This window comes from Coenobita brevimanus, chromosome 6 (assembly GCF_032717465.1).
Source record: "Coenobita brevimanus isolate Jiangsu-jjx chromosome 6, ASM3271746v2, whole genome shotgun sequence".
Lineage (NCBI taxonomy): Eukaryota > Metazoa > Arthropoda > Malacostraca > Decapoda > Coenobitidae > Coenobita > Coenobita brevimanus.
In genome coordinates, this window is record NC_136959.1 from 63,890,478 (window position 1) to 63,962,566 (window position 72,089).

The 72,089-nt window shown below is 40.5% G+C and overlaps 1 protein-coding gene across 1 annotated transcript; it reads left to right on the top strand.

Moving 5' to 3' along the window:
- The first annotated feature begins 15,968 nt into the window (after positions 1-15,968).
- On the top strand, positions 15,969-47,382 carry LOC145402222 (zwei Ig domain protein zig-8-like). Its single transcript, XM_080274343.1, has 8 exons — positions 15,969-16,055; positions 31,183-31,232; positions 35,748-35,995; positions 39,582-39,658; positions 40,402-40,547; positions 41,610-41,787; positions 44,870-45,006; positions 47,044-47,382. Exons 2-8 carry the CDS (start codon positions 31,190-31,192, stop codon positions 47,223-47,225), a joined length of 1,011 nt encoding a protein of 336 aa, XP_080130469.1. The 5' UTR covers positions 15,969-16,055; positions 31,183-31,189; the 3' UTR covers positions 47,226-47,382.
- The last annotated feature ends 24,707 nt before the right edge of the window (positions 47,383-72,089 follow it).

Below are 72,089 nucleotides of genomic sequence, written 5' to 3' on the forward strand. Positions count from 1 at the left end.
GTTCGAAAATTCTCTGCCAAGCTGAATAAAGTCATCTGGAGAGACAAAAATAGGGCATCATCGTAGTTAAAGACATGGTATCCCTCAATCCTACGCCTACCCACCCAGTCAGCCCATTGATTCGAATCCCTGCCTCCCCTCCCCCTTTCCCCCTCACATCCTTTCCTACCCTCCCCCTTCCCCCTCAGAGCCAGCCCTACCCTCCCCTTTCTCCCTCACAGCCAGCCCTACCCTCCCCCTTCTCCCTCACAGCCAGACCTCCTCTCCCCCTTCCCCCTCACATCCAGCCTAACCCTTCCCACTTAAATTCCCACTCGCCTTCCTCCTCGCGTCACATTGGCTGGGATGGTTCCTTTGGTGGTACTTTCAGGGGCTCAGGTTAATTATCCGGGACTGTTCAGATTTACTTTCACTACCGCTAGACTGTTTTATTCAGCAAATGAGAGATCTTATAATGAAGAAATAAACAGTTTTCTTCTTACTCTTCCACAACGTCTGTTTATTACGTCAGAGCTACTGTATTCCCTCTCTTTTCTCTGTCTTCCAAGAGTTTGTCAGGTCGACTTTGTCTTTTTTCACGAACTTACCTCAAACCTGGCGGCATTGTTCTTTGAGTTAAGAGGCCCAGATACCCTTTTATCTTTTTAAAAGTATTTTTAAGGGAATTATGGGGTCAAACGTCAAATCATGTAAGTGCGCAAACTTGTAGACCCTGTTCTTTTTTGCGTTCATTAATCATCATGGCAAACTGTACAGAAGCTTGTCATTGAACTGTACTCCGTGGAGACCATCTCATATTCCCTTGGGAGTTTTAGCCATCTTCTTTTATTCTAACTTTTGACGTATTGGAAACCTCTCATGATGGACTGAAACACATCATGGAATGACGCGATTTTCAGTTTACTTTTGCTTCCTTGAAACGCGTTTATTCAATTAAAAAAGGACCTCTGGCGGTGAATGGACTAATGAAGGGTAAATGCGACCTCTCTAGCGTGAAATAGCATTGCAGTATAAGTTAAATGAAATTGTTGCAAAGTAGTAGGGTTGGGTAACCAGATCCAAGGAGTTACAACAGTCTCCATTAACTTTGGTCTCATGCCCTATTGTAGTCGAGTCAGGTATACAGAAAGTACTGGGTTTTACTTTTGTCTACAGGTCTGTACAGAAAGTACTGGGGTTTTCTTGTATCTAAAGGTCTACAGAGAGAGAGAGAGAGAGAGAGAGAGAGAGAGAGAGAGAGAGAGAGATTTGGAGGGTTTAGGAGAGTGGAGTGGCTGGGAGAAGAACGAGAGGTTTACCAAGACACAGTGGAAGGGCGAAATAGTGAAATTTACGAGGAATGGTGGAGTGTCGTGGAAGGAGGAGGGGAATCTTTGTTTTGGAATTAGATAATTGTCTGGAGGTTCTTTTGTTGCTGTCTTCATAGGATGCAGAGTCGGGAGGTAAAGATAGACAGATAGTTGGAAGAGATGGATGGGTCGACAGATTGGTACACATAAGTAGTAAAGCAAACCATTATGTACGGACAGAAACGCGTGGTGATTTTGTCCTGGTTTCCCCTTACAGGACGTGGCGTCGAGATGGATGGATGATAGATAGATAGATAGACAGACAGACAGACAGACAGACAGACAGACAGACAGACAGATAGATAATAGATGGATAAGATAGGCAGCAGAGCAATCCTTGTCACATTTCCTTTCGTCATTTCTGATTTTTTTTTTTTACATCCGCCAACGAAGTTGGAGGAGGTTATGTATTCACCTATATTTGTGTTTGTATGTCCACACGACATCTGCAAAAGTTCTCAGTGAATTTCAATGAAATTTTGTTGAACGGCGGGCCATGGGCCAAGAAAGAATTTATTAAATTTTGGGGAGGATTTGGATCCGGATCCTTCAGTGGCATTGGCGGAGGTATGCTCTCTCTGAGTGCTTTCTAGTTTTATTCTTGGTTCATTTAGACCATTTCATTCAGCATAAGGAATGACATTAGACTGTGACACGGTTAATGGAGAGAGTTTCTCATGCCGTTACAACAAATGATTCCCTCAGTCCCCCGAAAACTTTACAAAATCGTCTGGATGTTGCAGATATCGAATATACGTCATAGTGTAGGAGATGACGCTTCGAGTAGGGTAGTAGTAGTGGTAGTAATAGTAGTAGTAAATGTTGCCACCAGGTTCATCTGAAACGTGAATCTAGTGGACTGTAGCTAAAGATATCCTTCCTAGAAGTCCACCATCCTCCTTTTGGGGGGGATAGGAAGTGAGATGAGGAATGTTTATAACCGGGCAATGGAGTCGCGTCATTATATGTGCCACCACATGAAGGCGCCACTCTCCATCATTTCCGGTAGGGCAGTAAAAACACGTTATCATTGTCTTATTTTATCATCATGTTTTTTTTCTTTCTTTCTTTCCGGGAAGCTCATTTTCACGCAATTTTTACTCGCTATTCCTCATTTTATTAGGGCAAGGGAAAAACTGACATTACACCTAAGACCATAAGTTGACATGCTCTTACTGTGAGAATGACGACGATGATGATGATTGCCCAAATTACAGTGCAAGCTAACTACTGCCCACACTTGGGTAATCAGCTGGCTCAAGAGTCATTAAGGTTGAGGCCCAGTTATGACAAATTAGCTGACGGATAATGGTGGTTCTTGTTGTGTCCTAATGAGCTGTAATTGCGCTCTTGTGTTCGGTCTTAGGTTTGCAGGTCAGGACAGTTTTTTAGCTTATCTTTAGCTTTGTCTCCTTAACCTTATCAACGTCCCTGACTATTCCCGTTTCTTTATCTGCAGTACTACTTAATTACTTCAACTTTTGTCCTGTGTAGTTCAGGGTTGATAGTTTCATAAATATTGTACTCAATTTTCTCCTTGTCACAGTACTTTAGGAATAGGATAATATGGTGTTCTGTTCTGTCTTGCTACTTACGGGAAACATCTAAAAAAAAAAAAAAAAAGCTGCAAGTGTATGGCATCTGTATCAAATGCGTTGTCTCCCGAGGCCTCTAAAATCGTCAAGTGGTACCACAAAATTAAATTAAAATGACATAATAAGTGACGTCAACACACTGAAACAGATACCACTTAGCAGACGAGATATTTCGCCTTCTGAATAGTAACTCCATTTCAGTATGATTATATTTCATTTTAATCTTGCTTCGTATTTATGATTATATTTACCTTTGGAGATACTGCATGCAAAGGTTAAATAGGATCTTAAATAGGAGCATAGAGCTAAATACTTAATTAGGTTGAATCTTAGTTAGGTATTTCTTTCTAGCCAACACCAGAAGCTTTTATTTATCCAAGAGAAACGTCTGCCTTGTGTATTGACTAGAAGTTATGTCAATTAGGTGAATGGATGGTTGTTAGTGAATGTATGGTTGTTGTGCATATGACAGCTAGAGAGAGGGAGGGAGAGTATCATTTGTCAGAGAGAGAGAGAGAGAGAGAGAGCAACTGAAGAAAGAGGAGGGAAATAAGGAGGAAGAAAGAGAAGAGTGAGACAGAAAACGAAGAGAGGAACGAGGAGGAGAAAAAATGGAAGAAAATGGAGATAAAAGATGGAGAGACGCTTTCCACATCAGAGAGAGAGAGAGAGAGAGAGAGAGAAAGGCTACACACACACACACACTGGTTCTCTCCGTGACCGGCATAAGGTATTTCTCGGTTCTGCCTCCTTCTCTCCTTCTTCCTACCTCGCCTCCTCTCTCCTCGCGTAGTGTATCATCATCTTTCTTTTCTCCTCTCATCTCTTTTTCCCTCCTCTGCTCTCTTCTTCTCCAGACTTTCTCCTTTACTTCCCTCCTCTCCTCTCCTCTCTTCTCTCATTTGGTCGCTGCTGTGTCTAGTCCTTGGGTTTTATTATTAATAGCAATAGACGCTCCCTAACACCTCTTCTTTAGCGATTTAGTGTGCATATTACACCTTTCCATTTTCTAGTATGCTTCAAAGACTCGCAACTGTTCTGCAGCCACTTCTAACTCTCAGAACGTGCGGAACCTTAACTACCCCATTCCCCATACAATTATGCTCAGAACAGGAGATATCACATTTTCGCAGGGTAAAAAATAAAATGTCAAATATTCCTTTATGAAAACGAGAAATCAGCTATTTTATTGTTACTGCCGCTAGATGATAAGATTCAGCTTAACCCCAATCAGAAGTTATCCACAAGAGGTAGACTTAATCCACGAAAAGCTGAATTAGTCCATAAAAGGAAGAATTAATCCACAAAAGGCAGAACTGGTCCACAAAAGGCAGAATTAGTCCACAAAAAACAGAAGTAATCCACAAAAGGCAGACTTAATGCACAAAGGGGAAAATTAATCCAAATAAAGGCAGAATTAGTCCACAAAAAGCAGAATTAATCCACAAAAGGCAGAATTAATCCACAAAAGGCAGAATTAGTCCTCAGCAGCATCAAAATTAGTCTCCCTTGAGAGTCGAGACCCAAAGGGGTGCTTCTCATTAACACTGGGTCACTTTTTCAACCTGGGTCACAAGCGCGGGGTAATGAGAGACGAGGGTGTGGGTGTTGTGGCCGTGTGTGTGTGTGTGTGTGTGTGTGTGTGTGTGTGTGTGTGTGTGTGTGTGTGTGTGAGAGAGACAGACAGACAGACAGACAGACAGACAGACAGATGGGGGGTGTGGTGGGTGTGGTCTAGTGTGGGCGGTGTAAGAGTGGTTCGGCTTTGTTTACGGTAATTTAGAATAATGTAGGAAGGCTAATGATGTGGTTGTGGCTGTGAATGACATACGGGCTTGGGTAGTGGTGTAGCGGAGGGTGATGTGAAAGAGCTAGTGGTGAGGTGACAGTGCCAACCAGAGCTGAGGGAAATCGCGTGGGTTAGTAAAAGAATCGTCTCAAGGTATTACAGAAGACATCACTATCGTAACGGAGGTATTTCTAAACCCTTGTGGTTGGAAGGGTCTTTTAGTGGCTGAGAAAATCATGTGGGAGTAGCTGGAGTAAATACATAATGAGTTCAAAATCAATCCCATCCAGTGTCATGTAAAAAAAATAATGCATATTGATTGTCAGAGAGCTATCAAGGCATTCCGTGTTTTTTTTTTCTTATAATCTTGTCCCTCCTCTGTAGTACGAGAATACAACTAACAACAATCTGCGTTACATCCAGGTCCCCGGCTGTACTATAGGGGTACCAGGGACAAAGATGGGAAACAAAGAGTACTCAATAGCCTGACTGACACAAAAATCGAACCCGGGCATTTTCCAGTTGCGAGTTCGGTGACTGACCCCTGCCCCACCACCAGCTCCCCGGTGTGCTCTAATTCTCCCAGCCAGCCTTGCAGTCGGCGCCGGAGACGTAATATCATATTTCTTCCCACGATAAAGGCCGCAGACATACGTACCAGAAAATTTACGGTCACCTCTTGTATGCGCTGATGAATGAACACGATGGCCTTACAGGAGTCAGTGTGCAGTAGGGTAGGAGACACTAACACACCTTACACTTCAACACATCACCTTCTACACCTTACACATCACACACTGCCACACTTCATAATCCAACACCTTGCACACCTAACACCGCCACACTTCGCCTGCTACACCTTGCACGTATCACAGTGCTCACTTTTGGTTGCTGCATCTTACACACCTTACATTGCCACACTTCACGTTGCTGCACCTAACAAACCTCACATCGCCAAAACACCTCACCGTGTTACACCTTTTTACATCTCACCACCACACACTCTTCCCGTTGCTACGCTTTACACACATCGCACTGCAACACTTCGTCATTACACCTTTACACATCTCATACCGACACGGTTCACCTTGCTGCACCTTAACTGCCACACTTCTTGTTGCTAAATCTTACACACCTCACACCACACCTTAAAGTATGTTGTCACGTTTCATATTACCAGGGTTAGAGTGATTCATCTTGTACTACGAACTTTGAACAATTTTTACACAGTCATACCCAAACTTTGACACCAAATACACACCTAACTGCCCCCTCCCGCCAACATCAGCCCCCCCCCCCACATACACAGGATGGAGGAAACAGGGAGAGAGTAAGACAGGAGAGACAGAAATGGATTTGAAAAGAAATATTTTTATAAAGGGAGCTTCATTTCTCCTTGAAAGAGAGAGAGAGAGAGAGAGAGAGAGAGAGAGAGAGAGAGAGAGAGAGAGAGAGAGAGTCCGCCTGTTAAAGGGGGACAGACAGTTATGACACTCTAATTAAATGCAACAAACAGACGATATTCAAGGGACCAGAATACCCTCTCTCTCTCTCTCTCTCTCTCTCTCTCTCTCAGTAAACAATACCTGGTTCTCCCAAACCCAATAACCAGAGGAGCTCGCTGATCAAATTACTTCTCTTAGGCCGCCGTCTCAGAGCCAGAATTGTGATCATGCAAGGCCAGGGAACTGTATATCCACTGTGTTATCTGTACGTAAAATCCACTGCCATTTTACTCCGTCCTATTATAGCCACCAGGAGCGGGTGGTGGTAGTGTTAGCGATGTACGAAGAAGGTGGACTTGGACTGCCCGCTATATCGAAGCCATCAGGTTCAGGCGTCCCTTTCCAATACCTCTTGTGCTGTGCCTGCATTATATCCACTGCGCTAATTATACCAGCGACGTAACTAGTATGCAATCTGGTAAATGTCGGCAGTGTTCATTTAATTGTATCTATTTATCCAGTGTATCTGTTAATCCTTGTATATCATCATCCCGTCAACATACACAACGCGACCCGTATATACCTGTCGTATGTGGTTCCCAGGGCAGTAATTGGAGGGCCAGATGCATTTCATGACTGATGAGATAAAAAGACAAACTCATTATTCTGCTTCCTGAATTCTAATTAGATGATGTTAATACGAGAGCAGTTGCCGAAATTATTAATGAGATCTCTTTGACATTTGTACGTTAATTCTTGTTTGTCCTTTTGTGGGTGTTGCTATCTAATTTTAGGCCTGTGCGTGTTAAATTAGGATATGAACTATTTTTTTGCTGAGAACTTTTTCCGCTGCAGCATCAGTAACAACAAATAAGGTTGGAACAATATCAGCTGCTAAATAATAACAAAACTACTCCTACTGCTACTCCTCCTCCTCCTCCTCCTCCTCCTCCTCCTCCTCCTCCTCCTCCTACTACTACTACTACTACTACTACTACTACTACTACTACTACTACTACTGCTAATAATAATAATGATAATAACATAATAATAACAATAATAATAATAATAAGCTGTGATGGTTGTGGTGGAATTAATAAATTAGCTCTGCCACTCCTTCCTTACGTGTAAACATTTTTTTTTTTTTAATCTAATAATTTTCATCACTTCCAACGTTAGTACGGTAATTGTTAATCATTCGTTCAGTCGACCCAGACAGCAAACATCCGTCTCTTCTTTCACCCTCTTCCTCACACCAGTTCCAAAACACACAAACAGACGCTTCAGGAAAAGTTACCTCGTTTACTGCCCCAAAGCACACAAGCAAACATCTTAGTTTTTTCTGCGTATCGTTGAAATCTTTTTTTTTTTTTTTTTTTTTTTTTTTTTTTTTTTTAGCGATCAAGTCCTCAGTTATTTGTTCAGTTTTTTTTGCCCTGGTTTCCTTTCATCACAACACCCTCAAAACACACAAACAAACGTCCCCGGTAAGTTTTCTTGTTGAATGCTGTTTTTAATAAGCATCAAGTTTCGTCACCTCGAGAAGTCAGTATCCATCTCTCTCTCTCTCTCTCTCTCTCTCTCTCTCTCTCTCTCTCTCTCTCTCTCTCTCTCTCCAAACAAACGCCACAGAGTAAGTTCTTCTCTCGTTGAAAGCTATTTTTAACTCTGGCCTGGGTCCCTAAGTCTCCACAGGCCATATTTTGCACTCTCCTTCTCAGATCGGGGTGTTGGCTGGAGACTTACGACCGGAGAGTTTATTGGGGGGAGGACGGCAGGATCAGGGTTATAGAGGGCTCAGTCTCGGCCTTATTCTATACTCTTTTCACTCTGACTTGGCCCGAAATTGCCGTCTTTTCATCTCTTTATGTTCAGTTGTATCAATATGTTAACTTAATCTGTTCATTTTTTTACATCTCTGTACTCGTGTCTTTTTAACCTGGCCTAAAATTGTCGTCTGTTCATCTTATCAGCTTTATCAATAGGTTAATATAGCCAGCTCAGTCTTAGCCATTTTCTGTACTCTTTTCGCTCTAACCTCGCCTAAAATTGTCGTTCCTTATCTTGTATGTTTATCTTTAGCGATATATTGACACAGCCTTCTTATTTTCAACCTTTCCCTATACTCTGAAACTGACATCTCTTCATCATGATATTTCAGTTGTCCTCGTCCTAAATGTTCAGTTGTACCAGTAGATTAGCACTACAAAATTACACTAGTCTCGATGTAGTGCGATGGAAAGCATGTAGACAAGTAGTAACATCTAATCACATCAATTCTGCCATTGAGCTCCCTGAACTAAAATAATAGTAATAAAAATAAATAATAATAATAATAATAATATGGATGATAATGATAATGATGAGAAAAAAATTCTTGGTTAAGATGAAAGAGCTATAGTTGGATTTGTAATGGAGGTTCAAAGATGACGTATGCAAAGGACTACGGCAGATGATAATGTTCTGTAACGTACTCATTTTACTCGAATTTGATCAGAAATTTCAGTCTAAGTTGAATTCTGATTCTTAACAATAACAGTATAATATGATGCTAGTCACGGGGAGTGTCATGGAAAAAGAGTTAGGGTCATGGTATTGTCTTTTTCAGCCACTGAGCTGCATGTAATAACCTGCAGAAGGACGAAACTCCGGGCCAAGTTAACGTGAAAAAAATAAAAAGTAATAGACACTCAACAGTCGCAGTGGCTAGTACTACAAGGTATCGCAAACAGAATACCTCAAAAGCTGGTCAGGTTGATTGATAAACCTCAAGTACGTGAATTTGGATAATACGAGAGAGAGAGAGGGAGAGAGAGAGAGAGAGAGAGAGAGAGATGAAAGAAGAACACATAGAAAAGTAAGAAAGAGAGAACACAAGTGTCGAAAACTTCCATGCCGATATTTCACCCTGCGGCAGACTAGACTGTGTAGGCGGCAACAGGAGGCGTGTTGGGGGTGGGTATATGGGGGGGAGGGGGGGAGTGAGAGAGGCCGCCAAACAGGAGGTATAAATGGAAGAGGGTGTGGAGGGGTTGAAGAGGGGGAAGAGGGAGAGGGTACTGGGGAGGGTGGGGGATATGGAGAGCGGCAAACACAGTAATCCAATAATTATCACCTGTCCTCCACGTTACAGCCTACATGGCAATTTATAGCTTGGAGACGCTGGCCTTTGAGATCAGAACAAAGGGACATTCAGCTTAGAGCAATGGGACTTTGAGCTGTGGGACTTCTGATCTTAGAGCAGTGGGACTTGGAGTTTAGAGCCGCGGAAAAAGAGCAATTCAATTTTTAACATATTTAGGTATATAGGCTTATTGAACTCGTATTTACCAGTTCGGCTGGTCAGCAGTTCCCGACATCAGTGAGCAGCTCTACAATTCACATTCATGTTGTAAGGAATCTAAAAGATAATTGTCCTTAGGGCAGAGGAATTCTGCTTTGTCGCAGAAGTGACCCCCGCCACCCACCCACCCATTACTTCACGCACAAGTACGAGTATGGCTCTAGAAACTTTGGAGTTCAGGGTGAGAAATACGTGTGAAAATTTGTTTAAAATGGCGTTGTTTGTTGGTAAAGATGTGGGTCACTGACGTTGTTGCTGACACGGTGCAAAAATGGAACTACACATCACAAGACATGCTGCTTCGCACTCATAAATGTCCGTAACCTCCGGGTGGAATTGAACCAAGTTTGGGAGGACCGGTAAACCCACAGGCTTGAGATGTAGGGCTTAGAGTTACCATATATTCATATTTTCACACACGTCTTCCTGTTTGGTTTTCAAATCTTCTTCGTAAAGAATTTTTGTTACAAAAGCCCGGTACTTCTGCTTCCATCATTTTGATCTGTTGGGAATGCCATAAAATGTATCTTACGTATTTGAGAGAAAAATATAATTACTGTACGGCAACAGGAGAGAGAGAGAGAGAGAGAGAGAGAGAGAGAGTCGATTCTTCAGTTCTCGTTCAGTTTTCTTCGGTAACCATTAACAGTATCGCCAACTGCGCACTTTTGTCGCTATAATTTTATTGTTTTTCCATGTCCTTTAGCAGCACTCCAGGTTTTAATATTTAGCTCAAAGAAAGTATGTAAAAAGATATCAGTTTCGCCTATACGTTTTTTATTTATTTATTTATTTATTTTAATGCTGAAGCCCCAAATTTCCCCTGTAGCAATAAGAGACAGTAGACCTACAAATTGTTTATAAAATACATTAACGCACTAAGCCTCAAAATAAGGCTACTACAAGGCAATACCATGCTGAATAGTGTGTTGGGGGTGGTGGGTGGGGGCATCGTCATGGTACAAACTGAGTCGCATAATAGAGTTACAGAGAGAGTATAGAATCCGTAGAGCTTCAGGTTCGACTACAAATAGAGCTTATTGTCAGATATTTATTTAGACATTAGAGTCGCATAATAGAGCTGGAAATACAAGAGCTCTGAGTCGTTAACTTAGAGGTCTTATGGCTGAATTTCAACTACTGAACGGCTGTGCTCTCTCTCTCTCTCTCTCTCTCTCTCTCTCGCGCGCGCGCGCGCGCGCGCGCGCTGATGCTGTAACATGTGTACAGTCGCAGTCCATAATCCATTTATAAATCTGGGACACCAAAATACTGAAACGAGGCTTCGTGCACCTTGATTATTGTTAATTAATTTAGCTAGATCTCATTAGGTTTGGACAGTTTCTAGACAGTGTATATGAACTAGTGACCCCAGCTACACATTATTAACAGGCCTGTGATGATGATGATGATAATGGTTGGACCCCATTAAACTGACAGGTTCGATGTAGCGTACGAAAAAGAAGAAAAAAAAGTAGCCTCCATTGTAAGAGGAAAACAGACTGATGATGGGGATGGTGGTGGGGGTGGTGGTAGTTCCCCCCCAAGTCTACAGTTTTGGACTATTCGCCTCCAGTTCCACCCTCCGCGTACCTGTAAAGAAGGATAAACACCTATTAAAACTTGTACCCATAGTGATTATCTGTCGTAGTGACCCAGTTTGCAGTCGGTAAACATAACGCTAAAGAGAGATAACGAGAGAGAGAGAGAGAAGATTTTTTAGTTCTCAGGTTTTGACCCACTTTCAGGACTAAATAATTGTTGACCTAGACTGTACATTAGAAGCATAATGATGATGTTTCCAGGTTATCCCATTCTTACCCAGGGTTACTGTGTTTGGGATTTTGCTCGCATAGCTCCTAGCATACTCTCCTCAGGACACAAGTTCATAGTTGCAAAGCCTGTACTGTAGATCCAGTCTTTGGGATTCACCCCTTGATTAAATTTTGACGATGCCCAAATCCATCCCCGACTGAGAACGACGAGCTCTGAGGAGTTGAAGGACCAGTTGATATGAAATTTTCCTCTCTCTCTCTCTCTCTTTCTGACTCCTTGACGCCGTAGGGCCACCACAATTAAATAAGTCACCTGAGCGAGAAATGAATGTTTGGCCAGCGTCTGTGGAAAATTGGACCCCTGAACCCAAGCGAGCAATCACAAAATATGGAGACGCTTTTTTTTTTTTTTTACATTGAATTTTCAGGATTATTTGTGTATGTTTTATCACCCTACATTTTCTTTTTTTTTACTCGTTAAGTGAAAGCTAGTCTTTTCTGTTCAAGCAAGCTTTTTTTTTTTTTTTTTCGTCAGCCAAGAAAATAAATACAGGTAATGTCTTCCTCTAGCTTTCTCCTGCTTTTTCTTGTAGTTAGTGTTTTTTTTTTTTCCTAACAATATCAGCCGAACAATCATAAATGGAGGAATTATTTTTTTCTGTAATCACGTTTTCTCGCTTAGGCTCACCAAATCAGTCCGAATGCTTATTTTTAGTCTTGCTACCACCAGACGATCTTATTCTGGATTAGAGAGACTTTGACCTGGAGGTTAAAACCTATATCAACTCCAGAGAAAAAAAAAAAGACCCAAAATTAAGTAAGGTCGTCTTGTTGGAGCAAAAATGAGCGTTTATGACAAACTTGGGTTAAGGGGTTATTTATTTATTTATTTATTTATTCATTTATATTAGCTTACATCGTCGTTTTGGGCAGCTTTCATTTTCCTTTGTATTTCATGCCGGTCGTAATACCTTAATCAGTACCTAAATTGACGTGCGTTCCCTTTAGCATAGATATAATTGTGCTTCGGTTTATCATCATCATCACTTTTTTTTCTGGTAGTTTTCATTCCTCTGTTGAAAGTTTTTTTTTTCCTTTAATGTGCAAGACCTTAATAGACTAGAGGAGGTTATTGGCCTTTTTATACGTGCCTTTCCCTCACACAATAATGTTTTGTCTTTTCCTTTATTTTTCTTTTTTTTTGTCATAGTTTTTTAGATCACTTCCGTTACTAATAAATTTCATCATAGAACAGGAGTATGCTAATGCTTCGGGGTAAGAGGACAAAGGAGAGGGATTCATTGCAGTGTTAGAGAGGACACGGTTTAATAAGACACGACCCCACCTCACACTGCCACACTTCACACGTCCACATTTCACACTGCTACGCTGCATATTTCCACACCTCACACTGCCACACTTCATGCTTCCACACCTCACACTGCCACACTTCATATTTCGATATCTCACTCTCCACCCATCATATTTTCACATTTCACACTGCCACACTTAATACTTCCACATCTCACACTGCCACATTTTGTACTTCAACACCTCACACTGTCACACTTCATATTTCCACACCACACATTGCCACATTTCATACTTCAACACCTCACACTGCCGTACTTCATACTTTCCAAACCTCACACTGCCATACATGAGATTTCCACACTTCATGCTTCCTCACCATAACGCCCATTGCACGCTATACAGTACTTTATATGCACACATCACAGCACCACAATTCATACTGCCATAGGTCTCTCTCCATACCACACTGCCGCATCATATGCACCTCACACCGCCACGCTGGACACTCCCACACCTCATAACAGCACACTTCACGCTGCAACAATAAACTACCACACTTAGCATTCATCTCACCGTACCACACTTTACAGTGATATACAGTAAAGTACCTCATTCCTAAATCATACTGCCATTCCTCGTACTTCCACACCTCACACTAGCCCACCTCACAGAAACACATTGCATCGCTGCTTGCTAAACTGTCATACCTCACGCTGCAACATTTCACACTACCACATCTCATACTGTATTTTCTCACCTCACATGGCGCCACATTCTCACACCCAGTACACACTTCACACTGCTACACCTCCCAGTAACACCCCAGAGTAACGCAGACCCAACCCCAACACCCAGTCGGTTCCAGTGTAGTTCTCCTGTACACTGTTCCCGTACACATTGTAGATACCACGATTTTCAAAATAGTTTCAGGCGTCCGACGTACATCACATGCATTTTTACCTTTTTGTCTTTTTTCTTTTTCATTAAATCTGTTTCTTATTTTCTTTATATATTTATTTACCACACTTTTATTTATTTATTTATTTGGGTTACATTCTGGCTCTTTAATTCACATAAGACTTTTCGGACTGGAGGCCATAGCATTACTTAACCCCTTCACTAGATGGGTCTTCTAAGTTAAATATTATCGTCTGGAACTATCAAGAAATTACTTAAGGCAAACTATTTTTTCTTCTGATAATCGCCAAATAAGAGGAGATTTAAAGTAATGTGAATGTTGGTTAATTATCGCAATGTGTGTGTGTGTGTGTGTGTGTGTGTGTGTGTGTGTGTGTGTGTGTGTGTGTGTGTGTGTGTGTGTGTGTGTGTGTGTGTTTGTGTTCTCATCCCGGAGCGCTGATAAAACTGTGCAGGTTTGCCTAAGGACTTGCAGAGACCTGCGGCCCTAAGTAGTGCCAATATGAGAGAAAGAGAGAGAGAGAGAGAGGGGGGGAGAGAGAGAGAGAGGGGGAGAGAGAGAGAGGGGGGGGGAGAGAGAGAGAGAGAGAGAGAGAGAGAGAGGGAGAGAGAGAGAGAGAGAGAGAGAGAGAGGGAGAGTTCTGGTATGTGGGCGTGTGGGTGTGTATGTCTATATGTGTGTCTTTGAGCTGCGAGTGTGGGATGTGTTTGGAAGCCTTTGAGACTGTTTGTGTGCTTGATTCACCCGTGTCGATTTGCTGTGTGTGTATTTATTTACTTTCTTATTTACCTGTTCATTTACTTATTTATTTATTTATGCCTGACTAGAAACGGCGAAGTCTAGACGATAATGTACCGGAGTTAGTTTCTGGGCGTATGATTTCTCTCTCTCTCTCTCTCTCTCTCTCTCTCTCTCTCTCTCTCTCTCTCTCTCTCTCTCTCTCTCTCTCTCTCTCGAACTTAAGTCTCAGACAAGTATTCCAGAGTTGTGTCAAAACCTCAAACAAATAAAAATAATAATAATACAGAGAAGAAAAGAACACAACATTAAAGTCCTTAGGCAAGTTGGACAGATGCAAATGGACTCTCTTGCCTAAAAAAAAGGGTGGCTGAGGAGCCGAGAATGGGTCGCTGAGAACTTGTAATGGCCGGAAAATGACCATCGCCTGAGAAGTAATTTGACTCAGCGTGTTTAGTACTCTGACCCCGTTCCTTATACTTGTCTTTTGCCTGCTTATTTACTTATTTTGCATATTCTTTTTTTTTTTTGTACTTCTCAATTTTCGAGACTTTGAAAAATATATATGGCACCACAAGGGCACCTTAATTAAAACAGGTAATCAATATGGGATTCTGATTTTACCTCTCTTCTAAACTAACCCCCATATTTTTTTCTACACACACACACACACACACACACACACACACACACACACACACACAAATTAAAACTAAAACGACCAGAAATAAGAGCAAACATCATACCAATTTCGCCCATTCCGCATCGAGATCACAAATGCATTTCCTCAAAGCCTCCTCACTAGTAGAGCTCCATGAATGTGCAGCGTCCTCGATCTGCCATGGCCATAATTATAATGCAAGATCATGTTTATTGGATCTGTAAAATAGATGAAGCACGTATTACCAGCTCTCCATTGTAATTATGTCGGCATGTGTGTGTGTGTGTGTGTGTGTGTGTGTGTGTGTGTGTGTGTGTGTGTGTGTGTGTGTGTGTGAAAGTTTCCTCAGTTCAGTTAATAAACACATTGTGGCCATGATTTTATGACATATTCAGTTAATACGCATTATCTGTTTTTAGCAAATAACTAACATTGCTTATACGGCATTACACATTCTCTCTCTCTCTCTCTCTCTCTCTCTCTCTCTCTCTCTCTCTCTCTCAATCTAGGACAGTCAGTCGTTGCCCAGAAGGAAGCCCGAAGTCTGGGCAGCGAGGAGAACTTGATGTGATGGAGATGTGGTGGTGGTGGAGGCGGCTGAGACTCGAGAACCGCGTCAGGGCAGAGCTCAGTGTTGCCCTAGCAGCGAGTGGGTGGGGTGTACTGCCGCCCTTTCTCCCTCTCTCACAGAAGTCCCGTCACTCACCTCTAGTTCTGCAGTGCTTCTTAAAAATTTCATAAACTTACTATATATCTCTGAGTTTTAGAAATATGAACTTTACTAGAGGTGGTAGTGAACTTTTCTAAATTGTTTATAAGAAAGTTTAACAGAGAACTGCAACTAAAGAGTAACTGAAGAGCAATTATTCTCAAAGTTATCAGAGTACACCGTGTTTTAAACTGGTCCAAGCCGAGCTGAGAAACTAGTAAATTAAGGTGTATGGTAAGAAAAAAATCGAAAGGAAGCGGCACTATGTCTATTTGTGTATATATTTAAGTAGCAGTTTGTTGATTCTCGAGTTGATGATCGCTAAGAAGGAGGAAGATACCGGCTTGGTGATTTAGTTCAGGAAAGCGGGAATACATTGCAATAGACGCATTATCTCTTACCAACCCCACTGACTCAGGTAAAGAGTAATTTGATTTTGTATGTACGATGGTTATTTCAAAGGTTTCTGAGATGCTTTGCTTTTGAATGGCTGTGATTAGTTTTATATTTGCGTAAGTCAGAAATGGAATTCCTTATTTTTGTATATTTATTTGATAGTTTTTTTTTTTTTCGAGAAGGTTAGACTCGAAAAAAGTTGGCGTTCCACTTGTCCCTCTTCATCCAGCAAGGTATTTGGAATCTGAAATGAACATGGACATTGTAAGTCGTATTCTAGAGGGAATTTTTGGCATGGCGAAAAAAAGACTGTCTTTCATATTGATTCGTGCGATGGAGAGACACTAAACTAAGCTTTCTCCCACTAATGGTGTTTTTTCTTCCTCTGATGTTCACTTTCTCACCAGTTAGTTCTTCCCCTCTCGTCATCTTTCCTTCTGACTGGTGGTAAGCGCCACAGTATTTCAGGTGCTTTCCCTCTCAGTCACACATTCATGGTTTCTACTGTACATCCCAGTCTGATTCTACTAGGAACACAAAACAAGGGCGTAAATTCGTAAACCGATAGGCACGTGTCTTTAAAAAATGGATCTGGGATGCAAAGTTACTCTCCATGACCTTGGTTGGGTGATTTCCTTGTCAGCCACTCGCCAAAGCACTTGAACTGAGCACAAATTAAATGGAAATACTTCATGGGAGTGAAGTGCTTACTGTAATGTACAGTATGTGCCGGTATCTCTGACAGCGGGGCAGCCGGTGATGCATTGGTTTACTCGCCCAACTCGCAGCCGGAAGAAACCCGAGTTCGATTTTGGGGCCAGTCATACTCGTGGACAAAGTTTGTTTCCCTCCCAATCCATATTCATCCAGTAGCATCATTGGGAACCTTAATGTAATACCGACCATCGCTTTTTGTATTATAGAGGAAGATTGGAATTTAGTATAAAAAAAAATGGATTGCCTTAATGACTCTCGTGTAGTTGATGGGCATAAGTATTTTTGTTAAAAATATTTGTGAAGTTGAATTAAGTACATACACAGTAATATTCTAGAGAGTACTTCACATACACGATATCTTTATTCTGATTCTAATATACGGTACGTTAATCTACAAACTGAATCTTAACTAACAACCGACTAAGTATAAAAAGATTAGGATGCTAGTTTCGAGAAAAAAAAAAAAAAAAATGCACAGTAAGCACGGGCCGCTCTCATTCTCCTGACGTCCTGCAGCACATAAAAACTGTGCATCTTTGACGAGACTTTAGATTGCCTTGCTCAGACAGTCTCCGGGGAACCATCACGTCTTGCTTCAGCCGGAGGTTCAGTTTAAACGATCCCTTTTGATGCAGACTGATGGACAGCTAAGGAAATTCACCGCACAGAGAGACAAAGGCCTGGACCGGGGGGAAAAAAAAAAAAAAAAAAAAAAAAAAAAAAAAAAAAGAAAGAAAAAAAGAAACACGATCAATTCTCTGTCGTAATTGTGATTTGTTTTTGCAGGAAGGACGAAAGCTTGTATTCTCGGTGGTTAAGATAGCTCCCTAACAGCTCTTCCTTACCGATTTAGTTTTGGTTATGGGTGGTTATTATCCTTACGTACTGATGCATAGTATGGTGATATTAGAAGGATTTATGCAACACAAAAGAGGACAGTTAAGTGAAATAGCCTAAGCCAAATAAATCGCTTAGGAAAAGGTGCTTGGGAACTTCCATAATCGACTAGAGTACAGACCAAGGAGAATGCAGAGTCCATCCTCGTTTATTGATCTCTCTTTAAGAATAAAATCATAGTGACGAGAAGAAAATTATCAAGAGCCATTTTCTTCTTTCTGCAGGAAGGACAAAGCAAGGAGAACGTAGAAATGTCAGTCTTGTTCTTCCTACAAATAAAAATTTCAGTTACGAAAGGAGGTTGGTTGTAAATTTGCCTGTAAATCCGAACCCAGTATTCTAAATCGCATAGGGAGTTTCTTAGCGCCTCCTCTTTAGCGATTTTTCCATCCACTTTTTAATATTCTCTTGTCCCTTCTTTACACTGGCTTAAAATCGACAAAGTTCAGTAACTTATAAGGGGATATTGAGGTGTAACGTGCAGAATAAATCGTTACGGAAGAGGTATTAAGAAATATCCAAAAAGCCAAACTAGAACAAGACCCCAAGCCACCATCTCCATCTTAGTGTGACATTAAAATCTTTCATCCCAGCGACGTACTCAGTAGTTAAACTTAATCCTGTCGTCTCCCGCTTATTAGGGACCTAGATGTAAAAATGACTGTTGAGGGTCATTTTCCAGGGGACGATTAGGGATTGGGAAACTTTACTGTCTTCGTGCTGTCGATAGGTGTAAATCTAAGCCCTTTTTTTCCTTCCTTCCTTCCGTCCTTTCTTTCTTTCTTTCTGTCTTTCTTTTTCTTTCTTCCTTTCTTCCTTCTTTCCTTCCTTTCTAGGGGTGTGGCTAGTGTGAAGAAAAAAAAAGAATACCCAAGACTCACTACCCGTAACCATATGTACCCCAGTTTACAAATTTGCAAAAGATTTACACTCACTTCCTTCAGTAATCATCTCTGTGGACGGAGGAGACGTGAGACTGCAGATTAACCTAAACATTAACCCCTTTCATGATCAGGATAACTCTAGCATTGCAGTTAAAAGAAGACCACTTATATTTCAGCCGCGAGTGAGTCATAGGAGCCTGAGATACTTAATTCTCTTACCATTAACTCTTTGATGAGCGGAACAACTCTAGACATTCTTTTTATTATATTCCAGTTAATGTCTCGGGATTTTATTTACCTGAGCGAGACAGAGGACCCCGAGAGTAAGAGTTTGTCGGTTTCATTCCCCTTAATTCTGACCACAAGGAGAAAGTTTTTGTATATTTCATCTGGTGTTTCCTTCTACATTCCCCTGAGAGAGAGAGAGAGAGAGAGAGAGAGAGGCTTCACCGTCTTCCTTGCATGATTTTTTTTTTTCACTTTTGCTCCATGAAGGACACACAGACAGGGAGGCAGGCAGACAGTTTATTCCCTTTACCCCTGGCAGCTACTGAGAGAGAGAGAGAGAGAGAGAGAGAGACCACCTATTTTCGACTGGCATAACATAGAGCTGATTGCCAAAGTACGAAGTCAGGAGTGCTCATACTTTGATCTTTTCACCACTTTGATGTTCAGCCTGTGTGTGTGTGTGTGTGTGTGTGTGTGTGTGTGTGTGTGTGTGTGTGTGTGTGTGTGTGTGTGTGTGTGTGAGAGAGAGAGAGAGAGAGAGAGAGAGAGAGAGTTCCTGCGGCGGCCATATTGTATTGGCAAACATATGTGTCAATATTGTAAGAGCAAATAGTTGGTCTACCCGTCTAATGTATTTCCAGGGGGAGTCAGTGTTTGTGCTGGGGAATTTTCGATACCAAATGTACCACCAGTATATTGACTTAATTTGTTCTGGCAATTGCTCCGGACTTGCATGTGTAATTGCATAAAACTCCCATGTTCTGTGCAGATAGGGTCGGTTTTCCATGTAAGGGTGGCTATTGTGTTTTTAGCATTTCATTCGTTTAGCGTGTGTATGTTGTTGTTGTTGCTGTTGCAGTGGCCTCAGTCTCATCTGGACGTGACCTTAGTGGACTGCAGGCTTAGGATGCCTTTCTCCAGCAGTGCACCACCCTTCATTCGCGGAATAGGGAAAAAGTAGATCCATATTTATATAACTAGACAGCGTCGCCGTTTGGTTAAGTCAGTTCCTAAATAAAATATTCTAGAGGGAATCAGATTAAGATTTAAGTCGATGCCTTTAGTTCATTTATTTATCTTGCTGATCGAAGAACTTGAATCCAACCTTTGTATATACCATGGTTGCTGTGATAGGATTTTTTGTAGGTTTTGTTACGGAGGCCAACTTTAAATGGCTATGGGGGTTTCGTAACGCTACTTCCGTAGCGATTTATTCTGCACAGTACACTTCAGTAACCTCTTGTATGCCTCTGATTCAAACTGTTTGATCCCAACCGTGGCGGACATTTAAAGTTCATGCTGGCAGTCTGTCCTCTCATATGCTTGAATATGTTCGCTCTGTGTCGATACTGCCGATGGCATATACAGAATGCGACACACACAAACAGTCATTATAACGTAACTTTCACATTCATTACGCTTCCTAAAGACATCCCATTCTTATTCATACTTCTCTGTCATGGTGCGAGGGGTTTATTCTGGCAATTAATCTCCTTCCGAGGAGGAGGTTCGGTCCTGCAGTGGACCTGATGTGGATTGATAAAGATACAGTTACAGACAGGTTAACATCTGTTAGCTGCATGAGAGTCTTTGAGACGACACTCATGTTTTCAATTCTCGACTTAGCTCTAGAAGACGACCCGCAACAGGTGAATTGCAACCACGTTCTTCATTTTGTTGCAGAATGAATATAGATAAAGGGGAAAGAGACCACGCAGTCAGGTACTGAGTTGAACGAATATATGCCCTTCGACTTCACGAAGGTCATTTCAACAGAATATCAATATGGGTTTGAAATTTAGGGAGACGTTCGGCGACCTCCACCAGCCTTCCCTCACTCATAGCACCATACAGCAGTGTACACCAATAAAGCGCAAGGCACAGAAATACAGCTGAACACACAGAAATATAACGCAGCAACAATGACAACATACAAAATACGGCAGCATACAGCAATACAGAGCAACGCAGAATATTAGTGCAACGTACAACAACATTTAGGAGGGTAGAGCAACGCACCGAAGTATAGAGTAACAGTACTTCATACATCAAATCGCACTGGCCTCTTCAGTCCGATGATGTATTTCGGATATTACTCCTGCTGCCCTCAGAAGATTTTATGCTGCATAGGGAGAGAAATCAGGGAACAAAGGGGTTTATGGAGACCGTTCCCCCCCCCCCACACACACACAAAACGATACATTAATGGATCTAAAGGGATTCAAACTGCAATCGGTATATAGTTCTGGGAGAGAGAGAGAGAGAGAGAGAGAGAGAGAATTGGAGGAGACAGCGGTAAATCGGTTGGAGTGGAGGGCTGGGAGTGAGGCGGGGAAGGAAGATGATTGAGTTAAAGAATAGACAACCTTTAAAATGCTCTCGTGTTGCGCATTTTACAGATCAGGGAGAGTTGTCCAGTGCTTGAGAGAGAGAGAGAGAGAGAGAGAGACCAAGGCAAGAACATGTCAAATAACTACCGTACGATATTTTATCAGCAAAATTACATTGTGTGTGTGTGTGTGTGTGTGTGTGTGTGTGTGTGTGTGTGTTTCTGTCTGTCTGTGTCTGTCTGTCTCTGTCTCTGTCTCTCTCTCTCTCATTTACTTTACTGAACCCCAAGCCAATTTAACACAACAAACCTGATTCAATTGTCTCTCTCTCTCTCTCTCTCTCTCTCTCTCTCTCTCTCATTTACTTTACTGAACCCCAAGCCAATTTAACACAACAAACCTGATTCAATTTCACTCCACCACCCACCCACCAACCCAAATTCTCTCTCTCTCTCTCTCTCTCTCTCATTTGTCGGGCTAGCTCTCTATTGGCCTCGGGGAAGAACGTGGCAGATAAAATTCTTCTACATTATCAGCTCCTAAAATTCACCCGAAAAGAATTCCCCTTTGAGCTTTTTTTTTTTTTCGACAGAAAGGTCAAGCCAGGGCAGACAGGGTGACGTGGTGGCGGTGAAGGTGTGATGATGATGATGATGATGATGATGGTAGTTATAATAATAATAATAATAAATAATAATAATAATAATAATAATTTGTCGGTAATAATAATAGTAGAATGTGTTGATGGTGATGATAATGATGATGATGTGCACAAGCAGTAACAATAATAGTGGTGGTGGTAGTAGTAGTAGTAGTAGTAGTAGTAATAGTAGTAGTGTTGATGTGGTAGTAGTAGTAGTAGTGGTAGTGTTGATTTAGTAGCAGTAGTAGTAGTAGTAGTAGTGAGAGGGGAGCTCGTAAAAACACAAATGAAAATAGCAATAATAGTTACCCTTCTGTTTCTCACAAATGGGACAGGCCGGAAAGAGAAACGGTAAAAGAGAGAACCACATTAGTAGGTGAGCTATCTATCACTGACTGCCAGGCGAAAATGGCCCACACCCCCATTCACTCATGTTAGTGTAGCGATGAAAAGTAGTAGTAGTAGTGGTAGCAGTAAAAGTAGTAGTAGTAGTAGTAATGTCATTGGCAGTTAGTATTATTATGATTTTCATTGTGTTTATTATTGTTTGAGAAATGGACAGACAGGAACAGATAGCAGAACAGTAAGACACAAACAGAAGCACCAAAACAGACTGACACAGAAACAGACACAGACAGCCATAACAGAGAAAACAACGGCTAAACAGACTTAAAGAGAACAAGAGACAGACAGACAATGATAAAGTGATCGATACATATTACGTACGACACATTAAAGGAATATGACAGACACACAGAAACAGAGGCAGACACACAGAGGTACAGATAGTCCTAACTACACAAACAGAGAACAATAGACAGACCGACACAGCCAATTAGACAGGCACAAACAGACTGGGACTTGATACACAACACCCTCTCCTAGTTGCAGTTTCAGGCTATGTGAGGTCATTCGCCGCAGGTCATTAACCCTCTCTTGACCGGGAAAACTCCTAGTATTCTATTTCAACCAACGCCAGATGATTTTATTCAGCCGAGATTGAGTCATAGGAGCTTCAGAGATTTAACACTGGTACAACACCCCTCTCAGAGTCGGGACAACTCTAGTAAATAAAAGTGAAATACTAGGGTTCATTTGTATTCCGATTGATGTCAGACGATTTTTTTTTTAGAACAGAGAAATCCACTGGAGCCAGAGGGTTGAGTGGGATGAGGCTGTTAATGTCACTGACTCTGGAAAGTAAATCGTCTTCAAAGAGAGAGAGAGAGAGAGAGAGAGAGAGAGAGAGAGAGAGAGAGAGAGAATCATGAAGTTCAGATCAGAGGATACAGGTCATTGATTCTAGCCACGCTTGAAGAATCACTGAACTGGAAGGCAAACTGTCCTTCATAAATAGTGTAGTCTCTCTTTGCCTAATATGCAGAGATGAGTGGCAGGTATTTAATCGCTTGCTGGAGAGAGAGAGAGAGAGAGAGAGAGGGAGGGGGGGAAGGGGGAGGGGAGGGGAGGTGAGAAGGGGAGAGGATTGTTCTGTAACCATGAATTATGAGTGAGAGGAAATTTTCACCCATTTTTCTTGAGGATTCTTTTTCCCATCGACGACGAGAGAGAGAAAGAGAGAGAGAGAATATGATTTTTTTTCTCTCTCTCTCTCCCTCCCTAACCATTCTGTGTTTTTACCGAGGTCCTCGTGGTGGCTTGGAGCTATATTATAAACTGCCGTCGAGATTCCATACCATATCTTCCCTCACGAATTACTCTTCACATTACACCTCAACATCACCTTTTATGTAATAGATATAGTCCATGTCGGTATTATAAAAATTTGAGTAACGTATAAGATAATGCACTGATGGAATATGCACAATTAATCGCCAAGGAAATAGTGCCACGAAACCATCTATGATCCGTATAATGCAGGAAGTTAGGGCTGGATTTCCTGTCTTTATGTATTTACGGAAGAGTTATTAGATGTGAAATTATTAAGCCCAAAATCGTTGTCATTTCTATACACCGTCTTTTTTTTTTTTTCCTTTTCCTCTGCTTCTTCTTCTTCTTCTTCTTCTTAGTGTTCTTCTTCTTCTCTTTCTTCTTCTTCCAGCGTTAAGAAGAAAGAGAAAGGAAGATACTGCAACCATGAAGTGAGAGTGAGAGAGACTCCATTGTCACTTCTCTCTTTCTTGAGAGAGAATTTTATATTTTACCGGGCCCCGTGTTGGAGAGGCATGGGAAAGAGGGAGTGGTCTTGAGGAAACACACATATAAAAATGAGGAGGATGAAGGGAATAGTGACTCTCTCTCTCTCTCTCTCTCTCTCTCTCTCTCTCTCTCTCTCTAACACATCTGTGTGTGTGTGTGTGTGTGTGTGTGTGTGTGTGTGTGTGTGTGTGCAACATTCATTCTCTTGTTTTAGATATCAGAAACAATTTCTTTTCTACATATTCTCTCTCTCTCTCTCTCTCTCTCTCTCTCTCTCTCTCATATATATATATATATATATATATATATATATATATATATATATATATATATATATATATATATATATATATCCTTGATTCACACCTCTCCTGACAAGTTATTTTATTTATATTTTGTTTTATTTCTTCGCTCCCATGAAAAATATATATTTTTTTTTTGTTCTGCCTTGACAAAAGTTAGTTTTGTTTTATAGATTGAAATTACGTCCGGGATTTTATTTTTTAGTGCAATGCACACCTCCAAAATTCCCGCGTATTTTTAGCGAGGTGCCAAAATTTGCATAGTTACGAGGATCACACGACACAAATAAAGGGAGAAGTTGTAAGCTCGCCGAAATCCAAATTATTTTGCAGACATATATTGTTTTAAGTCTGGGGTTGTTTTTTCTGTCTATTTTTATATCTGACTATCTGTCTGCAGTTGTTGGATGCATAAACTTTCGTGACTCATTCATCCCGAGTACATATATCATTTTGCACTTTTTTTTTTCTTTTTTCTGCCAGACAGTTTTATTCACCTTAAGTTAGGGGAAGTCTGCTGTGATGAGGGAGATTAATGAAGATCAGTTTCTAACCCTCCATTTCGAGAAGTGTGCCATAAGCTGAGAAAATTGCCTGGAGATAGCAAGGATTCGTTTTAAAATATGACATCGGTTTGAATAGGTCCTATTTTTGCCATTCTTTCTTTCCTTTTACTTTCTTTTTTTTTTTCTCTTGTTAAGTCAGTCTCTCCAGGCAACTAATCGTAGCCTACAACGCACGACTGGACCTTCTTGGCAGAGGGAGAATGATGACTGTTACTCACCCATCCAAGTGCTAGCGAAGTACGAACCAGAATATTCAGAATAACATGTAGTTATTATAATGGTATTAGTCTCTCTAGCATCCTTTCTATCTCATCACAGTTGAAGGTAATCTTCTGGTGTTACAATAAAGTATTCGAGTTGTCCTGACGATTGGAGTTAATGGTGGTAATGTTGTGTCAGGCCTCTTTACTCACTCTCAACTCAGGATAATCGTCTGGTGTTAGCGTGTTCTCTATCATGAGAAGGTTAATCATTGTGTGAATATCCATATCAAAACTAGTCAAAATCTGTAATTAGGTCATGTTGAAAGCAACACACACACACACACACACACACACACACACACATATATATATATATATATATATATATATATATATATATATATATATATATAATTGTGTGTGTGTGTGTGTGTGTGTGTGTGTGTGTGTGTGTGTGTGTGTTCCAAATAACCAAGAAATGTTTCAGTCAAGTCATGCTTTTCAAAACTACAAAACAATTAATATACCTTTTATTCCTTTATGGAGAAAGAAATTAAAATGCTTTAAGTTTAAATATGCTCTTACTCCAGGGTTAACATATTCCGACTCGAAGTTCAACATATTCTGGAATTTTGGGTGAAGTTATTAAAGAACACAGTAAACTCTGGCTGCGTAGTAACGAGGTCCCCTAATCCGCTTACTTTGCAGAGCTACCGCCAGAGGGAAGAGGGAAGGTAAGAGTCAGCCATGTTCAATGCCTGGGTTAGTGTGCTTTTTTATTTTTTTATTTTTATGTATTTGCTGTATCTGTGCAGCTGTATGATTTTCACTCCTATTTTTAATAATAATAATAATAATAATAGTATTAATAACATCTAGAGCGGCACTCAGTGGAGCGCATCTCTCCGACAAAGGAACGTGATCTCCAGACCACTCTTCATCATGGATTTGGTTTTCTCATCATTGATTAGGGTTTTGCAAAAAGTGTTTTCTGGATCCAGAATCTGTAATACGATACGGATAGGTCCAAAAAATTTAATCTATTGTTCCCTAGGACGGGTTATCTATCCACCAAATTTGGTTCAGATCTCTCTTTTAGTTTTTTAAGTGATCCTGTTAAAAAGAAACAGACAAACAAACAAACAGGGGTGAAAACATGCTCTCCTTGTCGGAGAGAATAATAACAAGAATAAGAATAATTTTTCTGATGCTAATTCTTTTGTACACTTGTGATTTCCTTCCATTTTCGTGTAATAATAACAATGATTGAGTACGTAGCGTATGCATCGACCAGTTCTTCTGATCAGGATTCAGTCCCATCCTTGGGTGAACATTTAAAAGACAGTACAATAATAATAACATTTCACTTATTCTCATATGCAAATACCTTTTCATGGATTCCTCGGTAACACAAACGGTACACATTTTTATTCACAGGCACAACATTCCGACACAAATTCCCATAGACATTTTTTACCCAGCACTCTGAAAGCCTTTAACATGAATCGCTGGGAGGGAGCGGGTCACTTCTCCAACCACTAATATACTGTTTCTCGGTCCTTGGAATCCCTTGACCTTAAGAACCCTCCAAACACGGATTAATTATATATAGTAAAACCAAGAAAATAAAATGCACTAGACACGAGTAGAACTGTCCGTGAATGGCGACTGTCTCTTTTGTACGTCTGTATTTTCATCACACCCTGTTATATTCACTGCTTGATTGCGGAATATCGAGAGAGAGAGAGAGAGAGAGAGAGAGAGAGAGAGAGGGAGAGAGAGAGAGGGAGGAATGGAATAAAGAACGAAGTGGAAGAGAAAGTGCTTTTAGACCATTCTTCCGCTTGAGAGAGAGAGAGAGAGAGAGAGAGAGAGAGAGAGAGAGGGAATCCAGCGCTTCTCTCTCTCACACACACACACACACACACACACACACACACACACACACACACACACACACACACACACACACACACACACACACACACACACACACACACACACACACACACACACGTAAGGACGATATTTCCCCCACGGCTTGGCGGAAATAGACCATCTCCACCCTAGAGAGTTTGATGTTTGTGTTGCCTGTCCGTTTGTTTATTATACCTCTTTGTACCAGTCTTTCTCTATCCTGAGTTCAGTGCTTATGGTGCCTGTCTGTCTGTGTGGTATAGCTATCTGTATCTACCTGTCTTTTATCTATCTATCCGTCTGTATCTGTCTATCTGTCTGCCTGTCTGTCTCGTTTTTGTCCATTTGTATCTGTTATATCCATTTCTATCTGTCTGCGGCGCGTGTTTTATCTTTCAGTGTTTGTGTTTGCCTGTAGTGTCTGTCAGCATATTACTTTTTTCTGTATCTGTCTATTTTATCTACCTTCTGTCAGTCTGTCTGTCTGTATCGGTTTTTATCTGTGCCTGGATTATAACTACCTGTGGCTGTTCTACCACCATGTTTATTTTTCCATTATTTTAGGCATTTACTTATTTATTTTATCCATTTTCATTTATTTATCCATCAATCTACGTATTCGTCTGTCCATTATGTCAATCAGTGTCCGTCAATCCACGCAGCTACAGTTTATCATTATTAATTACATTTATCTGTCTCGTCTTCGATTACTCAGCCATCCATAGCAACAACTAAAGCATCATTCTCATTGTATAAGAGTCATCGTACAGAAAATCCTATACGAAAACAACTCTCTCTCTCTCTGTCTCTCTCTCTCTCTTTCCACCGTGTCGTAACTCAGAATCTGACTTGCAGGCAGAACGAGATAAGAGGTATCAGATTATTTATCCAAATAGTAAAGCAAAAGAGCAAGATTATTATTCTTTCGTCGTAACAAAGGATTTGATATGCAGGAAGGACAAGTGATATGGGAAGTTCTTGCTGTCCCTTTCTATTGTCCGTCCTGGGAGGAAAAATCCAGCACACACACACACACACACACACACACACACACACACACACACACACACACACACACACACACACACACACACACACACACACACACACACACACACACACACACACACACACACACACACACACACACCAGATAACCAGAGCCCGAACAAGGCTGACTCTCCCACTTCCTTGTCATCTTCACAGCAAATAATAAAAACGAAGTAAAAAATGAAATAGACTGACCAGTAAACATACAAGTAAATAAAGTGGACCAATGAAAAGATAAATAAGATACCTAGCAAGACTCCGCTGATCCTCCCACTTCCTGCCTACCTTGACACCTACTAAATCTATAACTTAACAATAACCAAACCAATAATCTGTCTATACTGTACATCTATTGCCAGGCGCCTTAATCCCGTAAGGGGTGGCCACAAACAAATCGCCTCTATGTTGCCCTGTCCAATGCCATTTCACTGCCCTGCTTCCAGCTCACACCCTCCTCTCTCATATACCTCCCCACTCATGCCTCCATCTCATCCTCGACCTCTCCCTCCCTCTCCTCCCCTCAGCCTCACTCGCATACACTCTTCTGGTTAGTCTGTAGCTCGCCATCCTCTGCACGTGGCCGCACCACCTCAGTTTATTTCTCATAACGCTTTCCATTACATCCACACCACCACGCCCCTTCACTTCCTCATTCGTCAGTCTGTCACTCCACTTAATTCTACATGCTTCTCTCAAATAACTCATTTCCACAGCTCTCACCCTTGACTTGTGTCCTTCCAACAAGTTCCAAGCTTCACTTCCATACGTTAGAGTTGGTATCACAGTATTGTAATGCAGTGACTCTTTTTTACATCCATGCACACTTCCCTGTTCCTTATCACTGCTTTCAAAGAACCAGCAACTTTTCTTTCCTGTTGTACCCCATTCAAGCGCCCCACCCACTAAACTTCCGTCCTTACTCATCACACTAACCAAATACTTAAACGCACTCACATTTTCCATTTCCTCCTCATCAAGCCTCGCTGTACATTCAGTGACTTCATTTCTCTCGAAGACGATAACTTTATACGCTTCCCTACATTCACCTTTGGATTCCGTTTCTTACATGTTCTCCCAAACTCATTCACCAAGCTTTGCAGTTCCCACAAACCAATAATAAGATAATAAATAAATCAACCAATCAAGAGATAAATAAAGAGCCCCAACGAGACCTTGCTGACCCTCCCACTTCCTGGCCGCCTTCACAAACTCCCAATTTCCTGCGAGTTGTGAACACCTGCGGCCGTCAGCGACTCTCTGGAGTTTTGCTGTGTAGTTCCCGCCTCCCGGTCGCGCCGCCAGGGGAGGATATTACGACCCCCACAGACAGAAGGAGTTCGGATTCATATTCATCTTTATTTCTTTTTACTCATTATATTTATTTATCATATTTATTTTTAATGCTACATTGAAGATAATGAAGAACTTTGGATGTTACAAAAAATGTCTCGTCTTCTGGATATAATCATTAAAAAAAAAAAAAAAAAATCTTTGCCTTTCGTCCTCTTCGTCGTCGTCGTCGTCGTCGTCGCCGCCGCCGCCGTCGCCGCCAGGATTCTTCGATGTTTTGCTGTGTCGTTACCAAAGCTGCCGCCAGGGGAGGACATTACGACCCCCAAACGACAGGATTTTGGCTGATTACTTCATTTTAGTACCGTGAATTGTCCAAATAGAAAAAGTAGACATATCCACATACTGAAATTGATTTATTGTGTAGATACAAGAATTTGTTTGACTTTTTCTTTTTCAGATATAAGCACAGACGGAACGTGCATGCTTATTTATACCGCGGTTAGGGGAAACAAGAGAAAAGAGAAGGGGAAGAGGGAGTGAGAGAATCAGTGGGGTTCAGGTGCTGGAAAGAAGAGGGAAAAGAGGTGAGGAAAGTGATACAGCCTACAGGTAGGTTTACAATTTTCATAAATACCCCCCTGCAGTCCTTCGCACGTGCTTTCCCCACTGTCAACCCTACAACCATATTCTCGTTGGAATGGGAGGCTTCGCAGTGCCTTTTTCTTAGCGATTTATTTTACATGGTAATCTTAATGGTCTTGTGTGTGTGTGTGTGTGTGTGTGTGTGTGTGTGTGTGTGTGTGTGTGTGTGTGTGTTGTGGCTAACCACTGATGTGTGTTTTAACCAATTTCAAATCTTCAGACTTCCTTGCCCAGACCTAGGATTGAATTCGCGCCTCTTCAGACAACAGATCACTTCTCTGATCGCTTAACAACCACGTGTCACAATACTGTGACTGCAGTTAATTAACTTTAGGACAGGTTTTCCTTGTTTCGTACTCTACTTCACGTAGCACTGCAACAGAAATGACAAAATTACCGACTTTCTGTTGCACATCTTCGTGATCCCTACCTTATTCTGTTGTTGATCTTGTGCTACAACTCACCAGTCAAGATGGAGATATGGGAATTTTAAGCAAAGTTAAAGTGTAAGTGAGTAGGACAACAAACAATACTAGACCAGATGTTACCAAATTTCTGGGTTGCTTGAGGAGGAGGAGGAGAAGCAGTTTGATGTGGGCTTATTAACACTGCTTCGTATGACCCACTTTTAGAATAATGAAATCGTCTGAAGTTGGCTGGAGTACAATACTAGAGTTGTCCAGACCATGGGAGGGTTAATGGTGACAGTACTACCACTCTCAGTCTCTTATACACCCTCTGAAGAACGTTTCTGTAATTAGGTGGAGTCAAATGCTGTACTTAAATTCGGTCGTGATCGAAGCACTGGTTAGAGGAATCCGATACGGTGGTTCGAGTTTGATTGCGTACGAAAAATATAACAAGGAAGTAACGAAAAATATAACAAAGAAGTAACGAAAAATATAACAAGGAAGTAACGAAAAATGTAACAAGGAAGTAACGAAAAATGTAACAAGGAAGTAACGAAAAATGTAACAAGGAAGTAACGAAAAATGTAACAAGGAAGTAACGAAAAATGTAACAAGGAAGTAACAGTTAGTCGTTCATGTAAATTATGTATATGTAAAAACTGTGCATGACTTGTATTAAAAGTATATTTCAACATTAATTTTCCATTAAAATATTGCAGGTTTGGTTTTATGAAATGTTTAAGTAGAATTTCTCTCTCTCTCTCTCTCTCTCTCTCTCTCTCTCTCTCTCTCTCTCTCTCTCTCTCTCTCTCTCTCTCTCTCTCTCTCTCTCTCTCTCTCTCTCTCTCTCTCTCTCTCTCTCTCTCTCTCTCTCTCTCAAATGTGCTGACCTCATTCCTTTTTCCAGGACTAAGATGGCCGTGTTAAGGAGGCTGCTGCTTCTACTCTCCGCTGCAGGTGAGAGAGAGAGAGAGAGAGAGAGAGAGAGAGAGAGAGAGAGAGGGAGAGAGAATGTCAACGTCAGTCATTTTATTTGAACCATTTTTAGGGGATGCCTGAGGGGAGCAAACACCCACCAGGAGACAGGCTTTCTTTCTTTATTTTTTTTGGCTGTGGCTTTGTGATCCAGCGGGTTAAGGTGCTTCATACGAAAGATGCCGACTAAGGTTTAATTCCGAGGATGGGTTGGACTTTATATCTTACGTAGTTTAAGAGGCGAGTGTGTGACTGACTAGGAAAACATTGTCATTACTCTCAGGTACGACATGTAAATTTCATTTTGCAATCCAGGTCCCTATTTGAGACGAGTGGCTGATCTCCACTTCTTCAGTGTATGGAATGAGTACCCCAGCCCCGGGCCCCTACGCTCCTGGTGGGGCAACAGAGGCTTGGATGGTGCATGAGGAATGGGAGGTTTAATGTAGTGGCCCCTTTTTTTTTTTTCTTTAGTTTATTTTTGCTACTACCTTCAGACGATTTTATTCAACTTAGGGGAGACTTTGATCACGATGGGTTTGATTTAAAAATTTAATTTCCTTCACTACTTCCCATCCCTTTAAAATTGAAAAAAACCGTCTGGAGAGAGGAAGAGAAAAGTAAATCATTGGATTAGAATTATTAAAATGAGTCTCAGAAATTTTACAGGATTCTCTTCACGTACAGAAAAAATTCAAAATATTTAATATCTTTGGTGTCGGCTTTTATTGGACGGTTACTGCAAATTTTCCAGTCATGTTTGAAGTTCCATTACAGACATCCCCTAATGTTCATCTTATTAAAAAAAAAAAAAAAAAACTACTCCCACTTTTTTTCTTCTACTTTGATTTTGCATTTCTTTAATTCTTGGCTTTGTTTCTATACGGGATATAAACAGATAAAGAAGAAGGTAGCAGTCGAGGGTAGAACGAAAAAGTAGTAATAAATGTTTGTAGTAAGATCGAAGTCCTCATAATGTATCCGAATCCTTTGGTGCAAGGAGTGTGATACATTCCCTTTTCAGGCCATTGACTTTATTGGAAGGGAAAGTAATAGCGAATTTACTCCCGCGAGGATAATAAGAATGACATCAAAGAAAATGAGAACAGCCAGTCAAGTGAAATGCAAGACGTGGCTGCCCCCCCCCCCAAAAAAAAAAAAAAATACAGGAGAGAGAGAGGGGGGGGGGAACAACTTCTACCCAAGTGTTTGATCAGCAGATCTAAAACTTGCGATCTTCCGGTTAGGAAATTGTCGGGTTAATACACTATGTGCGTCCTCCCTCCCCGTTTTCTCTTTCTTTTATAGCCAAATTTATTGAGAAAGATGACTGAAAGATGTGGAGGACAGACTTGGCTATTATTACCTTCGCCAACGAAGTTGGAGGAGGTTGTGCATTCACTTATGTTTGTTTGTCTGTCTGTCTGTTTGTCCAGACGATATCTCCAATAGTTCTCAGTGAATTTCAATTAATTTTGTGGAAGGATGGGCCATGGGCCAAGGAAGAAGTGATTAAATCATGGGGCGGATGCGGATCCGGATCCTATCTCCACGGAACCGAATCCGGATCCTTTAATGCTAAGGTATGCGCTCTATGAGTGCTATCTTGTTATTAAAGTAAGGAATAATGGGTATAAAACTGTGACATCGTATCCACAATTAAGATATATGAATTTGGGTTACCTTGGTTATCGAAACATGATGAAAAGACATATTGTGCTGGTCAACAAACAGGGAGAGAGAGAGAGAGAGAGAGAGAGAGAGAGAGAGAGAGAGAGAGAGAGAGAGAGAGAGAGAGAGAAGGGAGGGGGAGATATGAGTAAATGAATAGAGGAGGGTAGAAATGAGAGAAGGAACCTACAGTGGGAAAAGAAAAACGAAGGAGATATATAAAGAAGATGGGGAGGTATAAAACTGTGGAAGGGAAACAAGAAAGAAAATGTGGAAGAGGAGGAGGAGGAGAAAGGAGGAGGAGAATGAGAGCTAAGGAGAGAGACGAGAGAGAGGCGGAAGAGAGAGGACTATAGCCGGAGATACGGAGGAAGGACAGGGAGAGTGAGGAGAAAACTGGTGTGTGTGTGTGTGTGTGTGTGTGTGTGTGTGTGTGTGTGTGTGTGTGTGTGTGTGTGTGTGTGGTCGGGAGCAGAAAAGAAATGTGGGAGAGGAAGAACAATTGGACAAACCTAATAGGAATGCCTGAGGGTTACTGAGCAGAAATAGAAAGATGAATGGGGAAAGAAAAGAAGGGCGGAAGAGAGCGAGGAAGGAAATTTTTTGTAGAAGCGGAGGGAGTAAAGATGAAAAGAAGCACGCGAAAGACAAAGGGAAGAGAAAAAGGAATGACAATGTGGAAAAGGAGAGAGAGAGAGAGAGAGAGAGAGAGAGAGAGACTTTCTTTGAAAAGACCGGAAGTCAGTCCTGATTATATTCGGCTGGTGGTAACAAAAATTAATCAGTTTTAAATTTAACTACTAAGCTGAATGAAGGCGGCTGACGGGTATAAGAATGTATAATGCAAGATTTCGTATTTCCTGAAAAAGTGCAGTAATAATAATAATAATAATAATAATAATAATAATAATAATAATAATAATAGGTTGTTTGTAGCTTCTTCATATCGGTGACTATTTTATAATAATAATAATAATAATAATAATAATAGGTTATTTGTAGCTTCTTCATATCGGTGACTATTTTATCTTATTTTTTTAGTCTTACAAGAAGATTTTGCTAAGCTTCGGACATACATTCTTTAGTAAAGGAGTTAATGAAGGCTATATCTAACCTCACCACTTCGAAAAACCCCTCGTCAGCAGAATAAAGTCGTCCACAGGTAGCAAGAACAAAAAAAAAGTACGTCATGAGCCTGAAGGGGTTCATTTTAATGCACTGAATAAAATCGTTTGGCGGGAGCCAAAAAAGAAAAAAAGTCAACATTTCTCATAACCAGAAAATTATATGTGTATCGGCTTATCTTTTTAAAATCCAAAATAAAAGCTGATGACAGTCGAATAATAAAACAGGTAAAAATTTATAACACCCAGAATAAGTATTAGCAAGAAAAAAGGTTGAAGTAGGTTCTTTTATGAATTCATGATAAAACATAAAAATTCCAGGTCTCCATTGGTCCCAGAAAATCCCTAGAGGAAGCATTCTGCATACATCACCCGCCCTTTTCAATCATCGTATGCAAATTTCCCGCGTTTTTAATTTCCTTATCTTTTGGCTGTCCCTGTAAGTTGATGATTGGGTTTTTATCGTTATATTGGTTCTGAAGTTTCTGTTACTGTGTGTGTGTGTGTGTGTGTGCGTGTGTGTGTGTGTGTGTGTGTGTGTGTGTGTGTAGGTGGGTGGGTGGGTGTGTTTTGATTTATATTCAGTACTTCATTTAATAAGCTTCATTCGAAAATTCACATTAAAATATTTGCAGTTAGAATAAGTTCTTCCAGTGCCATCTCAGTCGTAATGTACTTTTACTTTGCCAGCAAGTAATCATTATGCAAAATTATCCCCCAAGAAAAATTTGTAGGTCCCTCAGTCCACTCTGTAACGTCAACTTGCATGGAAAGATTTTGATATAACTTCAGACAATTGTTTTCCATACCACGACGGTGTGTCGCGTGCAAAAACCAGCCATCTACTCGCAAGGGCAATTACATATGTGTGGTTATCATCCGGCAGGGGATTTTCATTTGCGTGGCAGTACTGAATGCACTTGTTGGTATTGTCTTGGTATTAACCCCATATAAACAATGACGTACCTTATATTTCATTCATTATTGCACGCATTCCCTTCTAGACAGTGTTAGTCAGCGTTTGATTGAACTTATCTCTATATTGACCTTTTGTTCCTTCTAGACAGTATTGTTAACGGATAATGAAGCCTGTCTTTATATTTTCCTCTTTATTCGTTTACTTCTACACAGTGTTATTCGGTGGTTAATTAAGCCCATCTATACATATTTCTTCTTTATCCTTTACTTTTGGACAATATTATGAAACGGATAAGGAAGCTTGTTTAACATTTCCAGTCCGAAAGTCTTCCGTGATTTGCATCTTCTCATCTGCAGTTAACAAGAATATAAGGGATGATGTATTACCAAAGTACAGCTAGGGTCAAAAGCTGTTAAGTGGAAGTGCAGCCAAGGTCAAAATATGTAAGATGGAGGTACGACTGGGGTTCAAAGTTGTGTCGGTTCGAGGTACATATGTTAACAAAAGTGTCGGAGACAAGCTCGTCCGGGTCAAAAATTGTGTCAGGTGTACAGTCAGGGCCAAAAGTTGTCAGGTGGAGATTGACTCCGTTACCCCTTTCCTGCCGTCACCATACACCTTTCTGGGGACAGGGAGGCAGATGGACATTAATATAATAAGGTAGTGGATCGACCCGATTCTGTCGATGCCACCACATAAACACGCAAAAAATAGATTGATAGATATACTCCTAAACAGACAGAGATTCATTATTAGATAAAAACTCTACTTTCTCCCCAACAGGTGTGGGTTTAAGCAGCAAAGTCGCGGGTCCCGGCTCGTCCTCGTCCCTGCCCTCCCCACTTCTCCCCGCCCAGCCCAGGGGTTTCGTTCGTGTGTCCGAATCCCACTACGACCACACGCACCACACGCACCACCACCACGACCCGCCACGCCACCCCCACCTCGCCACCGCCAACGCCTCCACCACGGTCTTCCTCGGGGACACCGCCTCCCTGGACTGCACCGTGTACGACCTGGCCAATCAGTCGGTGAGAAACTGGGTGTGTGGTGTTAATTGAGCGTATAGGGACTGTTGTGTTCTTACGTGTAATAATAATAATAATAATAATATCTGCAGTAGCGGTAGTGGCAGTAGCAGTTAGTAGTAGTAGTAGTAGTAGTAGTAGTAGAAAAATAAATACTTTTGTGAATATATAAAAAATACGCTTTGAAGTGACATTCCGTTGTCACAAGCTCTGTGTATACCTGTATATTGACCTGAAGCAGCTTATTGTAACCAGTACATTACGAGGTATCTCTGATTCTAGTGGCTTGGTGTGGTGATACCTAGAATGTAATCAGGATGTCATCGTCTTATAAGGATTAAATTTTTATTATGTGTGCTAACATATGTAAATACAAAACATCGACTTTCGTTTATTACTGTTAGTGTTCTTGATTATGGCTTTCATCCCAAATCACTGTACATGTCTTCACCGATAGGTGAGATGAAGTTTTATATATTTATTTATATATTATTTACTCCAGTGTCATTGCGACCATTTCTCTTACCAGTTTTGAAGCAAATCACTTTTCCAATAATCTTGGTTTCCGACGATTGCAATGTAGGCTACGTGAGTTGATGTGTATGTGGATGGGGAGGGGGGTGGATACATCCAGATCCAGTACTTCCATAACCAACTGATTTTTTTAGATACCCAAAGGAAGAAGTAGTAGAGAGAAAAGAAAAGACCGAAACGAAACGGAAAAGGCTAAACAAATGATTTACCACTGATGATGGGTCACTAGTAACAAAAATTACTCGGAGCCAATTAATTCTTTGCCTCAAAGTTAGCAGTACCAAAAATCATAGCCAACTGACTTTTGACCACCACAACTTCGCAACTGATTCCCAATATTGGTAAACACAAAGAGAGAGAGAGAGAGAGAGAGAGAGAGAGAGAGAGAGAGAGAAAGAGAGAGTGTGTACCAGAAGTAGTAAATCAGCCGCCTATTTCCAGATGGCAGGATCGTAGCAAGAAGAATCAATCGTAGGTTGCTTTTTTGTACACTTTTAGGCCAGTGATAATATAAGAGTCATATCCAGTTGAAATGTAACTTCCCATGTATCATATGACCAAAAATTTATCACAAGCATCTGATTTTTTATCTCCCCAGATGTTGTAATATTAATGAAAATTTATAACGAAGTGATTTTAACTGCCGTAACTTTGCGACAGATCTCATTGTTTGCCATAGCCGAGTGAGAAAGTGTGTGTGTGTGTGTGTGTGTGTGTGTGTGTGTGTGTGTGTGTGTGTGTGTGTGTGTGTGTGTGTGTGTGTGTGTGTCGATAACCACCTCCCTTTTAGTTACCAAAAATCACGTCATTACCAATAGATTTGATAGCATCTTAGGGACACTTGTAAAGAAAAAAAAATTAGTCAAATAAGCAATAGACTTCTAACTTCCCAGGGACAACAGTATCATAGAATAACACGAAATTATAAGTAACAAAATATCATCTGTAATCACTATACATTTACCTCAATTTCAGTAATACAAAAATCAGCCACTCATTTTATTTTTAGCCTCCCCGCGAACAAGCAAAAAGAAATCACTCCTAACCTGTCAGAACTTTACGGCAGATTCCCTGTATGTGCTGCAACCGGGCGAGAAAGTGTGTGTGTGTGTGTGTGTGTGTGTGTGTGTGTGTGTGTGTGTGTGTGTACAAGTGCCGATACATCCCGACCCACCGCTACCGCCTCCACCGCCAGGAAAAACTGTTGCTCGTGAGTTTCTGGTCGACAAGCTAACTCGATCGACTTTTTCCTGCAGCTTCGGTGATTTTTAGGCGGAGTTTGCACTGGGGAGATGGAGTTGGTGTGTTTGGGTGGGTGTAACCTAAAGTTGGATGTAATGACGCCACACACAAGCTTGGGTGGGGATGCTCCAGTGTTGTTTACGATCGATTCAACTTTAAGACCCTTTTTTTTTTTTTTTTTTTTTTTTTTTTTTTTTTTTTTTTTAGGAGGAACAAGATATAAGGGAAGACCTTGTAATCCCTTTTTCTTGTCCTTCCTGGGAAAATTAATCACGGTTCCGACATAGAAATGATCGTAAGTGTTTGTGAATTTGGTCCAACGTGTTCTCGTAGGTTAAAAAGACTCTCTGGCATCTCATAATTTTTTCCCTTTGCATTTTTGTTAGTTTTGGGTCGGAGTTTTCACTGGGAGGTATAGTTGGCGTGTTGTAGTAGGTGTAGCTTTAAACTGAATATAATGACGGTGAAGACAAGGAAAAAAAACTACGTAGTCCCATATTACAGCCTTCGATGTGTAGAAGACCGAGGCTAGGCTACGGTAATCCAGTACAAGCACTTCAAGGCTGATGACCCACTGACTCTCTTTACTAATATTTCCCTGCACAAACTTTGTAAGACGCCTTTTAGTGACTCTATTTTTCAAGATTTAACTGGTAGATTAACGAGCTGTCTCCTTCACTATTCTAAATCGTAATTTGCGCAGCACCCTCAACCTGACCCTTGTCGCAGTGAATGAATTGTTCTGTGCAATGAATAACCACAAAGTCTCCACACTAGACTCTGGCAACATTCACACTGATGTATTAATAAAAATAAAACTACTCGATGGAAAGTGATCGCTGAACCTGCCCTCCTCAGAGTTAAACCTACAGCGCTGAACAGTCTTAATGACCTGTATGGAGTCGACAGGCTTAATTTGAATTAAATATTCTAATAAAATACTTTGCTCAAGATTCTGAGTTTCCCTGTTTATTTTTCCCAGTTGCGGGTTTTACAATAGATAGATAGATAGATAGATACAGTATATTGCACGTATAGTTACGGTGTGAACCTGGTCCTAGAAATGAGCTTGAGCAGCCATAAAAAAAATCTTATTTAAGCTAAGGGTTGGAGACGAACATTACCTCCTACTTCTGAAAACCTCTCATTTTTCTTCACCGTTGAGCTTTTTTGTGTCCCTTGCTCAATCCGTCTTTCCACCCTCTTTACCTGACAGCATTTCCAGGAAGGTGGTCAATGAATTTTGTGTTATTTTTAGAAACAGTCTCCATTAATCTCTTCACAACTTTGACGTCTCATTCCAGCAACAGTTTGCTGCAGACGATTTTGTTCACCTTGGTATATATATATATATATATATATATATATATATATGCATGTACACACACACACACACACACACACTCTCTCTACGATGATTCTTCCAGTTTCTTATTGCTATATTCAGACATTTTTATTGACGTTATGAACGACCTCTTGTAGTGAAGGAGGTTAATGAAGGTTGTAGTTAACTTATCCAGTTCGAAAAAGTCTCTGCCACGTTTAATAAAGTCGTCTGGAGGAAACAAGATTGAAAATGACACCATCATACTATGATGGTCAATAGTTTCAGTATTGTGGCCTGTTTTTTTCTTGCTACCGTCAGATGATTTCAGTCAACTTCTTAAGCTTTATCGGGCCAGTAAATTAAGAAATTGGTTATATTGCATGAAACTAGCTTCTCTTGAGACATGTGAGAGAGAGAGAGAGAGAGAGAGAGAGAGAGAGAGAGAGAGAGAGAGAGAGAGATGACGTTCCTTTTACTTCCTTTCAGGTGTCTTGGATGCGACAGGTGGGCGACTCTCTCACTCTGCTAACCTGGGACTCAAACACCTACCACAGTGATGACAGGTGAGTACACGTGAACATGAGGTCTGTGTGGTCTGTGAAACTGTTGACCTCAAACACAGGAGAACCTCTGATGCGTTTTGGATGATTTTTAGAAACCCAGCGTAAAAGCGACGATTCCTAACCCAACCTAATCTAATTTCGCTTTACGACTGGGTTAGTATAGACGACCAGAATGCGATATAGCGGTTTCCAGTCTATTAACAAATCCTTAAACCATACAGACCTAGTAGCATTTACTGGGTGATCTGGCTTTAATATTATAGTTGAGAGAGAGAGAGAGAGAGAGAGAGAGTGAGAGAATCTATGTATGTGTGTGCGTTTTATTTTTTAGTATGATTTTCATCCTACAATTTTAGTACCCCCATTCCACTGTGACCTTTCAACAGTAACCCAATCTTCACTACTCTTATCCTCAGCATCTCAAATCTTAGTCTCAGTATCCCAGTCCTCAGTACCTCATTCCTCAGTTCCCCAATCTCAGTACCCCAGTCTCAGTTCTCCAATCCTCAGTACCTCAATCTGTTCCCCCAATCCTCAGTACCCTTGTCCTCAGTATCCCAATCTTCATCACCCCTATCGTTAATACCCGTCTCATTACCCTCATCCTCAGTACCCCTCTCTCAGTACCTCCAGTCTTCACTACCCCAATAACAGTACCCTCAGCCTCAGTGCCCCATTCCCTAGTACCCGTCTTCAGCTTCCCAGTCCTCAGTACCCGCATTTCTCAGTATTTGCGCCCTCAGGTACGAATTAGTGCAGTCTGAGGAGGAGGAGTGGCAGCGCTGGCGACTGGTGATAAGGGGGGCCAGGCGGGGGGACGGGGGACACTACCGATGTCAAGTAGATACCACCCCGCCCTTGGTGATGAACGCCAGACTCACGGTTGTAGGTACGTACTGAGGCGAAATACTGTAGGTACTGAGCAGGAGATAGATGATGTGTAACGGAGAGAGACAGAGTTAGTGAGAAATCCGTGTTGCACCATCAGTAGGCTTAACCATGATACCCAGTATTTTAATCGTGATGTATTATTCATTCTTACTCTGGTAATGCTTCACGCAACTAAACAAATTCACCATGTTATAACCGACATAATTAAAAAGTTTTAGTGCAGTGATGCAATATAGGAATCAGGCTACACAGCTTTTACCCTGACGACTAGTAGGATAGGATTTCACTGCTCTGAATAGAATCATTATTTTAGCCTAAAAAAGTGTCATTATAAATAAAGAAATAACAAAGAGAGAAACACTTTTAATGAGGATAGTTTATAGCCGTCTGACTCCTAACATAATAAAATGAAATTGTTATGGTTTAGCCTGAATAAAAATTTGTAAGAGTACCGGAGCCGAGAAGGGATTGGCGAAGATATGTTTTAACTGTACGGCACTAGAATTGTCCTCACGTAATTGTAATTATTAGCCTGAATAATATTACGTAAACGTGTTTTAGCGGATATGGAATTTACCAGCATAGTTCAATTTTTAATAGGAATAGTTTTCAGCCGTTTGACGGTTGTCACTTACCACAGTTAAATGTCCCGCTTAGTTTAACTATAGATAATTTTAAAAATAATAATAATAAGCGATTGCACCATAATTTCTCATGGACAGATTACCCTCTGAATTAAGATTTGGTCATAATTCTTCTTAGATAAATTATCCTCTGACGCAACCTGAAGATACGTAAGCAAGTCTTGACAGCAAAACCTTTGATTCTTAAACCTCGGATGACTTTTCTATTTTACTCTGGCCAATGCGACACATTTTCCATAGTCACCGGTAAAGCCACCCAAGTTTTCAGGGTTAAGAAATGATCTTGATTAATCTTACCACCTTCCCCTCGACATCGACAGTTTATAGTAGCCTGTCACGATCAACTATCTCGTGCAACAAATCAGTACAAAATATAGCTTCATTCTGAAGTGTTTTCCAACGTCCTCCTATCCCAGAGCCGCGGGCGAGAGTGGTGGAGGAGAGAGGGAGGGACGTGAGAGAGAAGCACTACAACAGCGGCAGCAGGATAGAGTTGAGATGCATAATAGACAGGATTCCATTCCCACCAAGGGCTGTTACCTGGCGAAGGGGGTCAACTGTGCTGTCTTTCAACACGTCCAGAGGAGGCATCAGGTGAGAGAGAGAGAGAGAGAGTGTGTGTGTGTGTGTGTGTGTGTGTGTGTGTGTGTCTATAATATACTTATGGTACAGTGCGTCAACTCGAAAATGTCATTCCCACCCATGCTCTCGGCCGCTTAGCTCTCTATAAGAAAATGAAGCATAAGAAAATGTATGTAATATTATCACGTGTACCCTGACTAATGCAACTAGATGTGATCTCATTATGGAGTGAATTAAGAGGAAGTGTTGAAGCTGGTCGTGTTGTGTGTGTGTGTGTGTGTGTGTGTGTGTGTGTGTGTGTGTGTGTGTGTGAAATTACAACGAATATCAACGTGTGTCTATTACGAGAGCTAATTATAATAATCTCATACTACTTCGCACTCTACCTCCTTTCCCCAAACACATTCCATCATCCCCAACTCACACTAACTGTCCTTCACCTCACGTTTTCTCTCATCTCACTTTAGCCTATCCACCCTCCTCACTCTATCCACTTTTTTCACTATCCACCCCTCTCTCCTTGTCCATTGTTTCACTATCACCTACCTCACTCTGTCCACTCACTCTATCCACTCACCTCACTCTCCGTTCACCTCACTCCCTTTAGCAACACCACACAGTTTTATCCCAGTAATTTGCAAGCCATCGGTATAATCTAGTGATCATCCATTTTCCTTTCATTCCAATCTCGCTTCCTATAATTTTCACCCTCTTTCTCTCTACCTATGGCTCTATAATGCTGCATTGCCACTCTGCCCAGCTGATATCATTTCCGTTATCTCTTACCATCAACCTCTCTAATATTCCTTTCAGATTAACTTAGCTATGAATTTCGAATTAACCGGATTCCACTTTTAAAATTTTAGACGTACACATTCATTTATTTATTTATTTATTTTATTTATTGTTTTTTCTTTTACCTCCAACATATAGTCTGTCAGTAGTGCGTGTTTCTGCTGCTCATTTTAAATCACCAGCAAGACTCTTCCTCAGTTATTTACATATTTTCTCTCGGGTAGCTCTCCAGTCAGGCGTTTTCATTTTCTCTCCACAGTATATAGTTCAGCAGTCATGCAGTTTATGTTTTCCGTATGTAATATAATGTTTCCCTCATATATTTTTTCCCCCAAATTACATATATAAATGTTTCTCTCCAATAGATGAGTCGACATACAGTTTCTATTATCGTCACTTGCATACGTAATTTTCTTCCTTTTCGAGCTCATAGTTAGCCAGTCATGCATATAAATTTTCTCTCCAGTTGATGCATAGTAATTTTCTCTTTTCCCTCCAACAGACAGTTTGCCATTCATGCGCTCAGTCATTACCCTTAATCATCGGTATCTGTTTAATTCAGGCGATTAATTGTAAACGGCTGTAAATATCCCGGACTTAAATATCAGGGTGAAATTTAGGGAATGAATGTGTTTACGTCTTTCCTTCTTTGTTATGTTTTTCTGTTATTTTCTTATTTCAATTTTATTTATTTATTAATTTTTTTTTGTCGTCTGTGAGTTCTTTTACATTCATCATTCAGTCATCAGCCAATCCTTTATTCCCCCATTAGGAGCGTAGTGGTCTGTGGCTAGACTACGCAGGTCGCAGGCGTGAGGGGCTAACTGCTTTTCCTGGGTGGCGTGATATGAATAATAAACCATACCTACGACCAAGGCATATTCTCCTTTGAGCCATATTCTGTTTGAGCGCATTATCTAACTAGACTTTACGTTGAACCTTTTTATTGCTCTATTCTCGTCACCTCCAGACGATTTTATTCAGTTTGGGGGGTCTTTCCTGACTGGAGGGGTTATCTAAAACCCCCATTTACCCCTTCATTACCCGAGGGCTCTCCACGCTGAATACAATCGTCTGCTAACAACAAGGCCTGTTTTCTCGTCGGTTAAGGAGCCTCCCTAACACCTTTTCCTAAACGATTTACTTTGTTACACCTTACTGTCTTATTCTGTATTACATACATTCTTTTAGCATCGCCATACTCTGCATAGATAACGTACAGAAAGGATATTCGCCAGCCATATCCAAAAGCAAATCACTAAGGAAGTAGTGTTCCTCCTTACCCGAAAAGCATACGGGCCAAGGAATTCTACAAGCAAAATCAGATAACGTGTTAGCATCAAGCACAGACTGCAAAAACAGGCCATTGTACTGAACACTTTAAACGTGATGATTGACTCCCTATATTTTTAATGTTTTCGTCGAGTTTGCCAAAAATCTGAACTGGTAAAAAAGTAACAAAATGTGGGGGAGAAATGCATCGTTTTTCGTGAGCTTTTGTTTCAGCAGCAAATTCGAATATATATTAAATGATGCTCATGATGTTAACCTGATTATTTTGGGAAGGTAAATTATGCCAAAATGTGAACTGCTATCGTTTTCGCGAGTTTTTCAATATGGAGGTTGAATATACTCGTAAATTAAATGAGTACTGTGATTTTATTTTATTTTTATTTTTTTGATATGTAATGTAGTATGGAAAATGACGATGTTAATAGTATTCCTAGTGTTTATAATTTATGTTGATGGTAATAATAATAATCATCATCATCATCATCATCATCATCATCATCATAATAATAATTTGTATCGTGGGGTGCCTGGTGTTTATTACTCACTTATTTAATACCACTCAGGGAAAGGTAACTGGTCATTCTTAAATGTCAAGACCGATTTGTCTAGCTCAGGGTCCGTACGCTTCTTATGAGACTATAAAGGGATGAATTATGAATTATTAAGTAGTAATAGTAGTTGTAGTAGTAGCAGTTGTTGTTTAGTAGTAGTTGTAGTTGTAGCAGTAGTAGTAGTAAAAACAAACCTAAACTACTTTCAATGACGCCACAAGAGTACGTTCACCTAGTGTGTACCGATCAGTAGTAGTAGTAGTAGTAGTAGTAGGCTAGTAGTTGTAGTACGGTAGCAATAGCAGTAGTAGTAGTGGTGGTGGTGTTAGTAGTAGCAAAAGTAGTAGTAGTGGAGGTAGTAGTAATAATAATAGTAGTAGTTGTAGTAGTAGTAGTAATAGTGGTAGTTGTTGTTGTTGTTGTTCAAAGTCCACATCCCATTGCACACTCCCTAGCGTGAAGGGAGACGCCAATTCGGGGTTCCTCTCGAGTCGGCTTTATGTGACCAACGCCTCCCCCTCCGACTCTGGCGTGTACTCCTGCTGGTACTACAACTACACCTTCGACACCGTCACCGTCCACGTCATAGCAGGTGAGAATGATAGATAAGTTAGCCGTTTTACTAATTTTCCTGTTGTTGAAAATCGTAACCGTCTACGTCCTTGCAGGTAAATAAAATATCTGCGTTTGCCCTTATTTCTCTCTCTCTCTCTCTCTCTCTCTCTCTCTCTCTCTCAACCACAGCTACACAAAATCGGCATCATATCCAATCCAATCTGACATCCAACCAAACCCGCACTGATTTTTATACGTAGCTGCCGATATTCACGGTTGCCGATCGTCGCGTGGTTGAGTGACTGTGATAGTATGGTGTGTCTCTCTCTGGCTCCTATGATTCACTGGCAGCTTAATAATATCGTCTGGCGTAGTTTGAGATGGTTAATGGGGAAAATATTAAGTCTAAGGCCCCTATGGCGCACGGCTGAAAAATTGCCTGGGTCATGTTGAAGTTAAAATTGGACTTGTTCTGGCCATGAGAGGGGTAATAGTAATAACAAACACTATTATATCTTACTATTCATTCTTGGTTGAATTAAAATCCTCTGATGTTTGCTGGAATAAAAGTACTAGAGTTGTTCGGGCCGTGAGAGGGTTAATGGCGACAGTATTAACACTCTCGGGCTCCTATGACTCACATGCAGCTGAATGAAATCGTAGGGCGTTAGATGGAATAGGATGTCAGATGAGTGAATAGCTTGCCGGTATTTAATTTAATCCTTTCATTCCAGTGACTCATTTACCTACCTTATTCTTGCTGCCTCCAGACAATTTCTTTTTTGAGAGAGAGAGAGAGAGAGAGAGAGAGAGAGAGAGAGGGGCCATTTGTAGTGACGGGGTTAGTTACGGGCTCCTGTAATCCCTCCACAAGCTGATTTCTCTCCCTAAGCCGAGTCAGATCCCATGCAGGCAGCAGAATTAAATAAAACATATCACAATACTGAAAGAGTTCGGGCAAATTAATCCACTTGACACTTTCACAACCCTGATTTTTTTTTTTTAATAATCAGAATAAAATCGTCTGGTTAATATTTTTAAGATGCTGTGTTTTGAAAGGGGTTGGTGGAGGTTATATCAAACCCCTTCGCTTCCAGAGGCCTCTCCTTAGATGAATAAAATCAAGCGGTAGTAAGAGCAATATGCAGAAGACGTTTCGGTGTTGAAGACAATGTATATACCCTACTCTTATTATAATTGAAGAAGATCGTTTAATAATAGGAATGATAATGATAATAATAATAATAATAATAATAATAATAATAATAACAATAATAATAGTTAAAAATGTTTGTGCACAAAAAATGATAATATAAACTATCCCTAACATTTTCAGACATTGGCAGTTAGAATTATACGTGTATTTGTGAACCAAAAACAAGTGGTTAATATAATTGCTCTTGATGTAATGTAATAACGTTGTCCGGTTTTAATACCTGCTATTTTGGTGTCAAGTGACCTGCCTGTTTACGATGCCATTTTTTCCTCTTCAGTACGATATATATATATATATATATATATATATATATATATATATATATATATATATATATATATAGATAGATAGATAGATATATATATATATATATATATATATATATATATAGATAGATAGATAGATAGATAGATAGAAATATGCTACCGACAGGTTATTATAAAGGGTGGTCCGTAAATAGGACCCATTTGGCGGTATATAATGTGTTGCGAGGACGGCTTGTCTGCTGGTGTGGGCGTGGGTGCAGTTTTGAGAATCGGAAATGAATAAATGATGCAAGATAGACATGGATAATGCTGAGTAGTCCGAGCAACACATGAGAAATCGCCCGATGGGGTAAAAGAGAAGCCTTGTATAGAGAAGTGTTATAAAGAGACGCGTTATATAAAGAGAGGCGTTATATAAGGACTACCTTGTATTGAAACTGTACATTTATAACCTCATGTAGTAGCCGACTAAACAAAATTCACTGACCACCAGAAACCTGAGCTAAGGGTTAAAACATCATCACCATAATAATAATAATAATAATAATACTTACATACATACATAAATATATAAATCTTGTTTCTTTGGTAGGTGAAAACTGGGCTGGCCTCCAACACGACGCACTGCCTACCAACGCGAGCACCTCCTCTGCCTCACCCTCCTGCCTCACCCTGGCCGCGTGCCTCTCCTGCCTCACGTGGGACAATAGGAGTTACATGGTCCTCTTAGTCTCTGCCATTGTCGGTCTAATTGGTCTGTGTGGAAGCCGATAGGACACGATGAACTGATACACTGAATCCTGCCTCATGTATTTTGATCACTACCCTTTCATAAACATGCTTCACGTTTCATTGCAAAAAGGTAAACTGCATCATAGAATTCACACACACATACGCACACACACACACACACACACACACACACACACACACACCGCTCGCTGGTGCAGTGGTAACGCTCTCGCTTGCCAACTGGTGGACGGGAGTTCGCGCCTCGCTCAGGTTGCGAAAAGTTTCACTAACGAAGTGGGTGGTTACTGTCCCCCTTGAGCAAGGGGACGGGTGTGTGGGTGTGTGAAGGTCACAGCCTTGCCCTTAGATCGGACTATATGAGCTCTCAGCTCCCTTCCGGGAGGGTAAAAGCTGACGATCACGACCATCAAGTGATCCTGACCGACCCGGTGAATTACACACACACACACACACACACACACACACGGACCGTATAGCGAGTAGGTTATTTCTCTGGTAATTAAAAGGCTAGAGGATCTTTTGCTGTATAAGTTTTCTACCAAATATATATAAATGACACATCGTCTGATTTTTTTTTTTTTTTTAGTGATTCCTCCTCATTCTGTCTCCAGTGGAAAATTAAATCTGCTCTTATATCTAGGAATGACCAGGTAAACCCCTTCAGCCAGAGGATTTCATTAACATTTTTATTCATACTACGAGGAGGCGATTTTATTCGAAAGAGGAATGATCTGGATTGGAGGGATCAATGAAGGTTATGTCTAATCTCTCCAGTCCAAGAAAATTTATCTGTGGCGAGAAAAAACATCGTCTGGAGGTAAGGAGAAAATATGTTCCCCTCAGTGAGGATTATTAGGTTGTTATTGTGACCCTAGGATCATTTTAACGTGTCCCCGATGGATTGCAGGCTGACGCTACTCTTTTCCTGCAGTCCACCAGCCTCTTTTCGGAGGTAGGGCGAGAGTCTAGGGACGTCAGTATGCCTGGACAAAGGAGCCGCTTGTCTGTATCTGTGCCACCATGTGAAGTGCCCCTCTAGCATTATGCGTGTCGTAATCTGGGAAATGTTTGGGTGCTTTCCTTGTCAGTCACAGTTATATGTGTTTGTCACTGTCCCTTACCTACGAAATACTGCCCACGCGTGTTTGCTTAAGCCCCAATACATGTTCCTCTCACTGAAATCCACTTCCTTACCACTTAATTCCTCCCCTGCCCTTTTTCTTCTTTCCGACTTGGCGGTAAGCAGCCATAACATTTTAGGTACTTTCCTTGTCAGTCACACGTCGGCAGAAAGGGTTATTAGGTTGTTGTTATCGGTGTTGCTGTTGTCTATGTCGTCGTCGTCGTTGTTGTAATCCTAGGCTCCTCGACGCGAACTCAGTTGACTGCAGGATGTGGTTTCTCTTCTGCTTTCCAGGAATAGGGAGAGGCTTTTATATAACCGGGCAGAGAGCTGCTTGGCTATATCAGTGTCGCTGCGTAAAGGCCTCCCTCTCCATCCCCGCGGTTATTGGGTACTGGCAACTGATAAATGGCAGGAGGCGGGGACGTACAAATTATATATATCAAATATTATATATATATATATATATATATATATATATATATATATATATATATATATATATATATATATATATCGTTGCCCAAAATTTCGGGGAAATTGGACATGGACGACATGTTTCCTTATGCTAGGGGTGTTGGGCAGGGATGCTTCACGCGGTGGCACCGATATGTTCGAGTGGTAAACTGTCCGGTTATACGTATACAAACATCGCTTAATCCCTTCATATCCTCCGAAAGGAGGATGAGGAAGGGCATGAACACGGCAACTTTATCAAGTAGTCCTCTGCGTTCACGTCTAGGTGAGGTTAGGGCTGCTGCTGCTACAGTGACGAACACAACAACAATTACTACTACTGCTACAACTATACTGCAGCTGCTATCACCACCACCACTACTACTGCTATTACCATCAACACCACCACCACCACCACTATTACTACTGCTACAAACACTACTGCTGTTGCTGCTGCTGTTGCCGTTGCTACTGCTGTTGCCGTTGCTGCTATTACTGTCTGGTAAATCTGAGTAAGTACTGGTCGCATTCTAGGTGGCTTTGGATATTTCTAAGCACCTAATCTTTAGTGATTTATTCTGCACACTGCATCTCAGTATCCTCTCGGTGTTATTGATGGAAACTATATTAAACGATATTAACAGCATACAAGAGAAAGTTAAAGTGTTATATGCAAAATAAATCGCCAAGGAAAAGATGCTACGGTGCCTTCTTTGCCACCTAGTATAAGCCCTGAAGTTCAAGGTGATGCCATGTTTTTCACCCACTTCAATGCGATGATTATATTTACATTTTATTCTTGTTATTGGAGACAACTTTACCATGATATGGAACTTTTCACACCTTTGTGGTAAGTGAGGAGCCTGTGGTAGGCATTTTAAACCAGTTCGTCGTGTTTCACCGTGCTACCTAAAATTAGAGAAGGTATATTATTTCTGGCGATGCTACCAGTATTCCTGAATTGACTGCCTTATATCTTGTCAGTGATCAGTACTAAGGCTCCTGTGACTCACTGTTGACTAAAATATCGGCAGGCGTTAGCTGAGATCGAACACTAGAGTTTCCCGACCAAGAGAGGCTTAACTCCTTTGCTCTGTAAATTACTCTTAGCTGAATAAAATGTCTAGAGTTTACTACAGTTGTCTCCATCATGAGGGTAAATATGGCTCTACAAAGTTCCCCATCACGAGTCTCAATAACTCGGAGGTATTTTTTGGTATCTCCATACTTCAGACTGGGTTGGCAAAAAGGTTTATGTCGGTGTTCAGGACTGACCATAATATTTTTAATGCAGTGAGAGTTGAGGAGGTCTGAGGATGAAATATGGCTTCCAGTATGTTTCCCGCGCCTTACACATCACATTCTTACACTAAACGATCGGATATAGCCTAAGACCACACTGCGTGTGGTAAAGTCCCGCCGAGGTACGGAAGGCTCATCAAAACAAAGGAGAAAGGACGATCTTCTCCTGGGTCCGGCTCCGCAGCAGCCAATCAGCGGGAGTCATGTTGTCAAGCTCCCCGTCTCGGCCAATGGGATTGTGGCTCGCGGGCAGCCCAGCCTCACTCTGATTTGTACTTACGCGTGATCATCTGTTAGCTTTTTGTGTGAGCATTACTCGACCTTTTTATCACCATTTTTGGGAGCCTGGCCCTTCTTCATCCCCTAGTGACCGACCTTTATGTCCATGTAAGCGTACACTGGATCCTTAGAGGTGGAATCGTACAGCGGCCAAAGGAGAATGCAAATACTGAGAGACCAAAGTGCAGTGATCGGGAAACTTGTTCAGGCCAGTGCTGTTTGCCTCTGACGTTGCCTTGACTACCTAGATGGCGAAAATTTGGTGTCACTTTTTTTTTTTTTTTTAAGGGTCAGGCCCATAGATAAATAGGACCAGCAAAATGAATATACCGCAAGGGGAGTAAAGTGTGTTGTATGATCCCGGACTAGAGTGTATTGTGAATGGTCCCGTATGTACAGGGCTATCGTGTGTACTGTGTTAAGATGAATGATGGTGAATACTAAAGTGTGTGCAACGGGGTATTTTGCCAACTGTGGATGAAAGGAAGATACACACTGTAAAGAGGAAGATGCGGATAACTGGTGTGGCGAAAGGGGAGAGGAGGGGGTGGAGTAGACTGCCCTGTGAGGTCAGTGATTACTAATTCCATCCCCTTCCCCAGCACCACCACCATCACATGTCCTTCACGATGTCAGGTACGGTGAGGGTTACGCACATTGACCTTTTTTTTTTTTTTTTTTTTTTTTTTTTTTTTTACAGGGCCGGTGAGTTATTTATGCTGACCAATAATATTAATTTTTTACAGGGCCGGTGAATGTTAGTTACATTGTTTGATCATTAATAATTTTTACAGGGCTTTTGTTATTTACATTGACCAATAATATCACAATTTACAGGGTGAGTGTTACATTAATTTTCTACATGGAAGATGGGTTATTTACACTGACCAGTAATAATTTTTACAGGTCTAAGTGTTATTCAATTATGCGTTTTAGTGGTAATTCTTTTACAGATATAGCTGTTGTCGTGGCGATAGAAATTTTCTTCAAATACGGGTACTTTAATCATGAAAACTGAAATTGTGTGTGTGTACAGTATGAGAGAGAGAGAGAGAGAGACATTCTGGGCTTGTAGTGCACCAACACGAGAATGGACGTCACACCTCCCCGTTGTCAGACTTTAAAATCACTCATGTGAATTTCCATTATGACACCCTGATACTCAAAAACCTTATTAAATATGCGATTATTCGATGAGTAAACGGAAACTGCAGGTGTAGACATTTGCAGCGTTATAAACCACCCGACAAATTTGTAAATTCGTTTTTCTTGAAACTATGAATTTCGGACCCGTTTTCTCGGAGAGCATTTTTCTATATAATTCCTGTTACTAGCAGGCGATTTTATACAGCTTAGGGGCGAACTTTAGTTATGAAGAAATTTTAAACAATCTTCTTTAGCGCCGTTAATGTGATTTTTTTCATTAGTACAGCGACAGGTAGACGATTTCATTCGGTTCAGGAAAGAGCATTTGAAGTAAAAAGGTCAGAGAAAATATTAACACAGTTTTGCAAAACTGTAGCCTAGTATCACTCAGGATCCCAAGCTTTAGTGTCACCTGAATAAAATCGCCTGGCTTAAGTTGAGATAAACTGCTACAGTTGTCCCGATCGTGAAAGTTATATATATTGAAGATATTAACGTTCTCAGGCTACTATGCTTACTCGGCAGAATAAATCGCCTGGCATAAATTGGCATAGAGAAATGGAGTTTTTCCAACTATGAGAGGGTTAATGGTGATAATATAGGATCCCCTGACTCACTCTAAGGTGGATGAATTCGTTTGGCGTAAATGAGAGTAGAATACAAGAGTTATCCCGCTCGTGAGAGAAACAGTTTGACATATAGACAAGGAAGGAAACATACACTGCGATATTCCTCAGCGCCATCTACTCGTATTGCAGAAATCCTCAGCATCCACGAACCAAGGAGGGCTTAAAATTTGTCTAAGCTTTCCTGTCTTCCTGGTAGAGAATTTCCCGTTTTAGCCTCCTTGTGAAACACACCAGTACTTAGCCCTAACGTGGTGTTGTGGAGTGCCGCGTTCTTTATTTTTTCCTTTATTGAAGTAAGAGGTTTGAGCACGTGGAAATAAAATCAGGACGTCTTCATGGAGAACCAGTACATCAGCATTAGCCAGTAGTATTATATCGTCTATATCTGCAGTGATGGTGAGTACAGGCGATAATTATATTAAAAGAGAATTGTGAATCTTCCTAAGACTGGGAGATCTAGCCAATTAAAACTAAAGTTCAGCATTACTAGTAAACAAACTAGAAAGAAAATTGGTTCCCTGAGTACATTTCCCAATTTGATGGATGTTTTGCGAGATAGGCCACGACGAACCCTACGGTGTTACGGGCTCATATCTTGAACATTATTTTCACAGTGCATGAACAACTTTGAGCTTACTTTGCGACCTCGACATTTGATTTTGTTGTGCTAAAACCCCAGCAGCGCTTCTCAGTGGCGATCATCAACAACACCTAATTGTGTAAAATTTGTAGCAGAGGTAGGCCAATTAGTTGTGGCACGGCTCACTCTGCCGGAACTTTTCTCATGGCAATTTTGAAAAAAGTTCCGGCCATAAAGACCACGAAGAATTTTTATCCGATTTTACCCACATTTGGTGATGTTGAGGGATACCGGTAGCCCATAAGGAACCCTATGGTGTTTGAAAATCATATCCTGAAAATCAACGTCACATCGCATGCACAACTTTGAACTTACCCTGAAACCTTGACGTTTAATCTATTATTCTCAAATCACGCAACGTTTCACAGTAAGCGACCATCAACCACCGCACGCAATTTGAAAAAAAAAAAAAAAAAAAAAAAATCTGAAAATAAGTTTTATTTTTCCACTGCCAGAACTCATCTCGAAGGACCGGAACTATTCTCACAGCGTTCCTGAGCTTAATTTCCGCCTTGTGATACTGAAGAAATTTTATCCACATTAAACGATATCTGGTGCAAGTGTTGAGAGGTTGCCCATGACAAGTCCCCCAGTGTTTTAGAAAATATTGATGTCACAACGCATGATGAATCCTGACCTTACACTGCAACCTCGACATTTAACCTATTGTGCTCAAATCTCGTAGCTTTTGTCAGTCCATGAACCCATCCACCAGACCGGTAAAACTCGCTTTAAAAATTATTCGTTTTGGCACGGCCAGAACTATTTTCATGGCGAAAGTCTGCTTGCATTTCTTCTCCGTTAACCCATTTGTGCCTAGGACTCCTGCATGAGGGATTGTGCGGGAATCAGTTCATAGTAGCGAAGTTCATAGATTCCTGACCCAGGGTCCACCCCTTATTAACCTTTGAAAATGCCTACTTCCGTCCTGTATTTAGGACGCCAGGCACAAATGGGCTAAAGTTAGGGCGTCCCACCCACTTGGCCTCTCACTCTCACCCTTTTCTGTCTAACTGCCTAATGCAAAACTTAGTTGATTCCTAGTCCTTCATGTATGCATCACGTTAACTCAAGAAATGTCTTCCTCAGTCTGTATTTCTCTTTGCCTATTGCCTCCAGTTTTCAGATGAAGTACCGTATATCCAGACATCTCAAAGTTAACGAATCATTAATTCAGTTTTCCTTTGCTCAGTTTTTCGGAAAACAATAACTTTTTTTGAAGGTTGACAGCTTTTGGATGTTTCTTTGCATTTAATGGAAGCTTCAGTGCTGAATCATAGTTGCATGAATTTTCATGAGCTGTAATTTTCAAGTCAGATCTACCCTCCAGCGTGACTACACATGTCCATCAATCATCATTTTGCTAGTGGAAAAAGAAAATATATACAGTACTTCAGCAGTATCATGCAAGACTAGGTTCGAAATTACAAGTTCAAGATGATTCATCTGATGATTTTACTCAGCTGAAAGTTAGTACAGGGACCTGAGAGTGTTAATGGAGCACAGAGAAGTAAAGCAAATATATATATATATATATATATATATATATATATATATATATATATATATATATATATATATACTACAAGTATGCCTCATCAGTCTATTCTGCAACATTGGGCTCATAATTTATAAACTCGGAGTGATTTATTTGTGCCATTCCAGTCGCCTGTGGAAACCCTAAATGAGACCACAAGCTGACAGCCAAAATTAACGACCCGACCCATATTTTCAAAATTATTAGTACGCCAGTGGGTTGTGGGTGATTGGTGGGCCAGTGTTGTTAAAATACGACGCTATGAGTCTCCTTCGTTCACTTCCTTCCGTTCACCGCGGAAATAAAAACCTATTGTCGGTTGGCGAATCTCTGGGTTATTTTTCTTCCACTCACAGCTATTTCTGATAAAATATGTTTCGGAAATTACCGCTTATTCTCTCTCTCTCTCTCTCTCTCTCTCTCTCTCTCTCTCTCTCTCTCTCTCTCTCTCTCTCTCTCTCTCTCTCACAGTGATTTCATAGCCTGCACTTTGCCACTAGAATATTCAATATATTTATCTGATTCAGATCAAATGCCGTGATATTCTGTAATTATAGTCTTAACACATTACTGCAACCATGATATTGAAATTCGTTGATTCTGTCTCTGACTGCATATTAACTGCAGATCTCAAAGTATATGCATCCCCTTTAAATCCTTTCTTGTTCTGTGTCCAGACGATGATATGAAACTTGAAGTACATTTTGTCGAACTGAAGGATTTAGAGCCATTACAAATCCCATGACAACCAGGGGTCTCGGTGGCTACAGTCCGGTGACGTACTTTTCATTTTGTTTATGCTGCTACGAGACGATTCAGTTCAGTTTGGGGGAACTCTTGTCTAATGAAGGGTATATTATATTTAACTCAGCTTGGAGAAGCCAGTTATGTGGGGGAAAAAAAAAAATCCGATGCGAATAATAATTATAAAAGACGCCTTCTGACTCCAAGAGTATATATGAATAGGATCTCAGTTGTCTGGTGGTGGCATAAACTAAGTAAAAAAAAAAAAATCACACATGGAAAGACAGACCGACAAATGAGGATGTTGTATACTTTTCATGACTTATCTTTTTTTTTTTTTTTTTTTTTTTTTCTGGCTCGCTATGGATTTGATAATCCGTTTCCTGAGACACATCAGTCCACATCAGTCAGCCTAGGTTCAGTAGGTTAAGGGATGGGGATGACAGGAGTTTAGAGTTAATAGTAATCATGGGAGATATAAAACTTTGTAAGAAATTCAGGTACAGTATTTTTTTTCTTTTCTTCCTTTAATGGGTGGCGATGGTGAAGCAGGAAGCACACTCCACCGACATTTGAGTGTCAGGTTCGATACTTTGGCCAGTTCGGACATTTTACCAAGTTCTTTATCCTAATCGGTTCGTACCTTCCGCTATAATAGGGACCTGAGTTATAATTTCGACGGTTGCACGTAGGAGTACCTTATGTGACAAGATAAGGGTTTGGCAAAACAGGCTCGCCACAAATGCAGTACTATCGACAACTCTAAAAACATGCCCGGAACGATACCAAAGGTAGTCCCAAAACGCTGTTACAAACGTGACGCTCCAGGTCGCTACGCAACGCATTCTTTCTAAACCTCTCCTGGCTAACAATCATCTCTATTGAAAAAGGGTGAGCATTGTTCCACTCATCGCGTATGTTGGGTAGTGGGTAGGAAAAATTTAATTTAGCTCTCATTTTCATGTAGCTGTGCAGGTTAAATTGTGTCATCATTTTAACATGATTTAATAATATCCATTACGCCTTTGGTGTAAGTTGTTGTAAGTCACCATTCTAGTTCATTGAATTCACAGCAATGTAATTTATAGTAGTAGTAGTAGTAGTAGTAGTAGTAGTATGATTACTGTAACATTAATAGTAGTAGTAGTAGTAGTAGTACTAGTAGTGGTGGTAGGAGTAGTAGTTGTAGTAGTAGTAATAGTAGTGTAGTAGTAGCAGTAGCAATATCATCATCATCATCATTATTCAGTAAAATAATCTCATATAACTCACACTCATATACCTCGTTCTCAGTTTCATAAAATAGTGTGATATTAGCAGGAACGAAATACAGTACTCGAGTTGTCCCGACCATGAGCGGGTTAATAGAAAAACTTAACACTTTCCAATACACTGTCTTTGCTGAATAAGACTGTTTAGGGTGAGCTGGAATAAAATAGAAGACAAGATTATAAAAGGGTTAAGTAGATAGTGAAATTGCCACTTCGAAGTTTTAAAAAAATAAATCAGATATATTTAATAACTTAATAAATATATGTAAATCAATTAATTAATGCAGTTAAAGAAATAGCAGCAGTTCAGATAGAATGAGATCAAATAATTCAATATAAATACACCAAGACTGTATCTCCATTGATTCATCATGTCACTCCCCCACCAAAAAAAAAAAAAAAAAAAAAAAAATGCAAACATGCCATGATTATTAAAATTAAGTTTTTTAAACTAGTAATTAATGAAAGTGCCTCTCAGAAGCTTTAAAAAATCACACCCACCTACTCACACACACACAGACACACACACACACACACACACACACACACACACACACACACACACACACACACACACACACACACACACACACGCACACACACACACACACACACACACACACACACACACACACACACACACACACACACACAGAATAAACGTTCTTTGCTTTTAACATTATTCCTTTAGTGCATCGTGGAGTGATTCAGATGCCATGTTTCTGCTTCAAGTACTTCAAGTTGGGTCAAAAACCAAGCATTAATTTATAATCCGGATGCACATAGACGGGTTCACCTCGTCACTTTTTGGACATCATCCCCGTATGTTGAGGCAATGCACCGAACCAGTCCTGTACGACTTAGGAACAGAATTTCCCCTGATACAGAGATAGCACCAGGACTTGATCTCAGCACCACTGCCTCTACAAGCAAAGGTGGCTTTACATTGAGTGACAAGCCAAATGGTTTCCTGTAAGCCAAGAAACCATTTACAACTCTGGGTGGTAACCATATAACCAAACCATACGTACTCCCTACGTGTCAACAAGTGGGTTGGTGAAGGGTTAGTGCCCCTCCCTGTAAAACAAATAACTCAGAGTCAAATGGCCACCCCTTACGGGATTATGGCGTCTGGCAATAGATAGATAGATAGCATCGTGGAAAAAAATAAATAAATAAATAAATGAAATAAAAATGACTACAACTCATTAACAAATCTCAAAATGAATAAACTGAAATAAGATTTGTACCGGCACTTCATCATAGCCTCCCTACCCCCTCACCAAAAAAAAAGAAAAAAAAAACACCCTCTGATTTAAAAATGATGGTTAAAAAAAGGGGTCACAATACACACATTTTTCAATCTCACGGTCACATTGCACCTGTCTAATTAAAATGCAAATATACACCTGTTTACACCAGTGAGTCCCGGATGCAAAAAAATAATAATAAAGTAATTGAAAAAAGAAATGAAAAACACCTGTGAAATATACTGGTGTTCTGTCTCGTTTTAAATCATTTTGCAGCTCCTCATCCTTCCAAATTACCTCGAAAAAGTTCCATGTTTATTTGTTCAGCTTTTTAATATTTCTCTTGAAGAGGTTGTCAAAACTTCTAATTTTAATTCGTGCTTTTACTGTTATTGTTCATCATCATCATCATGCAATCCTACATTGCCCCATGAGGAGCGTAGGAGTCCGGGGCTAGGCAGTTGGTCCCGACATTTAAGATGAGAGTGACCAGCCTCACTCATCCCTGAGTGGCATTACATGAGCAATCATCATCAACCACCCCTTGGTATAAACCTTCACCGGCTCAATCCGATTGGAGCGCAATAATTACTCACTAAACCACCAGGCGCCAAAATTTGGTTATATGGTTACCACCCAACGCAGTATGTGAGAATACTGAATAATGTTTGTGTATATTTTAATCCGTTCTAGATAAGGTTTTTGACCTGAAATATCGTCACTTTGAATAAGTATTATTTTTCAGATCTTAGTCATCATCATCATCACCATCATCATCACTAGCACCAACAGCAGCATTAGTAGCTTATGACTGGCCCATTTCATCATCATCATCATCATCACTTAGTAGTGTGAAAAGAAGAACATTTTTTTTTTTTCACTGCACTGGCGATTTCTCTTTTCTGCTTCTACTGCCTTCAGACTGGAGCTGAGGTGGCTCGGTGGTAGCGTACCATGTCGTGATGCTTGTCTCCCTTGTCTTGGATTCGAACCTACGTCGTGATTGACACTTAAAGCTGGTGTTGGTGGTGTGTCCTTTCATATGCTTCGCTTACTGTATGTTTGCAGCTTGTTTGTACTTGCAATTACAAACTCTCTCTCTCTCTCTCTCTCTCTCTCTCTCTCTCGAGCAACAGAATTCCTTATCTTCTTATCTTACACACACACACACACACACACACACACACACACACACACACACACACACACACACACACACACACACACACACACACACAAAATGATAGTCAGAATCTCTCTCTCTCTCTCTCTCTCTCATACGTCTCTGATGCTGCAAAATTCCTGGTCACTGATTAAAACTTTTTGAGACGGAAATTGGTGGAGACGGGAATGTTTTCACTGGCAAATCGACAGGTGATGCAGACTAAATTCCACAGCGGGTTTATCAGCAGCGAACCTTCATAATTTGCGTTTACAAGGTTATAAAAATGTAAAATGTTCATCCCTTTTTTAACACTGTGCTTTTCTTATTAGATTTCTTCATGCAGCGGAGAGATATAAATGATTTCTGTTTGTAATCTGTTTCAATCCTCCCCAAGCTTCCTTTTCTTCCCTTAACGTGATTTAAGAACCTGCATTGTCAATCTGACTGTTGCGAGCCGTAGTCTGGGGAATGTTTCGGTGCTTTCCTTGTCAGTCACGCCTTCCGTTGGGTTAAGAAGGGCCTCTGCCTCACTGTTTGCGCCTAGAAATGACACGGGGGATCTAGATATACTTTTTTTTTATTACTGTTCATACCTATAACTGAAATATAAACCTATAATGTAAATTTGACGTGTGTCGAAGTTTGGGAGAAAACTGTGACATGTAAATCAAATGTCTGCCTTAATGTCTCTCGTTTACTCTGTATAAATAAAAACAATCTTCGTCTTCTTTGCTCTACGGTTTCTTGGCCAGGAGAAACTGATAGATAAAGTTATTTCCTCACATTATATCTGTTCATCCCGCAATAAAACAGGGGAACCTGATGTAAATGCGTCTTGCAGGACGAATTCGAGGAAAAGACTGGGTCAACAAACATCTCGGCGCGGCCCAGTCTGTTAGTCTTCCTAAGGCTTTCAGAACGTAAGCTGCCTCACCCTTGTAGACTTTATCGACGCCCATATTAAGGTCCTGATGGTCTTGCATCTACCCAGTAATTAGTTGTGTACTTATTAGAAGGGACTTGTAAGTTCTTGAGCTTCCCCGTCTCAGATCTGAACCTGGTGATTATCTTCCTAAACGATCCTTTTGCATTCGATAGGTATGAACATATTTTGATAAACAAAATTCATCATTCTAGGTGATCTTATTAGTTATGCGTTTATTATTCTACTTTGTCCCTGGTTCCTGTTCCTGCATTATTAATAAAAATCATTCGTAATTTAGTTTTAAGTTTTCATTTTAAGACTGGAGGTTGAGGTCGCAGATCATCCTCATCCTAAGATCTTGAAACTCATATTGGTCTTTTGTGCATACAAGCATAATCTGCTTTTACGCATTATTTCAGTTTTTAAGTTTTCCTGGTAGCTTAGTACACATCAGCTTTTAAAATATATTTCTGTTAGATTAAGAGTACAGTACCATAAATGATAAGGTTAGCTAAATTATAATTAAGTGGATTGTTAAATGCAGCTATATTTTTATATCAGTAACTTCTGAATTAAAATATTATCTTATATATTTGTCTCCGGCACACGGTTTTATACAACCCAAGAAAATCCTTATAAGATTTGTTTATAGGACAAGGACGTAGTTTGATGAATCAAACATAGATGTCAATCAGGTATTCTCTCTCTCTCTCTCTCTCTCTCTCTCTCTCTTAATTACTGGTGAAGCTTAAATCAAGTAGTTTTATTTTAGTCTGTGCTTGCTAATTACCCTTTTAAAGTGTTATTTGCATACTTATCATCAGAGTCCTGTAATTATATACTCATTAATAACATTTTTAAACCTTTGAAGTGGCTATTACATGGGTGAGTGTGTGTGTGTGTGTGTGTGTGTGTGTGTGTCGGTGTGTGTGTGTGTATGTGCGCGTGCGTGCGTGCTTGCGTGCGTGCGTGCGTGCGTGCGTGCGTGCGTGCGTGCGTGCGTGTGTGTGTGTGTGTGTGTGTGTGTGTGTGTGTGTGTGTGTGTGTGTGTGTGTGTGTGTGTGTGTGTGAGAGAGAGAGAGAGAGAGAGAGAGGGAGAGAATCAAAATGAAACGGGAAACATTAAAAGTGATATATGAGAATAATATCGGTGAAAACATGAGAGAGAGAGAGAGAGAGAGAGAGAGAAGAGAGAGACAGACAGACAGACAGAGAGACAGACAGACGAGAAACGCCATTTCTAACATAATACTAGTGTCTGTTAGTAAAAGTTCAATGTCCTCAGGGACGAATTGGCCAAAAATACCTCACATTTAGTGTACCAAGTTCGGCAGCCAATTTCCTGGTGGTCGGCTGAGAGGGTGGCTTAGTAAACTTGGTGCGGAAGCTGAGTAATTAATTCCTTCGTCATGAGGTGGGGACTTGAGAGAGAGAGGAGGGGAGTGATGAGGAATATGATGTACGAGGAGAATAGAATAGAGGATGTTTAGGGAGAAAGGGAAGAAATTATAGCTACGGTTTATATATATATATATATATATATATATATATATATATATATATATATATATATATATAAGAAATTATAGCTACGGTTTTATATATATATATATATATATATATATATATATATATATATATATATATATATATATATATATATATATATATGAGAGACATTAGTGATAGAAATAATTATGTACTTGCAGTGAAGTGAAAAATAACAATTGAAAGACGAAAGAAAGAACAGAAGGACACCCTCGACGGTAGATCCAGAAGGGGAAGGAAGTAGAAAGAGGAGGGAAAGAAGGTATAGAGAGATGGGAAAGGCGGCAGAGAACGTAGAGAGAAGGAGAAGGAGGTATAGAGAGAAAGTAGAGAGAGAAAGGTAAGGAAGCTAGTTCGTGTAAATGAGATTAGTGGAGAAATATCGGTTTCGGGAGAGAGCAGGCGGAAAGAGGGTGCTTAAGAGGAGCGAATTTACACGATGAGAGCGGCCAAGTAAGACTCCCAAGTGAGACTCCTTGGTGGGTGTGAGTATCGGCGAAGGGAAGTTGGTGCTATTAAAGAAAAACCCCTTCGATCCGATGACGCCCTTTACTGTCTTATTCTCACTGTCTCTGGACGATGTTATGCAGGCTACGAGGAGCCCCTAACAGTGAAAGGGTTAATGAAGGCTGTAGCTATCTAAATTTTTCAACTCTGTCTCCCCAACCTGAAAAAAAATCGTCTGGCGGCAGCAATAAGAAAACAACAATTTTTCAACAGACTAAAACCTCAAGTTATTTTTGGTAGTGAAATTATGGGTAAGGGATAGAACGTGATAAATTGTTCATGAATATAAGGAAATGGATATAACAGGCAGCACCTCTTTTTCAGCTCTGTAACCACTCAAGGAATTTGTAAAAATGAGAAAAGAAAATGCAGATGTTGATAGTTTTGCCAGTGGCCTAAAACTGAAATTTCGTAGGCTTATGTGAACGACTGTGTGGCCTATTTCACTAGATATTTTTGTCTGATAGTTTGCCTGGTATTGTATTTTATCTTTTGTTTTTGAATCCTACCTCACCCCTGTCTTTTTGGTGGAAATTAGGGATGGGATGATGTTTTTTGAACAGCACCTACAATAAAGGGATGTGGGTAGGTAAGCAGATTAATACACAAATAAATAGGTAAGCAGATTAATACACAAATAAAGAGGTAAGCAGGTAGATAGGCTGCTAGATGATACGAGTAGTGTATATAACGTAAGACGAACAGTAGGCTGGTAGCTAGGTAGGAGGGAAAGTAGGTAAGAAAGTAAGTAGATAGATAGCGTTAGTTAGGTAAGGAAGAAGGTAGGCAAGTGTAGGCAAATATGGGTTAAACAGAGTTAAATAGACTAAATAATGATTGATAAGTGAGGGACCGACTTCAAATAATTTTTTTCCTTTCCTCAAACCACTTAATAGCGGCAATTGGAGTTTAATTACGTGTTGCAGGTAGGTTGTTGTTTAGGGGAGGGTCTTGCATGAGTTGACTGCTGGGCTGGTTGAAGGCTGTGAGGCGAGAAACTGAACTGGGACGGAATGGTGGACTCGTGTTGATCACTTTGTCCTGTGTTCCCACCATCATTGTATGTATTGATGTAAAGGAGTAATGTAAATGTAAATAACTGAAAAATAAATTAATAAAAATTTTATAGAACAAATGCCAGAGGTGTGAAACTTAATTGAATGTGTACTATTTTATTTGTCATTTTTACATTATTTGCGCTTCACTTATTTCACGCCATCCATCTTTCATTTTATGACCTTCTCATGTATCCATGCTGTGACGATTTTCCATTTTATCCTTGACAGTTATATTACCCCTTTCTTCTTTATCCTAACTCATTTGCAATTCACTACCAAGGGTATGTTTTTTCCCAAAGAAGCCTTCATTCCATCTCAGTTCGTCTCAGTCTCATCCATCTCACCCCTAGTTCATGTACAGTAATTCGGTCCAATACCCAATCGATTTCCAGTTTATTATATCCATCAATTTGTCATATTCAACTTGGCCTTCATTCCATCATAATCTAGAACCATCTGATCCACCTTACTATCCTGGCCCAAGTATTGTACAGTCCTTCATTCCAGTATCCTGTCATTCTCCACCATATACTCCTTCCTCTATACCTGGCTCAAAATTTTCATCTACTTTATATAAGCTCAAGTAGTCCTTCACTCCATCTCGATCCAGCAGTCTCATCCACCGTCCTCCCCTGACTCAGCACTATCCTATTCCGTCCCCGTCATCTCCCATTGTACAGGGTATATACAACGTTAATTTTTACCTCTCTGGGTGATTTCTCTTGTCTTGCGGGAACGGCTTAGTCAGTGCTGTAAATTCCTACACTGCATCACTGAATCATTTCCTGCTTCGGATGCCACAAGCACGCCCACACCAGCAGACTGACCCATCCCTGCAACACATCAAATACATCTATGTGAGTCTCTGTTAGAGCGCTTTCACGGAAGGCCCAGTATAGTTTCTGTAATTGTCACTTCTCATCACACATTGTTTTCATTCACGGCACCCCATTCATTGCACATCCACCTATCTTGTCTTAATCTTTCATTTTATACTATATTCACCTTAAATATGCATTAAAGCGGCATTTCTCGGTCTTGAATGTTGAGCTATAGCAAAGAATTAACACCAGAATACGGTGCAAGTCACGAAGAACTAATATGGAAACGATATTGAACTGCCACATTGTCTTATTCCTCCACTGAGCTACGGTACATAAGTTGCAAAAGGACGAAAATCTCCGCCTAACCTTTTTACTCCAGCATAGTCTAAAAGTACCGGCTCTCCTTCTTGAATGCTGAGTTGTAACAGTAGAATAACACTTGAATGTGATATTAGTCACGGAGAAGTCATATGGAATAGATGTTGGGTCGTAGCGCTGTCTTTTTTCTGTCATTGAGCTATGTGAATTAAGCCACAAAAGGACTGATATTTGGGCCAAGTTAGAGTAAAAAGGTTGTTGCTAAGATGAATAAACTACCGAAATCTCTTCGCACATATCCAGGCTTAGGTAAAGTCCTTCAATGCAATCCCAATCTCGGCGCGTCAGAATAAGGGTTGATTGGTCTGGTCACATCGCCTCTCTCCCCGGTTCTGTTCGCCCGGGTACCCAGCAATTGCCGCTAATTGGGCCTTCAATTGGCTTAAGCGCCGTCTGACATCACTGCCGTCAACCATTGTCTCTTCTCCAGAAATGGTTACTGTATATCGAATTTATATTTTTTAATGTTCGGGCAGTTTCGTATTTTGAGTTAACATTATATGAGTGAAATTAAAGGTGCTGTTGCTTTGATAGATAGACAGATAGACAGACGTGTTAAGGATAAAGAAAGAGCTATAAAAAAAAATCGTTCGTTTGTATGGCCCACGCATGTTTACAGGTGTATCCGCTTCTTATTTTTACATGTGATTTTTTCCCTTTTTTGCACGGGCATAAATCTGCATTTTTACACGTACATTGTGATGGATTTCGGACATAGAATCTTGCAGTATTCACGGCTGTAACCCTCACTTTTGCACATACAACCCTTTTTCGATTCCTCGCGCTTTTTTTTTTTTTAACGTGATATGTAAAATGCACACGTCCAACGTTGTCAGTTTAGTAAATGCTTCCACAACTAATGGATCCAACATATTAGGGTAGGGTGCTTAATATATTAGGGTGGGGTGCTTTATACATTAAGGTAGCGTGCTTTACTGTATACATTAAGGTAGTGTGCTTTATATATTAGGGTCGGCTGCTAACAACTTTACAAATACAGCCGTTGAATCATACCACTGCACCTCAGTAAAAACATTCACTCTTTTCACCAATATAGCCTACACATAATTCATCCCAAATACAACCATTAAGCATATTCGCCCTCACAATGCCTCGCCAATATCATAATTAATATCTACCAGCTAATCCAGTCCATTCATTAATTTCTCTGCCTCTGTCTGACATCCTTTTGTAACTTTCACCAGTATCATAACCTCCTCCTAACTTCAATCACTAATTTAATCCCCACAACTATTCACCAATATCGTACGCCTGTTCACAGATAAATCTATTTTATTTTTCTCTTTAGTTTGCAGTTACAGCATTGACAGTTTTCGTCAGTATCATACAATCCTTCGCAATTTCTATCATTCAGTAAATTTCGTCCGCATAAAGTTTCACCAGCATCTCTCAGTTACAGCTTTCACATATACAACTGTTAACACTCTTAGGCTACTTTACTCACTCTCAGGCTACTATACTCATTCACAGGCTCCTTTTAATCACACTCCAGGCTCCTTTAATCACCCTCCAGGCTCCTTTACTTACTCTCCAGGCTCCTTTACTCACTCTCCATGCTCCTTTACTCGCTCTCAGGTAATAAAGTCGTCTAGGGAGAGTTGGACAAGAGTTTCCTATTTTTCTCCCACCCATGAGCGACATAATAGCGACTGTATTACCACTCTCAGGCTCCCGTGACTTACATACGGTTAAATATGATTGCCTGGTAAATCTGGATTAGTGCAGTAGAGTTGTACCGACTATGAGAGTGTTAAATTACATCGATTCATAACTATAACCATTCAGCAAATTCGTCAAATGCAAGATTTTGCCTCTCTCTCTCTCTCTCTCTCTCTCTCTCTCTCTCTCACTCTCACTCTCACTCACTCACTCACTCTTTCTCTCTCCTGTTCGCAAATTTCACAGGAGGATCGCTTGTGGAGCAATTCGCAAGGCCAATAAAATCAATAGCGAGATGCAAATGGGATTAAGGAATTAGCAGGGGGGACTCACTTAGCGACGAGTTAGGATCACTGACGATGCCGGAGCCTCCAACTTTAACACAGGTAGAGGGATTCCGTAAAGAGAGAGAGAGAGAGAGAGAGAGAGAGAGCGTACAAAATGCAGTTTACTTACAAATGCGATGCTGTTTACATTATCTATAACTCCCAAGCTCCTACAACTCCCTCTCAGCTGGATAATATTATTCCGACGGTAACTGTATTAGAAAACTGGGGTTGTTCCGACCATGAAAGGTTAGTGGTGATTGCAGTAACTCAAACCTGCTCTATAACTCGCTAAATTGAATATGAAAGTATGGCGTTAGGTGGAATTCAGTTAGTAGTAAAATAAGGGTTTCAACGAGATATATAAAACGGCAGACAAAAAACAGGCAATTCAAAAAAGCCATATGAATGATCAAAACAAAATCTTGGACGTCGTGGATGCAGCATTCTTTTTTTTTTTTTTTTTTCTGAAACATCATTAACCCCTGCGAACTCATCTGATGGTTAAATTAGCTAGACTTGAAGGTCGATTGAACTAGTGACCAAAGAGATTATTCCCGCATCATAACTACGGTTCATTGCATTTCATGGCTCACTAACGTCAAGTGAAACAAATAGACTGGAATGGGCACCGAGTTAATAATCCTGCACCCACGCAAAATGACTTTCGTGTTATCTCCAGGCGATTTCATTCAGCTTAGGAGTGACTTTTGGAACTGGAAGTTACAGATTTAGCTTTCAATAACTCACACAACTAGATACTCATCCGAAGGTAAATAAAATAGTGGCAGGAAGCGTCAAAACAATAGCCAGGCCTGAGTGGACGCTTAATCAAAAAACAGCAGCACAAAAAAAAAAAAAAAAAAAAAAAAGGTCTGGCATGCTTGGATGTGGCTTGCTCTTTGTACTTCATCTTAACTTAAAACTTATATCTGTTTATCTTAAATGCTGGGTTGTAACAATAGATTAGCACTAATGTATGATGTTGGTCACAAAAAATGCTATAGAAGATTATGTAGAGCCATAGCATTGTTTTTTTTTTTTTTTTTTTTTTTTTTTTTGCCACTAAGCTACGTGAAATAAGCTGCAGGCGACAAAAATCTGGGACAAGTTAAGATAAGAGGACTATAGAAGGCTCCGATTTAATAATCTTACACCCATGCCCGAGAACACGAGGCTAATGACCCTGGAGTGAAATAATCCCGGACAAGTTAGTGGCTCGTCGTTCGCGTTTACTCTCCAGCAGCGCAAACATCACATCACCAATTTACACCCACACTCAGGTCAGCCTTTTTATAACAGCACTTGTAAAAGGACGACAGTAGGATAGTGATGGAACTGAATGCGAAGCTCTTAATTTCCGATAAACCTATAGTATTTGCTATATATTATTTGTTATTCATATCTTGCAGGACCGCTGTATATTTCTCTAGTGCACCATATTATAATGTAATTGAATCTGAAGCCGTATAATTGTTTCTGTAAAATCCGGACGATTTTTCCTTTTTAATAATGACTAGTAGCGAGGGGTTTAAGAAGGGTATATCTAACCCCTGCAGTAGGAAGTCTGTCTCCTAAACTGAAATAAATCGTGTGGGAGTAGAAAGAACAGACTACAAACTAACGCCAGCGTATTCAAGGCATTGACCACTATGCCCCGTGCCCCGTTTCCTCCTGCCCCGAACATGCCTCTATTATCGGTCATGTTCGAGGTGGCTTAGGAGGCATCATAGCACCTTTTCCGTAGTGTCGTGTTTATCATTATTATGCCTTACCATTTCCTTCCATGTTACTGACTGTATATCGCTTTAATATCTAAGTAGTTTGCATCAATATCAGACAAGATGATGCGTAGGATGAGTTGTTCAGGAGGAAATACTGCAAAATATCCAGTCACTCGATATAATTTTCCGCGCCTTATCATACTTTGCAGTAAATAATTGTCATTTCAGTCATATTAAGGAAAAAGGAAATTCTTTTCTTATCTCTTGCTTTTTGTATTAGTTTTAAAGCTTGTATATTTCATTCATTTACCCGAATACATTAATTTAAACGGCTTGTAGTGTTCTTGGAAGTGCCATTAGAAGACTGTTAAACTCTTAAGCGATTACTTTATCTGAATATAGTCTTCATCAGTCCTTTCACTACGACGTCTCCCCTGAACAAAAAAATAAAAATGCCTGTAAAAAGAAAAAAAAAAAGAAAAATAAACAGGATTCGGCGATCTAAGTGTCTGACATTTCGTAGTGCCAGCTCGTATAATGGGAAAGCTGTGCTGCGGTAGTTTGGACGTCCTATTTACAGTTATAAGGTTCAGAGGTATTATCTGGATCATCCTTCACTCCCTTGTTGATGCTTTCAGTCTTTAATGGCTATTTTACGTTGTTTCCTTCTGTCCTTGTTCACCCAGCAGTGCGGTAGATTTGGAGACCTGGCTGTAATATTGACAGTGTCGATTCGTGTTCTACGGGAAGATTAAAACAGGAAGAATGGACCGTCTGCCTTAATCGTTATTTTCTTAAAACAAATAAAGGTGAACCGAAGCAGTGAATCAATTATACTACAGAATCCATCCTGCTAAACGCCGGGAAACAAAGAAGAAAAAATATCTGGCGGCAGCTTTAAAGAACTGTCCCATTTCGACGGACTCATCTCGACACTGCCGGCTATTTGGCTATTTTTGCCGGGCTGGTAATTGAGCCGGGTTTAAGGCAACACTTCGCCCCGTGCTTCGGTCATTGGGTCCCGTGGAGTGGGGTCGGGTCGGTTGGGGGCTTGAAACAGAAGGACCGTATTTTAATGGCTGATTACGTGGCTGGGCAAAATTGGTTTCTCATTCGGGTATTTTAATTTTTTATCGAGCTTGCGTAAGTTATTAACAGTGGGTGACTAAATCTCTGTAAATGTATTTTGCAGGTTTATTATTTGTACCTCCACGCGCATTTACCCAACTCAGGAAAAGACTTCTCGTACTGAAGGAGTTGGTTAAGGCTACAACTATCCCCATCAATTAGGTACGTTTCTCCTAAGCTTAAAAAAAAAAAAAGTAGGAAAAGTATGATGTAAAAGACGTCCCCCAATTGAAAAGGATAAGGACAATAAAAGCTCCTCAGTACAATACTTGGTGCGTATTACTGAGTGGGGTGCGCAACAGGATCCTTTATTTTTTTATGCATTTATTTATTATTTTTTACATGTTACAGAATTAAAGTAGGTATTCTCTTAAAAAAACTAGTGTTGACTTCTCGTTCTGAAATGTTCTATGTATCTAGTTAAGTCCAAGACGATCACATGACTGTTAAATGAAAAGGGATTCGATTTAAAAACGTGCTATCAAATGGAACTGGCTAACTTATCGGTGGCGGCAAGAGTAAGCGAAATGCGGGTAGTTACGGCCGTAGAGTTTCACACAAAACGCATGGTGGGGCACCGAATCCCAGCATTAATCTGGTCACCAGTTCCATGTTTGTTACAAATGGGGGGTTATGTATAATTTGTAGCACAATTTATTTATTTATTTATTTATTTTACGTACTAGAAGTTGCCCAATCATTCTAAAAAGTTGCATGTTGCTAGTATGGACAGAGACGATCTACATCACTGGTGTTGAATGAAAAGTGTTTGCATTTTGCAACCGACGTACTTTGCGAGCAGTGGCGAGTCTTACATTTCGATCTCCAGGGCGAACGATTTCTCCCCACTAGGCTCTTTAATCTTAATACTGGTATATGCTTGTGATTTTCCTTACCAACAAAACACTAACCGACCATGTTAAGCCTCGACACTTGTTCCGGCTGAAAAGCTTTTCCACATCATCTAATCCTTCCTCTGTTCCCCTTCTTCCTTTTGAATTGGTGACAAGTCTCGTAATTTGTTCTTGCAAACTCTCATTGTCAGTTACCCTCTTATGTATCAGTTAATCTAAGTGAGATTCTACGACGCGAATAAGTGTATGTGTTTATCAATCTTGTTCAGGTTGGGACAAGGTGAGTCATCAGGGATATTAATAAACTTGTCCCATGAAAAAGTCAGTGGCAGTGAATTATCATTAATAAGTTTCGTCGTTTTTTTCTTTTTGATATACATTCTTAAGTGCATAGGAGATGTTAAGTAGCTGTGTGAGTGGAAATGAAACTAAAATCAAACCAAATTATGCACAGCCCAAGTTCATGAATGTTATGAATACCTTCCTTAGTGACCGTATTCCCATCAGCTTGTGAGGCTACCCAACACTTCTTCCTGACCAGCTTAGTATTCTGTATTCGCGTAAATATTCTCGTATCGACTCTTTATGTAATGTAGGGTTCCTTTCGTTCACACTGGCGCAAATTATGTCGGTACTACAGATGTATAAATACTATAATGTAAAGGGAGAATATCGGTTGTAATATGGATAAATCGCCAGGAAAGTGGTGTCGAGAAACTTGCTATGCTCCTTAATATATGGATGTACACAAAAAATGTTAGAAAAACAACTCATTACTCCCTGTATTTTCCCGTCTAAATCACGTCACCTCATGTCAGCACGAATCAGTCATATTTTCAGGTCTTGGCAATTCTTTCTCTCGCAAGTTGCCACTGAAACTGCAGCAGTCATTTGTCCATCACCCTCGTCTTCCGGGCCAATGGGTAGTAAATCCTCGGGAATGGAGAGTATTTGATGATAGTGTCCACATTAACAGCATCTGATGGCCGTGGGATAGCGACACGGGGGGTAGTGGTGGTGGTGGTGGAGGTGGGGGTTGCAGTGTAGTTATGCGCTTTGTTTATGTGTGTGTGTGAGAGAGAGAGAGAGAGAGAGAGAGAGAGAGAGAGAGAGAGAGACAGACAGACAGACAGACAGAGACAGACAGAGACGGACAGACAGACACAGACAGAGAGACAGACAGACAGAGATTAGTTGATTGTGTGATGTATTTGATGATAACGTTGACATTAGGGCATTTGATGGCGGTGAGGATTGACGAGTGCAGTGTAGGTATGCCCTTTTTTTCATTATTATATATGTGTGTGTTTATGTGTGTTTGTTTGTTTAGTGTATTAGCTTCTTTGTTGTTGAGTGTGTATAACAGATAGACACAGACAGACATAGGGATTCAGAGAGAGAGAATGAGAGGGAGAAAGATGTAGGAAGAATGAGAGAGAGGTGGGGGGTGCGAATGAGGTGTTTGGCACTGAGATGTAGCCTGGCTGATGATAACGCCGACACACAGACCATTTGATGTGCGTGGGATAACGGAATGTGAGATGGGGGCGCTGTGTTGCTGAACTTTTTGCTCGAGTGTGTGTGTGTGTGTGTGTGTGTGTGTGTGTGTGTGTGTGTGTGTGTGTGTGTGTGTGTGTGTGTGTGTGTGTGCGTGCGTGCGTGCGTGCGTGCGTGCGTGCGTGCGTGCGTGCGTGTGTGTGTGTGTGTGTGTGTGTGTGTGTGTGTGTGTGTGTGTGTGTGTGTGTGTGTGTGTGTGTGTGTGTGTGTGAGGTGGGGGGAGGGAGAGACTGTCGACACATTTGGGATGTTGCATTTATGTTTATTTGTGTGTGTGTGTGTGTGTGTGTGTGTGTGTGTGTGTGTGAGAGAGAGAGAGAGAGAGACAGACAGACAGACAGACAGACACAGACATACAGACCGACACAGAGAGAGAATGGCTTTTAGAACGTCCTAATAGAGGAAAAGTGCCTTTATTTTCTCGTGTCTGTAACAGGAACCTAATGCACAAGCCAATTTTTATGAGCGTACTTTCTTAGCCAGAATGCTGTGTAGGAGATTTGCCTGAGAAAATGGCTTTGAAGTCATGAAAGGGATAATGTGTTTTGATTCCATTGTCCCTGAAGCAAGAAACTGTCATGAAACTAGAATTTTCAGTGAGTTTAATTTTCTCTTCCTAGTTTAGCACGGTATGTGGATTTAATGTTGAACAGAATAGTTCTGAAGGCGTAAAAGTTATATCTGTTCTAATGTCGTAATCCAATGAGAAAAGTAAATGAAATTAGGGTTAATATGAGTGTACTTTCCATTCTAATTTGAATATTCTGTGTGGAACGTTTATAGGCTGTGAGAAAAAAGACTACAAAGTATAAAAGAAAGAGCTTATCTTTTCTT

Coding starts and splice junctions, on each gene's coding strand:
- LOC145402222 (XM_080274343.1), top strand. CDS start 31,190: ATGGCCGTGTTAAGGAGGCTGCTGCTTCTACTCTCCGCTGCAG. Junction 35,996..39,581: donor ACGACCTGGCCAATCAGTCG/GTGAGAAACTGG, acceptor ACTTCCTTTCAG/GTGTCTTGGATGCGACAGGT. Junction 41,788..44,869: donor ACGTCCAGAGGAGGCATCAG/GTGAGAGAGAGA, acceptor CACACTCCCTAG/CGTGAAGGGAGACGCCAATT.